Source organism: Galeopterus variegatus, unplaced genomic scaffold, assembly GCF_000696425.1.
Source record: "Galeopterus variegatus unplaced genomic scaffold, G_variegatus-3.0.2 Scaffold1933, whole genome shotgun sequence".
In the NCBI taxonomy this organism is placed as follows: domain Eukaryota; kingdom Metazoa; phylum Chordata; class Mammalia; order Dermoptera; family Cynocephalidae; genus Galeopterus; species Galeopterus variegatus.
Genome location: NW_007728044.1, coordinates 104,141 through 176,229, shown reverse-complemented (window position 1 = coordinate 176,229; position 72,089 = coordinate 104,141). Strand labels below are relative to the sequence as shown.

The 72,089-nt window shown below is 37.4% G+C and overlaps 2 protein-coding genes across 7 annotated transcripts in view; both read left to right on the top strand.

The window, feature by feature from the left end:
• NR1H4 (nuclear receptor subfamily 1, group H, member 4) overlaps positions 1-7,544 on the top strand; it is a 62,605-nt gene extending 55,061 nt beyond the window's left edge. For 3 of the 5 annotated variants that reach the window (XM_008579639.1, XM_008579638.1, XM_008579637.1), the window contains 2 exons: positions 5,278-5,391; positions 6,928-7,441. In XM_008579639.1, coding sequence (XP_008577861.1) covers positions 5,278-5,391; positions 6,928-7,166 — 353 coding nt within the window. In that variant the 3' untranslated portion in view covers positions 7,167-7,441. Of the gene's footprint in view, positions 1-5,277; positions 5,392-6,927 lie in introns of all 5 variants that reach the window. The other 2 variants (XM_008579636.1, XM_008579635.1) reach the window with 1 other exon arrangement.
• Positions 7,545-18,141: 10,597 nt separating this feature from the next.
• On the top strand, positions 18,142-52,465 carry GAS2L3 (growth arrest-specific 2 like 3). 2 transcript variants are annotated; one of them, XM_008579632.1, is made up of 10 exons: positions 18,168-18,247; positions 26,028-26,148; positions 29,057-29,104; positions 36,941-37,109; positions 38,226-38,341; positions 40,040-40,181; positions 45,785-45,848; positions 46,596-46,734; positions 49,283-49,390; positions 51,117-52,465. In XM_008579632.1, the coding sequence occupies exons 3-10, from the start codon at positions 29,081-29,083 to the stop codon at positions 52,449-52,451; spliced, it is 2,097 nt and encodes a 698-aa protein (XP_008577854.1). In that variant the 5' UTR covers positions 18,168-18,247; positions 26,028-26,148; positions 29,057-29,080; the 3' UTR covers positions 52,452-52,465. The 2 variants fall into 2 exon arrangements, with proteins under 2 accessions (XP_008577855.1, XP_008577854.1); XM_008579633.1 differs by lacking the exon at positions 26,028-26,148 and having other exon boundaries at positions 18,142-18,247; positions 51,117-52,451.
• The last annotated feature ends 19,624 nt before the right edge of the window (positions 52,466-72,089 follow it).

Genomic DNA, 72,089 nt, shown 5'->3' with positions numbered 1-72,089 from the left:
TGAATCTGGAACTTGACACTTCAAGCTCTGGCAGCTCCTAAGCATTGGTGAGACTTAATTTGGCCAGATAATTTTTATCCACTGGGAACAGCCACTAAGCAGTATTTGAATATTATTTATTAAATATTTTAAATTAAATATTTTACATTGAAAGCAGTTCTTTTTTGAATTGCTAATTTGTTGGCAGCTTTTTACTCAAGGCCAAGAATATGGCACGGATGACTCACTGGGTAGAGTTCAGCAGTTGAAGTAGAGGACAGAGTCCAATCTCTTAGCACCACAGGAATGTTTCCATTGTCTTAATGGCATCCCCTGCCCCCATCATATCTCACAACTATGTCACCTTTGTCACAAAGAACTAGCAAAACATAATACTGCATAATATAACAAATATTTATTAATGTCCTACCATGTCCTCAGCAGGATGCCAGTTACTAGAGATGCAGAGATGAGTAAGCAACACCTGTGGAGCACCTTTACGAGCAAAGCAGCACGCCAGGCACTGGGGATACAGTAACTGGTTCCTGCTCTCATAAAATTTATATGGTATTTCACACTCCAGTGGAAGGAGAGAGACGAATTGTGATTGGTGCAATAGAACTGAACATAGAGAACGAAGCAACTAATTCTGCTTTACTGTGACAGGGAAAGCTCTACAGAGAAAGCAAAATTTGAACTTGGCCTTGACGAGTGGGGTGCTTTAGCCTAACAAGGATCCTGCCTTATATTTCAGCATAAAAGCATGAAGACCTACTAAGTATATCTCATTTGTTAGGGGAGGTGTCAGTTAGGATGCTCTTGGCTGATGATTACAGAAAATCCAACTCAACATGGCCTAAAAAAGTAAGGAAATGTATTAACTCAAACGAGAAACCCAGAAGAAGGGTGCGGCAGAATTGGTTCATTCAGGGGCTCAAGGCACCACCAGAAACACAGGTCCTTCTTATCTTTCTGCTCTGCTATTCTTTTTTTTTTTTTCCCCTTTTTTTGTCTTTTTTCGTGACCGGCAACGGATTGCAACCCTCAGTGTCGCGCCCGTACCGGACCGGGACCGGCAACGGGATCGCAACCCTCGGTGTTGAGCCCGCACCTTGCTCAGCCAGTGAGCGGCCGGTCTGTATGTGGGATCCGAACCCTTGGTGGGAGCGCCCCTGCGCTTCCAAGCGGCACACTGTAGCAGTGCGCCACCGGGCCGGCCCTGCTCTGCTATTCTTACCCTCTGGGTGGTTCTCACCCTGGACATGTAATGGCCACAACCATTCAGGCATTGTATCCAGGCACAACAAGGGCCAAAGGAAAAAGAGATGGTCTCTTCATGAGTATAGAATTCTTTCTTAGGAGTTTCCCAGGAGACTCCCGTTTAGTCTCATTGGTCAGAATTGCATTGCTGTCCCCGACTATACCAACCTCTAATGTGGGAAATGAGACCAGCAGTGGCTGGACCTTGGGCTGGAACTGGAATCTGCCTCCACCATAGTACATGGCCATGGGGCAGGGATGGGAGAAGGTAGATATGCTGTGCAGCAACAAATTGAATCAGCTTCAGGAACCTAGAAGTATTGGTGTCATTAGTTCATAGGGAAACCATTGGGATGGTGAGCGCTTAGTTTGAAAGGAAGGCAGAAGGGAAACATAGCTTTGTATGCCATGCCAGGGTTTATACCTCAACCTCTATGCTATGGGGTGGGGTCATTTCTAGAAAAATTTCAAATTACATGGTTTCTAGCAAATAGCATCATTTTTAACAAGGTGCTTAGTTTATCTTGGATTGTCAATGATAACAAATAATATAGAGGTATTAAAAATACCAGGAAATGTGCATACTTATATATAATACACACACACACAAATAAACTTCTGCTTTGTTTTTGTTCCCAATTAAGAGTAGGGTTTACTTAGGAAATAAAAGACACTTAAGTTTAAAGCAATTTACTTAATGCAGTATAGTGTTAATTCTGTGAAATGGTTATTCTCTCAAAGAATATTTCTGATTATTGAACAATTAATTTATCAATCACACACTTTTTAAGAAAGGGATGGGGGGAAACAAATAAGAAGGAGAAGCAGAAGAGTAAACATTTTTTTACTTTGAACTTTTCCACGGCAAAGTCTTTATGGTTAAGCTGGAAAATAGCTCCCCCTTGTGTCCAAAACTCAGCTAATTGGTGATAACAGCAAAAAAGAAGCAAATTTTAAGCAAGTCTCCAGGAAGGAGGAGGAAGCAGGAAAACAGGAAAAGGCTGTCCCCTGCAGGATGATGTTATTCTTACATTTTTTTATGTTAGAAATTGCTGGTTCGCAAACACTCGAAACACCCCTTTCATTTATGTTGGCATGGTTAATTCTAATTGTTGACGCGCATTCCAAAAGCAGATTTACATTATCTATCCCATAGGAAAAAAAAATTTTTTTAACTCCCATCTTACGTATTTTCTGCATTCTCTCTAATATTCACTCTTGGCTTTTACAACATACAGAAGATGAAACAATCATAATAAACATTTTTACCTAATTTCCCCCAAACATTAGCAACTATGATTAGATAGCTAAGGGAGGTAACATCTTTGGAGGGTGAATGGGGGATTTAGAAAGACAAATGAAATAGGAAATTAGATAATCAAAGATGATTTCTAGAAATTGAATATTTTCAAATCGGCTGCATTGAGTATTATCCCCAAATCATCATCTACTATTTAAAGTAATAGCATAGTCATGTTTTATTATTTTAGGTAACCACACTCGTGGGTATAGACTCAGAATGCTGAATAAAGACTGCCATTTTTTGAAGATGATGAAGAATAACCTTACCAAAAAAATACAGATCTGAGTTTAGCTTTAATATCTAGAAAAATACTGAGGCAAATCACTGAGCAGACAATTTGTATTCATCCCCAAATTTCCAGAATGCTTTTTTTTAAAGCTAACATAGCTTTGTAAAGACAAAAGTGCACAACTTTAAGAGTAAGATAAGCTGAGATTAAGATGAATTAATATGTTAATCCAATTCTCTCAAATAATAATAATAGCTCTTATAATTATTTGCTCTAACATTTATTGAGGGCATACTATGAGCTAGGCATTGTGCTAAGCACTCTACATGTTATCTTATATAATACTGTTGTCATATAATTCACATTTCACAGATGAGAAAACTAAGACTTAAAGAGTTTAAGTAATGTGCCCAAGATCGAGTCGTGGAGTCAGATTTCAAACTCAGAGCACAACCTCTTAACCCTTTTTATTCACTGAAAACCAGGACTGGTATTCTCAGGCTCACATACTCCAATCCCCTGCATTTTAAGTTGCATCCAGTTTGGTCATGGGTATTCAGTTCAATCTGTAAGAGCAGAATGAAGGGAGAACTTCCACATGATGTAATCCCCAAATTGCTCAACAGAGACGTTGTTGTTAATAGAGCCAACTGGGGTCAATTAAAGAATAAAAAGTCAAAGGGGAGAAGAGCGTGGTATTTTGACTAAAGAGGGAAAGGCCAAGGATTCAATTTGGGAAGATTCTTTAGACTCTTGTAAAGGTGGGGATTTAGACTTTCTGATAAATTCACTTTCTGTGAACTGTATCATTAGATGATGACTGTACTCTTTAGCATCTGGGATCAAATTTTATTCTGGTTCAGTCCAGCCAGAGTTCTTTGACTCTAGATCTGGTTTGAGAAGGAATAGAGCAGTCTATTCTCACCTGGATCAATCCTGGGAAACTCATCCTCATCTTAATTCATCCAGAAATCACATCACAGTCTTTTATTTTATTTTTTCTGTTTCCATGATTCCCCAGCCAAAGGCTCTTCTAGAATGGAGTCATGCACAGAGCAGGCACCAAACTATTTGTTGAATGAGTGGAGGAAGTGATATAAAGAAGTCTTAAATTATGAAGAGGAACAAGCTAGACAAAGGAGAAGGAGAGAGAAAAACGTGTACAAAAACTGGGCAAAGTGAATTGTTGAGGGAACTGCAAGTGGCTGATGTGGCTGGAGGAAAGGCTGCGTGATAGAAGGGTACTGACGCTTAGTCGTAGCTAACAATCAGCACTGTGGAGCCTGCCAGCTTTGACTTGAATCCTGATTCCTGGGCAAGTTATATAACCTCTCTGAATGTGCCTCTTGGGGTGTGAGAAAGATTAAATGAATTATAGGATAAGAAGTGCTTAGAACAGTGCCTACTGCATAACAAGTACTCAGTAATTATGAACTCCTACTATTATTATCATGGATGGTGAGGCAGGCAAAGGACAGGTTGCAGAGGTTCCTATGTAAAAAGGAAAACAATTCAGACTTTACACCAAGAGGCATGGAGAGTTTATGAAGGTTTGTAAGAAGTAGGGATAAAGTGTGTTATTTGACTTTTGGAAAGGTTATTCTGGAATCTAGATAGAGGAAGGATTGAAGGAGACCAAACTGCAGACAGGAAGACCAGTGAGGGGGCAACTGCAGTCATCAAGGTGAAAAGAGATGGGAGCTTAACCCAGGTCAGTGTCAGGTGCGGTGGAGAGAGAGGGAGCATTGCGTGAGAGAAAGCAGGGAGAACCCACAGGATGGGCACCTGAATCTCAGTTGTCAGGCCTGGGCAGCTGGCTGAGTGAGGATGCCAGTCGCTGAGAATGGGTATGAGAGGAAAAGAGTGGATGTGGAGGACGATGGAGGACGTGGAGGACGATGGCGGATTTTACTTCTGTATGTGATGTCTTTGATTTTGGACATATTGAGTTTGAAGAGAGCAGCCAGGTACCAATGCCTAGTAGGCAATGGATAAATAGATTTGGTACTTCAGAACCAAAAAGAGAGATCAGAACCCTTTGGCAAGAACCCTGGCCAGTTTATTAAATGGAGCTGTTTATACTTCTGGACTGAAGAACAACTATTTTTTGTTAGTTGTTTAAGATGCTATCTCTGCCTTGATTATAGATAGAAATATTAAAAAGATTAACTAAACCCCATCTAGAAAATGGTTAAGTTCTGAGGTTCTTTTGGCAATTCAAGGGCATTACCATTTATTGTCAGACAGTAGTGACTGAAACGAAGTCACTGCTAATATCAAAGACGTACAAATCATTGATTAGGCTATATTTTGAGGATTTTGTTACCTGGTCCTCTTTGCAATGTCCTGCCTTTGGCCGGGACTTACAATATACAGTAATTATTTGAACATGCATATATAGATGTAAATATTAACGTGTGTGTATGTATAAAGTGTTTCTAGCTTTATGTTTTTCAGTCACACAAAAATTTTATTATGACTGTAATTTTTCAACTTTTACCCATAGGTATCTCTGATGAATATATAACACCTATGTTTAGTTTTTATAAAAGTGTTGGGGAATTGAAAATGACTCAAGAAGAGTATGCTCTGCTTACAGCAATTGTTATCCTCTCTCCAGGTAATTTCAATGTTACATTTTAATTTTTATGCCATTTTCTTCTCTCAGTATAATAATATAATGTTTATTAAAGAAGATCTGAACTGAGGTCATAAGAGGTGGGAAGGGGGGAGACACAGGGGGGGCTAGTGAGAAAATTGGTAAAGGCCACAAAAAATGATTTCATTGTGTAATGATAAATATAGTAATTATTAAAAAAGAAAGAAAGAGAAAAACAAAAATCTGAAACACAGAAACATAAAGAAAGTGTAAAATGGCTTATAACGTTGCCATTCAAATTGAACCATTGTTAATTTGTCAATGTCCTTCTCAGTCTTTTTTCTAAACACACTCCTTCATTCAGTAAATTCATATTGAACACCTACTGTGTACTGAACATGGTTCTAGACATTGGGGATACAACAGGATACAGCTCCCATGAAGCTTACATTCTAGTAGGGAGAAAGATGATAAATGAAGAAACAAATAAAAATAATTTTTCAGGAGGAGGTAAATGCTACAAAAAATAAAATGACAATATAAGGGGGAAAAGTAGCAGGAGAATGGTATTTTATTTTATTCTTTTCTTTATTTTTATTTTCTTTCTTTTTCTTTTTTTTTTCTTTGAGAATGGTATTTAATTAGTGGTCAGGGAAGGCTTTTCTAAGTGGCTGACATTTGAGCAGGGACCTAAGTGAAATTTCTCACTTTTTAACATAATATAGAACATAGTGTCTCTCTCTTTTTTAAAGATCGAAATTGGCTTTATGTGCGATTCTAGAGTCAGATAATACATCATTCCATAAAATAGAACAAGTGTTCCCTGTGTCTCTTTTTCAAACTTTACAGTTCTTCAAAAGTCTTTTCCCAAATCATTAAAAAATTATATTGGTAAAAGTTTGTTATAATGTGTGCATGATATTCCATTGCATGGATGTGCAATCATCTACTTATTCTTTAGCATGTATTTGTATATTCAGAATGTTTCCATTTTTGTGTGTGTGTTTTAAACAATGTTAAAATGAATACCTCTGCTCATAAAGTTTGTCTATATTTTTGGATTACTTTAATAATTTGGGAGTGATGTCATGTTCCTAGTTTATAAAGCGTAATTACAATGTTAGCTTTAAACCATTTTTATACATGATATTGAGGCAGAAGCTAGTTGTTACTTTATTTTAGTATAAAAAATTATGATTAAAAAAAGAAAACTGTTCATCAGAACCTACTAATGTTGTGCATGTATATACCCAGCAATTCTACCAGAAAGGCTGTTTATGTCCACCATATGGGTTACCTTTAGGGGTTTTGATGGGAAGGGGAATTTAGGGAGGCTTCTGTGGATCATTACATGTTCTGTATCTTGATCTAGTTGTGATTACACGGGGATATATTTGTGTGCATAAAAATCTATCAAGTTGAACACTTATTTTGTACATTTTAAACATACAACATTTGTAAACTCACACTTCAAAAAAGTAAACATTGCCATACTTACGCCAAATTCATGCTTTTCCTCTCTTTTATTTTGTCATTTTATTTTAAACTTCGAAACAGACAGACAATACATCAAAGATAGAGAGGCCGTGGAGAAGCTTCAGGAACCACTGCTTGATTTGCTACAAAAGTTGTGTAAGATTTATCAGCCTGAAAATCCTCAACACTTTGCCTGTCTCCTGGGCCGCCTTACTGAATTGCGGACATTCAATCATCACCATGCTGAGATGCTGATGTCCTGGAGAGTGAATGACCACAAGTTTACCCCACTTCTCTGTGAAATCTGGGATGTGCAGTGAGGAACATCACAGGGGAAGGGTCTAGCTCCTTTTTTCCTCGTAATAGATATCCGATGTATAACTTCTTTTATTTCATTTGTACCTGGTTTCACTCAAGAATCTCGATGAATATTTATGTAGCAATTATACAACTTCCACAATTGTAAATACCAGGCTAGATAGAATTACTTTCTCTACGTTGCATTTTACAAAGCTTCGGGGAATCCTACACTCTCTTTGGCATGCCATTTGCCATTTGCCTAACTGAATTGATCGTTATTTCAATTCTATCTGTTGAGTTAGGGAAATCTCATTTTTCTCTTCATTTACTGTATTGCATATATTTTATTAAAGTGTTGTATTCAGTTTTGACAATAAACCAAACATAATGCCAACAGGCTTTTCTTTGGGGAAAAAATTGACAAATATACCTTATTTCTTCTCCTTTTTTAAAAGATTGAAACATGATTGTATATATTTATGGGGTACAGAGTTGACTATCAGTATTTGTGTACAATATGTGATGATCAAATTAGGAAAGTTAGCATATTCATTACAAAATGTACTCATTCTTTATGTCTATTAACGAATTTCTCCCTAACTCCCCTGCTTCCCCTTTCTCCCCCGTAATAACCACAGTTCTGTGTTCTCCTTATGAAAATTCAATGTATTATTGTGTTATTTGTTTCTTTCTTTCTCTTTCTGTGCCTGGCTTATTTCACTTAACATAATTTTCTCCCAGTTCATTCGTGGAACTGAAAGTTTTATTCAATGAAATAAAAAATACAACTGAGAGCATAAGCAGCAGGCTAGAGTAAGCAGAAGAAAGAATTTCCAATCACAAAGACAGTCTTTCTGAAATAACGCAGGTGCACAAGATAAAGAAAAAAGAATTTTTAGAAATGAAGAAAATCTATGAGAGCTAACATGCCCTTATTTCTTTAAATGATGAAAGACATCTTATTGAACCTGAGGGCATAATTTATAGAGGACAAACTCTTGCAACATATGTAGTACTTTTCTCATCCCTGAAGTCCTGGTGAATATTCATTCATTTTTATTAGCCCTGTAGGATCATTCTATTTTCTTCGAAGTTCAAAAAGAATAGCATACAGAAAGTGATTTTCACATAAAATGTTCCCTCAAGCAATCCCATTCCTGATAGGGTCTTGAGACAGCATTTGCAAATTCAGACTATGCAGATAACCACAGTGATGAGACATTCCCTTATCTCTCTTAAAAGTGCTCACTGTATAGATTCATTGCACACAATCATTTTTTGTTTTGTTTTGCTTTTTGAAAACACTCCTACAGCTGGGTGCACAGCTGTTGTATACTTCCCCCAAAGCAGGAATTACTTCATTTCCTTCCTTCATTGTTATATTATTGCGTTCTTCTGCCCATTGTCCTTTGGTGAATACAATAAAACACCTTCGATAGGTAATGGGCTTCTAGCTCCCTTTCTCCTGAAGTCAGACAAAATGGAGCATGCTCAGCAAAGCAAAGAGTTTTTTGTAATAAAATACTAGGGCAACCCTGAGATTCTAAAAATAACTAGTCAGTGGAAAAGGGAGTGAGTTGGGCTAGCATCATTTGGATTCTATTTGTTATAACAAAAATATCTTGAGTCTCCACTAGTACAAGATTCTTTTGCTAAACTCCATGGAAGATAAAAAGATGATTTAGACCCAGTAGCTTCCTGGAGAGGGGATATAATGGGGTACAGAGGAAAATGCTGTGGGCCTACCAAGGGACCTGGGAAAGTCTCATTTCCACTGGGCTTAAAAATATAGACCTGAATTCCATTGGTTAGGGTAAGAAAGAAGGGGGTTCAAGGTGAATGAGGTGGCAGGAGCAGAAGGAGGAAGGTGGGGAATTGTGCAGGCATTAAAAGACCATAAGTAATCTGGGGAGAGAGGTCAGGTGCACAGTCCCTTTCTAAGCTTCAGTTTCACCATTGTACAGTGAAGATATCAACATCTACTGCTTAAAGGGATTTAGGTGATCAATGAAGAGTGAGTGCCCACCAGGGGAGAGGGATGGCAAAGAAAGGACATTTAAGACAGAAGTAAATTTCTGAATGCCTGAAAGCATAGATCCATTTTGGGGGAACTGAGTGTGGTTTGGTGTCTCGAGATCACAAGCTAAAAAGTGCAGAAAGTGATGGGAAATGAGCTGGAACTGATGGGGCACTGTAGACAGAGCTAGAAACTTAATCTATAATAGGTCAGTATTTATTCAAGTGGTTAAGACCTTATCAAAGCAAACAATAATGCTTATCATACCGAAGACTAGTTGTGAGACTGTAAGAAATACATTTTTGGTCTTTGCTCCTAGTTTTTGATACAGAGCTTCTCTGGAATTCCCTGAGTGATAGGGGTAATAGGAGCATATTTTGGTATTCATAACAAGCCCCCTTCAACCATACCTAAGTTTGTGTGAATAAGATGACCCTTAGTGGGAACCTTAGATAGCTTCAGGAAGGGTGCTGGTTGTCATAGGAACCAACTCAGAGGGTTGGAACTTTCAACCCCCAACCCTAACTTCTGGGAGGGGAGAAGGGCTAAAGATTGCATTGATAATCAGTGGCCAATGATTTAATCAACCATGCTTAACAAATAAAACCTCCATTAAAACCCGAAACAACAGGGTTTGGAAAAATTGCAGGGTGGTGAACACATTGATGTCCCTGGAGGATGGCATGCCTGGAGAGGGCACGGAAACTCAGTACTCCTCCTCTTCCCCCAAACCTTGCCCTGTGCATCTCTTCCATTTGGCTGTTTCTGAGTTGTATCCTTTATATTAAACTGGTAATATTAAGCAAACTGTTTTCCTGAGTGTTGTGAGGTGTCTACCAAATCATTGAGCTCAGGAGGGAACCCCTGATTTATAGTTGGTTGGTCAGAAAATATAGGTGATGACCCAGGATGTGGGACTGGTGTCTGAAGTGGGAGCAGTCTTGTAGGACCCAGCCCTTAACCTGTGGGGTCTGCTCTAACTCTGGGTAGTGTCAGAATTGCACTGAATTGTAAGACACTCAGCTGGTGTCAGAGCCAGTTGTAGATAAGAAAAAAAAAAAAAAAAAAAAAAAAAAAACACATTGAGTGTCAGAAGTGTTGTGAGTAGAAACAGTTCACTAATGGATTTTTTTTCAGAAATAATTTTTATGAGACTTTAAGAAAAAGTCAAAGAATAAGATAAAGAGTAAAAGAAGCAAAGTAAAATTTGAAATCAGATATCACACCCTTAAAGAAATATGGCAGAATCTGGCTTTATGGTCAGAAAATGCATTATCATTGATACGAAGCATCACAGAAGCAGATCTGCCTCTAATTAGCTATGTATCCTTTTGGAAAACAAACAAACTTTTTAAAAAAAAAGTCTCTATAAGCCTTAGTTTCCTTATGTGTAAAATGTGGACAATATGCTTTTCCTACCTGACAGGGCTGGTGTGAAAATCAAGCATGATAATGTTTTAAAAGCAATTTATTTAGGAGGTTGGCTAGTTAGCTCAGTTGGTTAGAGCATGGTGCTGATAACACAAAGGTCCAGTGTTCAATCCCTGTATCGGCCGGCTGCAAATAAAATAAAATAAATTTATTTGGCAGTACATGCCAGTACTAACCATCAAAATAAATGCTAACTATTATTATTAATAAAATTGACTGCCATAAGCTGGTATTGCTGTGTTTTATTTCTAAAATCCCTTGATTTTTTTTATGTAATGGACTGAATAAAACATGATTCATGGAATTTATAATCTAGTAAAGGAGACAGACAAGAAATAAGTACATAAAAATGAAGTACAAATTATAAGTGCTATGAAAAAAGGTCTCTCTCGCATTCTGATGTGTACTTTATGGATCATTTTCCACACTTAGAGTGACCTCTTTCTAAAATGCAAATCTGGTTCTGTGTCCCCTCCCACTTAATGGTTTCCCACACTGGCTTCAGCAAAAACTCTTAGATCCTTGGCAGAGCAGTTGGCTATTTGGATTCTTCACCATCTGATTCCACTCCAGCCTTGTCTCTGGCCCCTGCCTAAATTCTAGGCATCCAGATAAAATGCATTTCCCAGAGTTCCATATTCTCTTAAACCGAGTGAGGAAGGAAGAGGATAGAGAAATGGGCAAATATAAGGGTTTCCTTAAGCTCTTTCTTTCCCCCTTTCACCAGCCATTCACGATGGGGGTGGGGGGGATTTTGTCCCCCAGGGGACATTTGGCAATGTCTGGAGACAGTTTTGGTTGCCATGACTGGGGGGTAGGGATGCTACTGGCACCTAGTAGGTAAAGGCTAGGGATATTACTAAACACCCTACAATGCATGGAATAGCCTCCCACAGAAATTATCTGTTCCAAAATATCAATTGTGCTGAGGTTGAGGAATGCTGCTCTCTCCTATGCTGTCTTAGTCTGTTTGGGCTGCTGTAACAAAATACCGTAAACTAGGTAGGTTATAAACAACAGGAATTTGTTTTTTCAGTCCTGAAGGCTGGAAAACCCAAGACCAAGGCAGATTCTGTGTCTGGTGAAGGCCTATGTATTAGTTTGTTTCTGTTGCTTATAACGAAATAGCTGGAATTGGGTAATTTATAAGAAAACAAAATTTATTGTTTACAGTTTCAGAGAGTAGGAAGTCCAAAGTCTGGGAACACAAATGGTGAGAGTCTTCTTTGGTGGTGGCTTTACAGCAATGCAGGGGTCTCAGATGGCTGCAAATGGTGGAGCAGAGAGAGAGTGCCTCATGCACTCTCCTTCTAAAGCCCTCAGAACCACACCCACAACCACCACTAAACCATTCATTATGGCAGGGTCCTCACAATCCAATCACCTCTTCAAGGCCCTGCCTTTCAATTACCATAATAGGATTACCCACCCTAAACAGTTATAGTGGGAATTAAGTTTGGGGGGGGGGTCATTCTATCCAAGGCAGCCTGCTTCCTGGTTCATAGATGGCACCTTCTAGCAGTGTCCTCATAGGGTCGAAAGGGCTAGCTAGCTCTTTGGGGTCTCTTTTATAAAGGCACTAATCCCATTCATGAGGGCTCCACCCCCATTGCCTAATTACCTCCCAAAGGTCCCACCTCTTAATATTATCTCCTTGGAGGTTAGGATTTCAACATATTAATTTTGGGGGTAGGAGTGTGTGGCACAAATATTCAGATCATAGCACATCCCAAGCAGATATGACCTCTACACTTTCTTCTAACTTGATCTAGCTTCAGCGTCATTCTCAACAGTGGCAGTTCTCTAGTTCATATCAACATTGCACACAATCACTTTATTAGTGAATCCAAATACCAGATATGAGCACTGGTTTTGAAGTTTTCTTTCTTTGTGATTGAAATCAGAAACTGTTTTTACTCATTGACTCTATACAAAATTTTACTTTTTCCAAGATTTTTACAAAATTACAACTTATTCCTTTTTTCCCTACCATGAAAAATAATAAATTCTGTAAATTACCAATCACGTATCACATTTGGATGTTAGCTGACTATAGTGGGTATATGCTTTTTTTCTGGATACCCAGAATCCATTGTCTTTACATCTGTTAAGAGTACTCTAGTTTCCTCAGTGGAACCACCCTGTTCCTTTCTCTTATTCCATGTGTTTTGTATGGAGTTGATCCCACCCCAAGCTCCAGAGTTGGAAATGTGACTCACATATAGCTAATCAGAGCATTGCACATCTTAGGTCACGGTGATTGGTTTAGGAATGGGCACATAACCCATTTAAAGAAAATGAGATTATTTGCTTGGAGTATTTTTAGGAGGTAGGCAGTGGCAGCATTTGCTTGCGTTGTATTATCATTCCAAGTTCTTCACTCTCTCCCTGTAATAGAATTATATTCCTAGGCCTATAGTCTTGTGAATTTGCAGTACCTCACACAAGAGTGGGCAGAACATACATTCCCACCCACTGATGTTAGGCTGGTCCATGTGGCTTGCTTTGGGCAATGGAATGTGGATGGAAGCCACAGTGAATTCAGAGCTGATGACATCACATCACATATTTCTGCTTGCTGCTCTTGCATTTTTGCCATTTGCAAGTTGCAGAATGAGAGATAGAAGGAGTACACCTAAAACCAAACCTTCAGCTTGAAGCAGTGCCCCTCCCCTCCAACATGAGCTAATTTGCAAGTCCACAAGCAAGAAAAATCAATGTTTATTACTGTAAGCCACTGAGAGTTGGGAGTTGTTTGTTATATAACATCATCACAGCAAAAACCTAACTAATATATCCTATTTGTGTTCATATCTATTCCTCCCCTTTGCTTCTCTGCTGATATTAGGAAGGAGAGGTAACCCCTAACAGGCTGCATTTTATAGGTTACCCTGACAGCTGGCTCTGGCCAGGTTCAGTCAGTAGAAGGCATTGGTGGAAGACTAGAGAATGGGAAGAAGGAAAAGCCAGGGTATTTCTCTTTACTCTCTCTGCCTCAGATTGCATCTCTGGGAAAGATTGCATCTCCTACATAGCTCCAAGTCCCGCTGGGCAAACCCTGCCCTAGTGCTGATGGCCCTGGCTTCTGAAGTCCTCTTTTGAACTTCCAAACCCTAGAATTATAGTGGCTTCCTACTGTCACTCATCTCTGGGTTGTCTCATCTGCTCCTGTTTATATTCTCAGGTCTTCCACGTCTTGTGAAGCCAAGTGCCTGTGTCAAATTCTTTCTTTTTGAAAGCATCTAGAGTGGATTATGTTTTCTACCTTGAGCCTAACTACACAGAATTACTCACTACTTTCGATTAGTCCAGAATTTAAGAGAATGTAGATCTAGGACTGCTGGAAATAGTCTTTTAACCAGAGGAAATCTGAGAATAAAGCCAACATGAAAAGCACAGCCAATAGAGATTGGATTCTGGTGACATTATTTGAAATCTTAGTTGAGCTCTGCCTAAAGTTAGAGAGTTATACCCTGGGATTTTAAATATAAGGATGTCTTTTCTATCACATATGACTAAAGAAGATAGAAACTTGATGATACTTGGACAATAGACCAATTAGAGATAACATGGGCTCTGAGAGAGCCTGGCCTGAGGTACATTGCTAATATTTGTAATCTTAGAGATAAAGTGGAGAAATAGGGAGTGTAGATCAATGTCAGATTTTTTACATCTCTCTCCAGATATAGACTGTCTAAGTTTCCTAGGGCTGCTGTAACAAATTACCACAAATTTGGCAGCTTTGAACAACAGACATTTATTCTCTCACAGTTCTGGAGGCCAGAAGTACTAAACCAAGGTGTCAGCCTGGCCAATCTCCCTCTGAAGGTTCTAGGAGAGAGTCCTTCCTTAACTCCTCCAGCTTCTGATGGCTCCTTGTACTCCTTGGCTTGTGGCAACGTAACTCTAATCTCTGCCTTTGTCTTCACATGGGCTTCTGTCTGTGTATATGTTTGTCCTTTGCTGTCTCTTACAGACATTCTCATTGGATTTAGGGCCCACCCTAGTCCAGTATGATCTCCTCCCAATCCCTGCCTTAATTACACCTACTAATACCCTATGTAGAAATAAGGTCAGTTTTTAATAAACATAAATTTTGGGAAGACACTATTCAACCCAGTACATAGATATAACACAACATTTTAGTATTAACCACACTGTTATAAAATTTCATATCATTGAATTATTTATACATAACAGTTGTCAATACAAATTGATAACATTCCCTTAAGATCAAGCTTAGTATTGTTTTTAGCATAGCTGGCTCTCAATAGATTATCTGCTGAGTGAATCATTTAATTAATTGTGAATGAATCAAGATATCTATTGCCACAGATTTCATCTAGTACATTATACAAGGCATGATCCATAAAGTGACAGTAATATCAAAGCATTAAAAACATCCATAAGACAACAGCAACAACAAAATGCAGAACGAAACAACTAATAAACCCATAAAAAGCAAAAACAAACAAAAACAATTCCAACAACTACAGTTTATTTTAAGCAATGGAAGTATTCCTGTAGGGTTGTGAAAAAGCCAAATCATATTCAATATCCAAGGGTTACATGATTTTTAGAGGTTGTTCTGTATTCTGTAGAGCTTTTTAGTCAGATGAATAATTATCCCTAAGGTAATAACTTCTAAAATTTAGATTTCCAAACATGGTATTTTCTTTAAGTGGGGCACATCTTCACAGAAAGTAAGAACTAATAGACTTCGTCATCTGATGGAGGCAAACTGGTGAATCTTGCTTTGCATGTTACAACTATGCCAATTTCAAGTAAAGAGAGAACCTCTAAAATATGGCTATTAACCTAACCACTAATTAGAAAGCCTACACTTGAAGGTAGGTTGCAGCTCATTAGATGGAACCCTCAATTACTAATTGCAGTGTTAAAATCAAGATAGGTAAGGTGGGGAGTATACTTAGGGAATGTGGTACTAACTGGGAATTAATGTAAAAGCGAGGTTGAGAATGCAATGAGGGGCACTTTATACACACATACGGAGTGTGTGTGTGAGAGAGAAGAAAAGCAAGAAGAATTTAAGAATTTAAAGGGAAACTCCTCACCTAATCACCATATTTAACTGGTGAAGAATATGGGTTTAGAGAGATGTGATTTGCACAGATTTCCTGACTCTGATTTCACTTGTTACCACACTGTCCCATATCTTTATCAGATAGAGAAGTTACCAAGACAAACCAAACAGGCAATGAGAATAAAAAGAAGGTAACCATAAAAATACCCTGTTGGCAAGATTTCAGTAAATGGTTTATAAATATTAAGTCATGTGTGTGTGAGAGAGAAAGAGTGAGAGAGAGGGAGAGGGAATGTCTGTGTACATATCTCATATAGCATAGTTTCAATTTTTAATAAATGGTATTCAAATGTTTAGGCACACAGTATGCATATAAGAAAAAAAATTATCGACAACTAATGCCTCATTAAACAAGACTGCTATACACAATTTACTTATTCTTAATGTTGTGAGAGGAGTGTAAATATTTTGATGTTAGGGTGCAATAAATCCAACTGAAAGCCTCAACTCAACTGAGAATTTGGCTAAATGAGGGGGTACAAAAATTGCCATTTAGTTTTAAATAGAAACACTATGAAACATAGGTTAATTTGAACAGCAGTTCCTATAAATTCTATCTATTGCAGTTGAAGACAACAGTGTTCTGGGATCAACTTCAGTTAAAAAAAAAAAAAAAAGGAGCAACCACTTTCTGGTGTTAGGTTCAATAACTACTTACATGTCAACTTCTAGATGAGCATCTTCACCCACCCACCCCAGAATGTAAGCTCTGTGACAGCAAGATCCCATGTGTTTAGAACAGAGCCTGATGTACAGCAAGTGTTCAATAATCTTTTTTGAATTGACTTCATAAATCTGTATCTCATGCACTGACCCATTTAAACAACTTCAGACCTAACTTTCCAACTATCTTCTGGACCTGCATGATCTCTCACACTTCAAACTGAACTTACCCCAAACCAAAATACCTTATCCTCCCCCCACATCTTGTTTTTCCTGTATTCCTTAGATCAGCACCACTGTCACATAACAACCAAGTCCAGATAAGTCAGCCTCTTAGGTATCTCCAGACACCTGTACCTCACTTTCCCTTTTGAGATAGCTGAGGTAATTGTCATCTTTTAATTTTTGGAACTGCCACTTGTCTTACTCCGTTCTTCAAAAATCCTTGAAAATATTTTTTTCCCCTAAAATACAACTCTGTTCAAATCATTCATTCCTTATCATCATCCCAGTTGCCTGCAAGAAACAATCTACATTCCTCAGCACCTACCAGGCATATCATCTGTGCCCACACCTCCAGCCTAATCTGTCTCCCGATCTCCAAACCTTCGTCATTCAATACTACCATTCCCAGAACATTCCAAGTGTTCTCACATTTCTGGAACCTTGCATTTGTTGTTCCCTCTGCCTATTACCTCTCCCCCTCTGCAGATTCTTAATTCATCCTTCAAACTTCAGCTCCTTTCAAACCTCTGGCCATCACCCTCCAAGACTGTTAGGTGTTCCCTCTTTCACAGACCTCCACAGACTCCCATTTAGCCTTTACCATGCTGCTGAGAGCACTTTGCAGGCAGGGACTGTTTTCGTTTCAATTTCTTCAAGAGGCAACAGTAAGTCTCACTTTTTGTTGAGCCAATGAAGGAATAAATGCTAGAGAGAGACCATCCTTCCAGTTCAATGTCCACACTTTACAGATGGGGAACTGGGGCTCAGAGGGATGATGCATTTTGACAAAAGTAACAGAGCTAACAGGAGGGGAAGGGCTCGGTCCTCCTGGCTTTTGGCCAGTGATTTTTTTCGCCATCGAACAAGCCACACTTAGAGTTGTCACCATAGCCTGTGTATTGTTACATTGTAGCAACATCGTTACATTGTGGCACCGATGTCCAGTCTCTGCTTTCGCTCACCCCTCGGAGCTGGTAAGCATCCCTTAGGTTGAGGTTAAATTTGTTTTTTCCACACTCTGGTGTTTCCTAAAAAGCCAGCATCTTCCTTTCGCTTCCAGTTGTGACTTGGAACTATAGGATTCCTCTCCAACCTTCACACCCAGGAGAAGAGGGGCCTCTCCCTGAAAGATTTCTGCTTAGCACCCCCATTCCTGCTGGGTCCCAGTTTGTGTCTCTGAAGACCCTGTCACCCTCAGTACAGCCAGCTCCCAGAGAACTGCGGGCTGGAAGGTTCTCTAAAGGTATCGGAATAAAACTCGGGGAAACTCCACCCGGCAACCTTCACCTCTCCTGCCGATCGGCACAGATAGGAGGGGCTGTCGCTGAGGGGCCAGATGGGAGGACTTGCTCTGTGATTAAGCCACTTTGTCTTTCAGTGAAAACAAGGGATTGGCTACCCAAGTTCCGTGACGCCAGGAGCAGAAGGGCCGGGCGCCCAGTTGACTGAGATGCGCGCGGGCCGCGTGCTCCCGGGGGCGGGGCCTCCAGACCACGCCCTCCCCGCCCTCTGATTGGTCCCTTCGAAACAGGCGGCGGCTAACCGCTGCTGGGTCGGAGGCGGAGGCGGCGGCGACGGTTGGTCAGGGGCGTGCTGGATCCTCACAGATTGAGTCGAGATGTCGCCCCGCAGGGAGAAGTGGCTCTCCCACGCCCGGGCTGGTGAGCACTTCCTTGTTTTCCTTCTCTTTTCCTCGCGAAGTTTCTTACTCTCCTTCTTGGGACTTCCGCACCTCACATCGAGGGCTCAGCTTGAGCCCCTCAGCGCTCTGCCGAGTCCGGGCGGAGGTTTGCTTGGGCCCGTGAGCTGTGGGATCCCAGACGCTCTGCGATTGGCTGGGTGCAGGAGTCGCGTGCTCTCATTGGTTCCTGGGTTGTCAAGGTGACGTTCTGCCTGCCTTCACCTGCCCACCCTGGTGCGGTGAGAGGGGCAACAGGTGTGCGGGACGAGGGCTGGGGCGCAGCAGGTGCCGGCGTGTTAGGCTGGGGAAGAGGTGTTCAGCTGCTACGGGATCAGAGCCTGGGTCGAGTGTAGGGACTCCAGGGGCACCCGCATCCTCTAGCCTTAGCACGGGGAGGGTCCCTTGATTCCTCATCCTCACCTTCATTAGGAATGGGTGAAGTCACTGCCTCTGGAAAGAGAACGACATAGTCATCTCGCCCTCCAGCAGGGTTTACAGACGCTTCCCTATTGGTTCTGTCCAGTCCATGCAGGGCCCCGACCTCCCGCAGGTACGCTGCTGGGGAATTTAACTGGAGACCCTGCGCAATGCTTTCCCACCCTCACCCCTCGGGTTGGAGGACTGCGTTGGGAGAGGCTTGCAAAAGAAAGTGAGTCTTGCAGGTTTTGAAACTCTCACCACCTCGGATTCCCTTTGGGAAGAGACTGGAATTGTTTCGAATACAAAGTGGGAACTCTAGTGAGGATCTTCTGGTGTAGACCCTGATACGTGTTGTTTGTCTAACTCATGCGTTTTAGAAACCGACTGGCATTGAACAGTAGGTGTCTGCTGTTTTGACATTATTGAATTAAAAGTAGCATTTCTTTTTAGTGTGGCAGAGTTGCTAAGCATGTGGGCTCTGAGATCAGACTTTACTGGGTGTGTGACCTTAGGCAAGTTATTTAATCTCTCTAAGCCTAAATTTTCTAATCTGTCAAAGAAGGTTAATAATAGTTCCTGCTTTATGGATGTGAAGGTTGTTGTGAAGATTAAATGAAATAATTCATATAACTAGTTTAGCACAGTGCCTGACACATAGCTCTTACTATTTCTATGTTTAACTTTTAAAAGCTTTTGAGCTATCCCCAAAGGGTGGAGAAAGGCAGAAAGTGAAGGCAGTGCCAGAGATGGTGGTAGTCATCACTCATTGATTAAGTTAATACATGCAAAGCACTTAAAACAGTGTCTGGCACATAGTAAACACTTGTGTTACTATTTATCAAACACATTATTACCTGAAATGCTCCAGGTGTTGTGTCATAGGTGCTTTACGTATGTTATCATTAAACCTCCTAGTAATCCTGCAATGCACTTGGTATTATCTCCATTTTATAGATAAGGAAACTGAAGCTGAGAGAAGGAAAGTAACTTACTAAGGTCCACCAGAGCTCAGTCCAGGCTCTTTTCCGTATCACACTACTTTTGCATTATATTCCTAACATTAAGCAACTTCCGTGCACTGGATTGTTTGTGTAAACCAGATTCATTTCTGCTTTGGGTTTGGGTTTATTTTGAATACTTTATGAATGAAAAAATAACGAGAAATAACTCGTGATGGTAAATCAAAGTGTGTGATGAGAGTAGTGTCAACAGTATACATGCTATTAGTAAAAAACTAATGATTTGGAGTTTTGATGTTTGGAGAATGGTCAGTTCAGAAGTAGTATTTCCTAATTAAATTTTCCCATTTAGTTTATGTTTAGTCGCTATGTTTTTACTAAACCTCTGCTCTTCTTTTTTTTTTTTTTTCCTGTAATATCTCAGTTTAAATTTGGAGATAAGGGAAAAGTTTCAGTTATTTTAATAATTTTTTTTCAAGCTGACTGTTGATAGAAAAGGGTTTAAAGTTAACTTGTATTACTATATTTTACTTTCTTGCAGTAATGTGTGTATATTTTACTTTCTTCTTATTGTTGCTTTCCATACTTTGATATTAGATATATCTTTACATATCTACTGAGTCATGTGATGTACATAGAATTTGAGAGAATAGGAAATTTGAGTCTGTTAGCCAGGTTATCTCATGTCGAGTTTATTTTTAATTGAAATTCCATTGTCATAGAGAAATGCCTCAGAAGTAATGTTTACAAGATACAGACCATAATTATAATTGTATTTCTTTAGTGTTTCTCCTTTTAAAAACTCAGAAAGTTTTCTTATTATATATTACATTGTTACAGTGTAGGGTGTTTTGGTTAATGGAAAGCTACCATATATTCCATAAATGAAGTACAAATTTCCAAAGAACTAAATGTAAACTCTTCTGTAAGAAAGTATAATATTAACTATAGTGAAGGGCTTACTTTATATAGAGTGTTAAACATAATGACTTTTATTTTCCCTAGATGGATGACTTGTTAATATTTTTGATTCCAAAACTAAAATTGGCTGTTTAAATTTTTTTTTTTTTTTTACACACACACATAATTTAGAAAAACATTATGATCCCCGTAGCATTATGTATACTTTTCTACAGGTGCTTTTGTTCACATAACATTTTTCATATCAGTGGATATAGCACTATCTTATTCTTTTAACTGGCTGAACGAGTGAACGAGTCCACTGCATGAATGTCCCATAAGTTTTTTGAGCAGTTTCCTGTTAATGGGCACTTGGATATTGTTCTTACATTTCTTAATATTAGTGTTTGTGCGTGTGTATGTTTTCCATATAATCTTTCAATCTATCATATGTAAAGGCAAACTGATTTTAAGTTCATTAAAATTTTTTTGTATCCCACAAAATTTTATGACAAACTAAAATTATATCTAACATAAAATTAATTTACTCAGGTTGAATCTCTGCCAAAGATTTCAAGAGGAAAATTTCAAATAAAAAAGCTAAGATTCCCAACAGACTCTGTATTTTGCAAAGAACCTGTGATGTTTTATTAAATTGTAAAAATCTTTTTTTTCTCTTAAAAAAGTCCACATCTGCTATGGAAGCTGCTTTTTTAAAAAAATGAATATATCACAGATTTATTTTATTTCATATTCCTTCTAGTGATATATATATATACAAGCATTTATTGTGTATAGGAGTAATTCCAGTACTAATTTTAGCATTTATTTCTACAAAGAAGTAGAAGAAATAAATAACGTTATCCCCTTAAGAATCTTATTTATTTATTTTTTTTCCTTTTCCTTTTTGTCTTTTCTACTGACCGGTAACGGGATCGCAACCCTCGGTGTTGCGCCCGCACCTCGCTCAGCCAGTGAGCGGGAACCAGTCTCCACATGGGATCCAAACCCTCCGCGGGAGCGCCGCCGCACCCCCAAGCGGCGCACTGTAGCAGTGCGCCACCGGGCCAGCCCAAGAATCTTACTTTTTAAAAAAGTATAGAGTATGGTAAAAGAGAAGCATATTATATATTGCTATTTAACCTAAATTGGGGAGGTGGTTCAGGGGAGACTTGAATCTGAAGGATAGTTAGCAGTGAGTCTGGAAGAGAGGAGGAAGAAGAGTGTTCCATGTAGAAGGATCAGCATGTGCAAAGACCCAGAGGTGAGAGAGCATAGTGCTGGAAGAGTCTTTAAAAAGTTCAGCGCGGCAAGTGTAAGGGTCAAGAGATGGGACAGGGATCCTGTAAGGCTTTGTTAATTTTGTTAAGGAGTTTGGGCTTTATCCTGAAGGCGCTGGAGAGTCTTAAGGGTTTTAAGCAGGGGAATAGTAACTTGTCCTTCCATGGGAGTTTGCGAGGGATCACTGTGGCTGCAGTACATGAAGATCAGGTTGGAGGCTTGCAAGGCTGTTGTAAAGGTGACTGTTTCATTAAACCTTGAGAAGGATGATGGTGGTTTGAACTAGAGGAGTGGCCACAGGTATTGAGAAAATTTGGAGGTAGAAGCAACAAGGTATGGTCATTGATTGTTTTGCCTGAGGAAAAAAAGCAGGGACTGGGAGAGGTGAGGAGGGATGAGAAAGGAAGGAATCAAGGATGTCCTGGTAACTTGGTGAATGCTGGTGCCTGTGGTCTCTGACATAGTAAACACAGGAAACCTCTGTAAAGATTTAAATGAACGAAGGAATTGCATGGCTGGATGGTAGGTGTACAAAGGCGGGACCATTTGATGATAATGATAGCAAACACAGCACTCACAATGGGTTTAACCTACCGGTTTTCCATCTGGTTTTTGTTTTGTTTTGTTTTTTTAGTGTGCTATATATTGCTGGTGTCCTTTTTCTCATTGCTTCAACGAGTTGGTTTTTGTTTTGTTTTGGTTTTTTAGTGTGCTATATACTGCTGGTGTCCTTTTTCTCATTGCTTCAACGAGTTGGGCTCACTACCTTCCAATCATGTTTTGGATACATATTATTTTCTCTGGGTCAAATGTCCTGACCCTCTGGGCAAATCTTCCTTTCTTTTTTTTTTTTTTCCCTTTTTGTCTTTTTTCGTGTCCGGCAACGGATCGCAACCCTCAGTGTCGCCCCCGTACCGGACTGGGACCGGCAACGGGATCGCAACCCTCGGTGCCGCGCCCGCACCTCACTCAGCCAGTGAGCGGGAACCGGTCTGTACGTGGGATCCGAACCCTCGGCGGGAGCGCCGCCGCACTCCCAAGGGCGCACTGTAGCAGTGCGCCACCGGGCTGGCCCCGCAAATCTTCCTTTCTTCACTTAAGATGTATATTAGTTTCTTATTACTACAATAACAAATTACCACACACTTAGCGGTTTAAAACAACACAAATTACCTTACAGTTTGGGGGTCAGAAGTCAGAGTTTTACGGTGCTTAAAAAAACAAAAAAGGTGTTGGCAGGGCTGTGTTCCTTCTGGAGCTTCCAGGGAGGAATCATTTCTTTGCCTTCTGGAGACATTTCTTTACTTTTTCCAGCTTCTGGAGGACACCTGCATTCCTTGGCTCCTTCCTCCGTCTTCACAGCCAGCAGTATAGCACCTCAAATCTCTCTCTCTGACTCTGTTCCATCATGACATCTCCTTTTCTCTCTGCTTCTGTCCTCACACTGCCTTCTATGACTCTGACCTTTCTGCATCCCTCTTTAAGGACTCTTGTGGTTACATTGCGCCCACCAGGATAATCTCCCATCTCAAGGAAGTTCATTTAATTCATCTGCAAGGTCCCTTTTATTTTGTAAGGTCACATATTCACAGATTCTGGGGATTAGGATGAAGACATCTTTGGGGGCCATTATTTGGTCTACCACAGATGGAATTTATTTAAGATAATAAAAAATGTACTTGTCCACTGGGGTAGTCATATGAATTCCTAAGTAGCACATTGGTCAGAATCCTTGCCCCTTGGCACAGTTATTTTGTTCTGTCCACCTGGAGCCAGCCTTAGTTATCTTTTTCTTAGCGATTCTTCTGGTATATCATAAGGCAGTTCACTTGACCTACTGGTACCTTGACCAGTAATCACTATATATATTTTATCTTGGACATGTTGGGTGAGAGGCAAAATCATGTATCAATTCAGGCCACGTAATAAGTGATAATAAAAAAAATAAATAATATGAAAAAAGGTCTCCCACCAGACACATTTACTAAGCTTTGCTGCTTCTAAGCTTTGCTGTCACATTTCTTCTATAGCAGAAGATACACTGTGGAGAAGGGAGACAATCAATTTTTCCTAGAGATTTGCACATTTCTCTCACCGAGGCTGTTTCCTAAACTTCAGGCATGAATACTTCTATCAACTCTATTTCCAACAGCAGTCTAAGAACTTATAATATACTTGGTCAAGTGATGTTCAGGGATAGCTCAAAATAGTACAAAGCACCCTACAGGCAAGTGATTGGGAGAAATGTTATGTGAATCAGGATATAATCAGAATTAATTCAGGCCAATCAGGAAGGGCTGCCAGAAAGAGGTGAATCAAAGAAGTTAAAAGCCTGGATTACTTGATGATGAAACATCTCCCAGACTATTCCTTCTCTCTTCTTTGCTGACTTCTCTGGTGTATAAATGTTTGATTTTCGCATGTCTTGTCCTTAGATTCTTAATACTTCCTTCTTGGTTTTCCTCAGATGATTTCATTCTTTCCAGTGGCTTTACCTCCCAAATATTTGCTGACAGTTTCTATCTCCTCCTGAATTTTCATTTTAGTTTTAGATTGGTATTTCCAACTGCCTACCTGACATTTCTACTTGAATGTCTTTAAAGTCTTCACAAATTAAACATGACCAAAACACAGCACTGTTGACCTATCCATGCTGTGTCCCCAGCTTCAAACTGCTCAGATTCCCATCCTCCTCATCTCAGTGAATGCTACCACTATCTCTTTGCTCAGAAACCTAGGAGTCATTCTTGACACTTCACTCTGCCCTTACATCCTTCTCCTTCACCCATCCATCTCTGACCATTACCAAGTCCTTTTGTTTCTAGCTCCAAACTATATATCAAATCCATCCACTTCCCTCCAGTGGAGACACTGTCAGATTCTAGCTCAGTCACCATTATTAGTAGTTACTGAACTACTGTAGTGGATTCTTAACTCTTCCCCGTCTAGGCTACTTTTCATCTCATTTCCTGTACACTCTGTTTCTTTTGCTCTCACTGTTTCTACCCCTTCCTGTTTCTCTCTCTCTCATTTCCCCTAGTTCTTTTTCTTACATCTCTATCCATCTTCCTGTTACCTTCCCCTTTTTCTCTGTTAAATCCATCGCTATTTCACTCCCATATTTATCTCTCCTCAGAGGGCTTTTCAAAACTGTGAATTAGATCATGTCACCACTCTTGGTTAAAACTCTTTAGTGGCTTCCTGCTGCATTTAGAATAAAATAGAACTTCTTCAACAAGGCCTTGTGTGATGAGGCCACTGCCTAACTCTTCAACTGTGTCCTAAGCCATGCATTTTCCATGCTCAAGCCATACTTGCTTTTTTTGGTTCTTGGAATGCATCAAACTCTTTTTCAGTTCAGAGTCTTTGCAAAAATTATTTTCCGTGCATGGAATTCTTCTTCCTCTCTTTCCCTGGCTAATTATTACCATTCTTCAAATTTGTGTTTTTCCTGCAGCAAAATCATTTCTGATCACTCAAAGTCTAAAGTTGGCACCTGCTGTTTTTCTCCCTTGTGGCATTCTGTTCTTTCCTTCAAAGCAGTTATCACAATTTAATGTTATATATTCATTTGTGCTATTTTTAATCTTCCAAGTCGTATATTACCTCCATAAGGGCAGAACATATCTTGTTCATCACTGTGTCTCTTGCCTATGGTGCCTGGTTCAATAAAGGACATGAATAAATGCTTGTTGAATAAATGAATGAGTGTATGCCACATGAAAAAGGACATAGCCTGAACAGTGATATAGCCCCAGAGATTAGCAAACTGGATAGAGAACACATTGAAGAGATAGGCTGAATAGAGCTAAGAGAATTGTCATTCACAAATTTTTATCTGAGTATCTTCCCAGTTATGATGTGGATATTTTAAAGCCTTTACTTTCACTTATAACCATATTTATTTTTATGTTAGTAAAAGAAGCTTTCAAAATTATGCTTAATGATGTTTGAGTATTATGAGCCTTGTTTTCTTATCTATGTTTCACTATAAATTATATTAAATGAACTGTAATTATGTCTCATCATAGTATTAATAATAACTCATTTGTTAAGTGCTAGCTATGTGTCAAGTGTTATTATATGTATGTATTAATATATGTATCAATATTAATATATATATTATGTAAACATTAATGTGTATTATCTCATTTAATTTTTATAGAAGCCTTAAGGAGATGGTAATATTCCGTTTTACAGATGAGAACAGAGAGGCTCAAAGAAGATAACTTCCCCAAGGTCATACAACTAGTGTATGCTGGAGCTGGAATTCAAACCAGATGTATCTGATACATTATACTACCACAGTGCTGTCTTTATGGTGAGTTATTTTAGTACACATTAAAAAATATATGAAATATGTTTGGTATAGATAGAACATTTCTATTTTCTCTATTAGGCAATTAGGAAATATTTAACTCAAAATTTTAAGGCTAAGAAATGTTTTTTTTTTCCCTGAATAAACCAGAAAGGATATATTCTTCAACTGTTTTTCTAAATGAAGCATTAAAATGAAATATTTTTGACATACAAAAAGGCATATAGACTGGTATAATAACACCTGTGTTCTCACCACTTATCTTGAAATAGGATATTAAGGATATTACTAGTACAGTTGAAAGGCCCCTGTGCATTCCTCCCCAGTCTCATTTTCTTCCCTCTCCTGAGCAGTAACCACTATCCCGGCTTTGGCACTTATCATATCCTTCCTTGCAGCTTTTGTATCTTGGCAATAATCTGCTGACTGAGTACTGAATGGATGTGTGTTGCAGTGGCAATTAAGTTTCTGGAGAAACTTACTGTATTTCTTTGCTTTTTTGCCGCTGTTTCTGATTGACCCCAGATTTATATCAGGATTGAGCCATGACACTCTGAGCTCTCCCCGTCATATCTTATGTGGGAGAGGAATGAAAATGTTCTCAGTTTGAGAGCCTAGAGCTATGTGACCAAGGATCAGTTGAACTGGTTGGCTTTTTTTCCCCATCATGATCTGAAGTCAAATTGGAATGAAGTGCCTTACCACAAATAATCTTAAGGACCTCATGACTGAAACTTTTTAAGATAAGTAGGTTAGGCCCAAATCCAGGTCCAATTTCAGATGGATGAGCGCATTCTGTGTTTCTAACATTTCCCCTAGATTTTGAAAGCTAAGTATAGTATTCTAAACTTATGATCTATGCTTAAGTTTGTCTTGTGAAATATTTCCAGCAGGGTTAGAGTATAGTTTGGACTTGATCACATGAGTGGTCTTTTTTTTTCTCCCCCCAGATCTAAGGAAAAGATTTCCTCAAGTTGGCAAATAATTGAAATAGGCTTCTCCAAAAAGACAGACAAAACAAAATAAGGCCAATACTAATTAAGGTGCTGCCTCCAAAATGAAGTGTTACTGGTTCAGTATAATTGGTTTATATGAAATAAATAAATAAATAAAGACTGAGACTTTTAGGGAAAGATAGAAAAGAGGAAAATAGGTAATAAGATAAGTGAGAAGCAAGGGTTGTGATTGTGATGCAGATAGGGGATTGGGGCCAAGAAGCTACTCTTCATATTAAATGCCTGAGACACAAAAATGGTTTAGAAAGAGAATAGCAAATGACTAGAAAATATCAAAAACTGGCTCTTTAAATTTTGGTTATTTTCGTTATATTTTTTGTCATTTTAAAGTAGTTCTTTCTATTGCACAAGAAAAACGACTCAAAAAATATGTATATAAAAAGACTCTTGCTAAAGTTCAAGTGACCAAACGTTGCACTCAAATTCTTTATTTCTTTCATAAAACTAATTTTGTTGAATCTTCCATAAAAAAGTGCAACTACTAAACATTCTTGTGATAGCTTCTTTGTGAATGTGTCACTGTTCTTGATTTGCACACGCCTTATAATTTAAGCTTTCTTTTGTTTTGGGTTGGCAGTTCCAACTGTTAAAGCTCTTGTCTGATTATGTGGAACTCCATTTTAATGGGAGCAGCTTCTTCGCTGCATTTTTTAAAAATGGTCTCGGAAGCTTCTTACTGTGGATCTTTGTTGAGGACAAAGGATTATTTATGCTAAAGGAAAATGTATTCCCCGCTGAATTAGCTCGTGGGAAGCATAACAAGCTCATTACTAATGCTCACTTGTACTTTGGCCTTTTGCTGTGGTAGAATGAAAGAAAAATGACATCAAAAGGACATTCTGTTGTCTTTTTGCCTTCCTGCAAAGAAAATGTAATATAACATTAGGCTCTTCAGTTAGGTTTATTAGCTAAGGTTAAACTTTGTTACCAGAAGAAATGTTCCTGAAAGGAAGGTGGTATGTATAGTTGACACTATGCTTGAGGTATGTTTAATAGAACTTAGAGGAAAAAATAACTGTCCTTGGAAACTGATGGCATTCTAGCCTTAAAAATTGCTTTCTATTTTCTCTTAGAATATTTAGTGGTGGCTTATAATAAAAAATAGATTAGTTTATTATGCTACTATAAGTAATCAAAAATCATAGGTTTTAGATAGTTTATATTATTCTGTTTTTAAGCTCTTCACTTTTTTCCCTGGAAATACATTAAACAATTGCACTAATCTAATTTAATTAAAGTATTTTTTCCTTGTAGATTTCAAGAATAGTACTTTAGAGCTAAAGTTGCTATTCCCCACCCCCCCACCCCTCTTTTTTTTGTCTGTGAAAAACTATTAGAGAAAGGCACTGAGTATTTTTGTTTTAAAATAAAGCAGCTAAAATTGATGTTTATCTTTACTTATTAACTTGTTGTCTAGCAGAAGTTGTTTACAGTTAAGCTTGTGAATTTATACAAAGTCCAGATGACCTTATATGGTCTATATGAAGATCATATGAAAGACACTTGACTTTCAAAAGCACTGGTTGGTTATTTATATTTACTATGTTTACAGGGGAAAATAAAACTTGGGAGACTTTTTTATGAGCTAGTTTTACTGTTAATTTTATTTTACTATCTAGAAGCTTCAAGAATGATTTTGGTACTAGTGCCAGGAACTACATGTTGAAGTGTGTTTCAGGTTTTCCTATTTCAAATGAGGAACACCTTTATGAAATAAGAAACAAGGAATGATTATTGAATTCTCTTATAGTCAAACTATTCCGATTAGAAGAAAAAGTTTTAGGTTTTCAGGCAAATAGGAGAGCAAAGCATATTCCTAAATCTTGTAATCTGGGGGTTTTATGGAGTAAGAAAGCTGCTATTGTCTGCATGTTAATATTTTGTTCTGTTTTCAGAAAATCAATATCATTTCATTATAGATGACCATGCAACCTGCAATTCAGGTAAGTGTTTTTTCTGGGGGAAAAATATATTTAAACTATGAGATTAATTTAATCAAATTATAATGATTAGTAAAACACTAAGATTATCACAAAATGTTTTTATTGTGCTAGCTTTTTTAAGCATCACATTTTAATAACAGGAATACTATGCTTTGACTTTCTAATTCTGAAAATATATTAATAGTAAGCTTTTGTTTGTCCCTGAATATGGACAGGAAGGAATCAAAATTTGTAAGAATCAAAATTGGGTCCCTTCTTATTTATTCCACCCTGGGAAAAGAACTGGAATATTTTGTAGTTCTCCCCCCATTGTACTTTAGAATGTATTTGCAGTTTAAAAAGCTTTTAATGAAAACAAATATAGGCTTTTTATTTTAGATAATTGTACATGTGCTCTGTAAATGCCTATGCATAATTAGGCATTTAAATTTTAAAGAGTGTTTCTTTAAAATTTTTTATGTATTTTTTATTTTTGATGGGCGGAGGCAAGCTGGGAGTAATGAGGCAAACCAGAGTAATCTTATATTTGAATGAGTTCCAGAGTTGATGTTTGCTATGTTATTCTCATATCCTTTTAAATTTTCTTTCTTTTGATATAAATAGAACATGACTGAATATTAAAGATAAAAGTCAAATATTAACTTAAAGATAGAAGGTTGACCTAGAAAGATGCAAGCAGCTGATAATAAAGTTTGCCTTGGAAAGTTCAGAGTCAATCAAATTTTTCAGTTCTGATCCTAGTTTTGCCACTTTGTGAGATTCTGGCCATTTATTTTATCTCTTCAAGTCCCTGCTTCTTTACTTCTGAGGTAAGGATAATAGTACTTATTTTGCAGGCTAGTTGTTAGGAATCAATCAACATGCAAAGGATATATGCTGCCTAATAGGCACTTCAGAAGTTTGGTTGTACCATTGGTACAACACAATTATCCGGATGTAAAACTGGAGATATTGCCTTTGTCAGGAAAGTCTTTCTTTCTATTTTCTTTTATTTATTTGTTTGTTTGTTTGTTTATCTATCTATCTATCTATTTATTTTGAATATTCATGAGATACAAAGCTGATTGTCTCTACCCCTGCCTATGATGTGGGGGCCAGATTCATATTGGGGATATATCCATTACCAGAAATTGCTTTTGTACCCTTTGTCCCCTTCCAATTATCCCCCAACCTCCCTTCCCCTCCCCCTCTCCCCTCAACTTCAATTTGTAGCCCTAGGAATGTTCCCTCCCTCTGTTGGATCATGGGACTACTGTGGTCTGTCTTTCCTGCCTTCCTTTCTCTCTTAGCTCCCACATATGAATGAGCACATGAGGTATTTATCCCTCTGTGCTTTGCTTGTTTCACTCAACATAAGCTTCTCCAGGTTTGTCCATGCTGTTGCAAATGGGAGTATTTCATTCTTTTGATGGCAGAGTAGTATTCCATAGTGTATATATACCACAGTTTCCTTATCCAGTCATCTATTAATGGACATTTAGGTTGGTTCCATCTCTTGGCTATTGTAAACAGAGCTGCAATAAACATGAGAGTACAGGTATCTCTTTGACATGATGATTTGCATTCCCGTGGATATATACCCAGAAGAGGGATTGCTGGATCATATGGAAGATCTATCTGTAGTTGTTTGAGAAACCTCCAAATTGTTTTACAAAGTGGTTGTACTAGTTTACATTCCCACCAACAGTGCAGTAGCATTCCCTTCTCTCCACATCCTCGCCAGCATTTGTTATTCACTGTCTTTTGGATCATAGCCAGTCTAACTGGAGTGAGGTGGTATATCAATGTGGCTTTAATTTGCATTTCCCTGATGACTAGTGATGCTGAGCATTTTTTCATGTATCTGTTGGCCATTTGTGTGTCTTCCTTTGGAAAATGTCTATTCAGATCCTTTGCCCATTTTTTAATTGGGTCATTTATTTTTTTACTGTATATTGCTTGAGTTCTACGTATATTCTGGATATTAGTCCCTTGTTGGATGCATAGTTGGCAAAGATTTTCTCCCACTCTACAGGTTGTCTTTTCACTCTGTTGATTGTTTCTTTTGCTGTGCAGAAACTTTTTACTTTGATATAGTCCCATTTGTTTATTTTTTCTTTTGCTCTTTGTGCTTTGGGGCTCATGGTCATAAAGCCTGTGCCCTGACCTAACTGCTGAAGTGTTTCACCTATATTTTCCCTTAGTAATTTTACAGTTTCAGGTCTTATACCTAGGTCTTTAATCCATTTTGAGTTGATTTTAGTGTATGGTGAGAGATGCATATCTAGTTTCATTCTTCTGCATATGGATATTCAATTTTCCCAGCACCACTTGTTGAAGAGGCGATCTTTTCCCCAATGTAGATTTTTGTTGCCTTTTCCTAATATCAGATGGCTATAAGCCTGAGGAGTGATTTCTGGGTTCTCTATTCTACTCCAGTGGTCTGAATGTCTATTTTTATACCAGTACCATGCTGTTTTGGTTACAACAGCTTTGCAGTATAATCTGAAGTCAGGCAGAGTTATGCCTCCAGCTTTGTTTTTTTTGCTCAGGATTGCTTTGGCTATTTGGGGTCTTTTGTTTTTCCATATGAAAGGTAAGATTGTTTTTTCCATTTCTGTGAAGAATGTCATTGGTATTTTGATGGGGATTGCATTGAATCTGTAGATCGCTTTGGGTAGTATAGACATTTTCACAATGTTAATTCTTCCAATCCAAGAGCATGGAATATCTTTCCATCTTTTTTGTGTCTTCTTTAATTTCTTTCAGAAGTGGATTGTAATTCTCATGGTAGAGGTCTTTAACCTCCTTGGTTAAATTGATCCCTAGGTATTGTATTTTTTTGGTGACAATTGTAAATGGGCTTACTTTCTTTATTTCTCTTTCTGTTAATTCATAATTTGAGTATATAAATGCTGCTGATTTCTGGGCATTTATTTTGTATCCTGCAACGTTACTGAAGTTATTAACCAGCTCTAGGAGATTTTTGATAGAGTCTTTAGGTTTTTCTATATATATGGTATCCTGTCATCTGCAAATAGGGAAAGTTTGACTTCATTCCTTTTATTTCTTTCTCTTGCCTGACTGCTATAGCTAGTTCCTCCAGCACTTTGTTGAATAGAAGTGGTGAGAGTGGGACCGGGGCAGGATTAGATGCCGCATGGAGCCGCATGGTTCCGCTGGCTGGCGCCTGCAGGCTCACCTGCGTGGTGCCAGTTCAGGGCAGGGGGCAGGTCCTGGAGCTCCCCCCAACCTGGGTCCAAGGCAGTGAGGTGGGGGGGGCTGCATGGAGCCGTGCGGTTCCGCTGGCTGGCTCATGCCAGTGGGCTCACCTGCGTGGTGCCGGTTCGGGGTTGGGGGGCAGGGCCTGGAGCTCCCCCCAACCTGGGTCCAAGGCAGTGAGGTGGGGGGGGCTGCATGGAGCCGTGCGGTTCCGCTGGCTGGCTCATGCCAGTGGGCTCACCTGCGTGGTGCCGGTTCGGGGTTGGGGGGCAGGGCCTGGAGCTCCCCCCCGCCTGGGTCCAAGGCGGTGGGGTGGGGGGTCCGTGTGGAGCCTCGCGGTTCCACTGGCTTCTTTCTTTCTATTTTCAATTAAGAAAAAAGGCTTATCAAGAGAACAGTGCATGATAGCCTAGAGAAGAGAATTTATCTGTCAAATGTTTAAGAACAACCCTGAATGTGATCCCTCCCACTTGTACACCTTCCTATGCTATGCAGCTGTACCCTTCTACTCTACAGTAAAGAGTTCCATCATCATGTTTTCCTTTTGGGACTTGTGAGTCCATGACAATCTACTGTAATATCCTATTTTTCCCCTTTGGGTCCTCTCACATGCATCTTCAGTGTGCTCTGAACTCCATTATTACTCAAAACCATTTTTGATCTGATTACCTCTATTCTTCTCCGTTTTATCCAAGTCTCAGAAATGTCATTCATTTATTGTAATTATATTTGCTTGATACATTACAGAGTGCTTTTTATCATTGTCACACTGACCATGTTCTTCTAATTTCTACAGTAATGGCCATTAATATTTTCTTAACTTGGTGATTTTTTTTCATTGTTTTGTCTTATGGTTCCATGAAACCTTTTCTGGTCTAGAGTCCACAGATCCATCTATTGATTCTTCTCCAAGAGTACCTTTGACATCTCTCATGGAGGCTTTTGCTTCTCTCCCTGCTGAATGTCAGAATTTTCCAAGATTTTTGCCTCTTTCTCTGCTAACTATGTTAGACAGCTATTTAGTTATTTACAAGTGCTTGTAGAGAGGAGATATCCAGCAAATAGTTGTTATCCATTGATTTCTTATTAATTTAATACATTAAAATCTTCCTGGTCTTTGTTCTGGGTCCCTCAGTCTCATTAATAAATAAACATAGTCTGAGGGTCAATAAACAATAATTCTTAACCTCTTTTTAGGTCATAGTCCCCTTTGAGAATCTGACAAAAGCTATGAACTTTCTGCCTGATAAAAGGCCCAATTGTACATAGGCATAAAACTTTTCCTAAATGTAAGCAAGTTTATGTGCCTCAGTTCATATATAGACTGCCTATGGATTAAAAATCCCTGGAATGTGACAGCTTTCAGCATGTTTCAGAACAGTCTTTATTCGTGCAGTTTTTGTTATTTACATCTAACTTTTAACATTAGTATGCCACTGACTAGCCTGGGTAATTAAAGAGTCTTCTGCTTACAATAACGGGAAAATCCAAAGTGTACTCTTCTTTCTAATGTGGCATGAAGTAAGAATGACTTTTTTAACATTTAGCTTCTCCATTTTCACATAATTTTTTTAAAACCACCCTCTTAACTCTTGCTCACCTTTCCTTGACAAACATTTGCACCTGCTTGGCCTTTTTTCAGCTCAGACAAATGGTTAGAGGACAAATAGCATATTTCATTGACTGTCAAATATGACTGATTGTAAGATGCATCTTGATTTTGATGGGATGAAGAGTCATTTGCTAATATCTGTTCCCCATTATTCAACAAATATTTTTGACTGAATACCATGTGTTAAGTATTATACTGAGTCCTGAGTTTACAAACAGAAATAAGACATGCTGATGAAAAGAAGAATTAGACAGTAAATTCTTGCTATAAAAGCTTTGAAATAATTTTTAACAGAATTCAGTGAAATAAAAAACATCTTTTCTTTTTCCTAAATTTTTTTAGGATCCTCATATATTTAGGAGTTTATTCCCCAAAGCTTACCCTCAATTCCTGAAATAATATACCTCAAATAACTTAGGTTTCTTTTTGTCTTGGGGTATTTTTATTGGATTTCACTACTCCTGCATGCCTCTTGTATTTATTCATGCATTTTCTTTCTTTGCCTTTGGGATTTTTAAAAAACATGTTTATTTTTTATCATAGGAGATTGGAAGCAGATTTTTTTGTTGTTTTCCTCCAAATTTGGTCTGGATTACATATGTTATTGCTATGGCTTTTGATTTGGTTTAGAAAGACTTGACTCAAATGAACCTGTAGTAAGACTTGCCTCAAATGAATCTCAATAAGTTTAAAATACTATAAGGGGAAAATGATCTATATTTAAAAATCAAGAAAGGGCTAGATTCACTTGGTATCACCTTTACTTATTCCTCTTTTTAAAGAAAACATTAAAAAAAAATTTAAAACAGTTGTCAACCTACAGAGTAGTTTTTAAGTATAGTACAGAGAAATTTGTTTGCCTGAACCATTTGAGAGTAAGTGACCAACCTAATCTCCCATCAACTTCTTATACTTTAGTGTATATTTCTCAAAAAGGACATCTTACACAACCACAATGAAATAATCAGAATCAGGATATTCATATTGGTACAGTACAACCATTTAATATCAGGCCACATTCAAGTGTTGCCAGTTGTTCCAAAAATATCTAGTTCAGAATCATGTGTTGCATTTAGTTGTCATGTCTCTTTAGTCTTCAGAAGTCTGGAATAGTATCTCAGTCTTTGCTTGTCTTTAATGACCTTGACACTTGAATATTACAGACCAGTTATTTTGTAGAATGTCCCTCAATTTGGATTTTCTTGATGTTCTCATGGTTAGATTCAGGTTATACATCTTGGGCAGGAATATCACAGAAGGATGCTGTATTTTTGTTATTGCATCCTGTCAGGTAGCATATGACTTTAATTTGTCCCATTACTGAAGGTGCTCACCTTCATCACTTGGTTATGGTGCTGTCAGGTTTCTTTACTGTAAGATTACTCTTTTTCCCTTTATAATAAGTATTCATATGCAGGAACTTTGTAACTATATAAAAATCCTATTTCTCATTAAAATTTCAGTTTATTTATATCTATATGGACTCATGGTTGTCTATTCAACATGGTATAATCCATTTCTATTATTTTTTATTTTGATGCTCAAATTGCCCTCAATTTAGCCAACAAAAGTCCCTTCAGGCTGGCATCTTTGTCTTTTTTTTTGGTGTCTGGCTGGTACAGGGTCTGAATTTGGTGTTATAAAACTGTGCTCTAGCCAACTGGGCTAACTGGCCAGCCCATTCTGTGTCCTTCTGACATGTGTCCATCATTCTTTGAGTGCTTCTTTGCTTTTTCACAAAAGATACTCCAATCCACCATAAGATTCATTCTGATTTTCTCTCATTCCATATTTGTACCTCCCTTTTCTGTCAATGAAAAGCTGGCTCCTATTTGATAAATCCCCATGTGTGTAACCAGTCTTCCATTGTCACTGCCACCCCATTCCTGGGTATAGATGCTCAGCTCACTTGGACTCTTAACACACTGTTCTAGGACTTCTGATGGATGTCCTCTTTATCCTACTCAGGATCTGACAGTTGACACAGGGCTGTTGCTAGACATGGATGCCGTCTCAATTTGCTCAAGCTCTGACTCTCCGTTCCAAGCCCCCCATGGCGAGAATCTCCTAGTCACTTCACGTCGGCTCTAATGATACCCCTTCCTGAATTGTCAGGAAGGAGAAGGACAAGGGCTACTTAGACCTTTTCTAAAAAAGTGACTTTATGATGACATGATTGTTTCTTTCACAGTTTAAAAAATTGACAGTATTTTTTATAAATAATTTTATATTAAAGTATATCTGATTGTATTTCAAAATTTTGCAAGTGTTGATTTGATAGTATCTTTATGTCAATTTTTATTCTAAGCCAGGGAATGGTGAGGTAGTAAATATTTTAGGTTTTATGGGCCAATAGATAAAAAAATCATTTTTAGCTTGTGGGCCATACGAAATCAGATGACAGACCAAATTTGCCCCACAAACTATAGTTTGCCACCCCTTTGTTTTAAACCAAAGTATTTAGAAAAAAAAATTTTTTTTAAAGTAGCCTGTTACTGTGATTTAAAGTTTACAAAATGCCATTTCTGCATTCATTCGTTCATTTATTCATTTGTTTATTTATTCATTCAACAAATGTTTATGTAATCTCTGCTATTTGCTAGGCCCAATGCCAGATGCTACAAAGATGTATCTTGTAAGGCAGGTATCATTAACGCATTTGACAGCTAAGATACTAAGACTGGCCAAATAACTTGTTTAACTTACTCAGCTGACAAAGGAAAAATATTATTTGTTGAATTTTATTCTCTTAGTTCGACAGTAGAATCCATTAATTAGGAGTTTACCTTCACTGACAACTGTATTGAATACTGAAGACAACTCAAGTATCTAGACTAATAGGTTATTTCTAATTTATGTATTTCCTGTGAGCTGCTGCAGTTGTGTATATGCATATGTTGTATTGGTTTATACTTCATCATTTAAATATCAGTATGAATTTTGATGACTTTTAACAAAGGTTGTATTTATTCAGTTGATTGGTGTTTTCTGTCAAATGCGTTAATGATACCTGTTTTCTCTAGGTGTGGTTTGGAGAAGATCTGCCTCTAAGTCCACGGAGTCCTTTGACTCCCAGACATGGACCAGGTTTGGCTGATGTTTGTCAGTATGATGAGTGGATAGCTGTGAGGCATGAAGCCACTCTGTTGCCTATGCAAGAAGATCTGTCTATCTGGTTATCTGGCTTATTAGGTAAGGCTTGAAAAGATATTCAAAATTGTATTCTTTTATTCAATAAATATTTATTGAGAGCCTTACTAGTTGTCAAAAAGTGATTATTCTAGATGCCGGGAGTTACTCTAGTGAATGAAATATTCAATGTCCTTGTTCTCACAAAGCTTACATTCTAGTTGGGGAGATACTCTGATTCACCCTGAACTTGAGTCTTGAATAGCAGGACATTTGAGATTTAACTGAAGAGGTCAGTAAGCTTTGAATAATCAACATTTTCATTGTTAATATTAAAATCTTTTTTAAAAAGTATATAGGTCTAATTTTGTTTTGTTTTGTTTTTTACTGATTTTTTCTCCCCTTTATCTTGTATAAGGTATGAGATTCTGAGTGGAATATATATGATACTGTAGTTAAAATGATTAGTATTTATGGGGCATTGAGGGGTAGAGGTACATGAAACCCAGGAGGAAATGTTAGATTGGAGAATGTCTGGCATCATATTTTTTAGTCTATTAGAGAATATGTTGAATGCCCTGAACTCTCTCCTCAGAAAAAAAGTTCACTTTAAATGCAGAATTTCATGTAACATTCCAAAGTTAAAGGAATATCCTAAAGATCATCTTTGGCCCCCAAAAAGTAATTAAACACACATCACTCACTCTAGTTGTCTGATATCAGTTTGATGATTTGGATAATTTTTCAATTGTTTATGTAATAATAATAATGCTCTTAAAGAAGGCATTTTAGAGGTGAAAAGTTGGTATTCCCTGGGTGTTCATTATGGTATTGTCTTTAATTTTTAAATTGCAACAAAGTCTATTTTATTTATAGAGAATCTCTTTCCTGTGCAAGCAATATTAATATGCAGTGAATTTATTTCATCTTAAATGAAATAAAATAGGTATCAATTTAATTTTTTTTCTGTACTTTTACATTACAGATATTTTTATTATAGTTGTCTTTTATTTAGCTTGACATTATTTGTTTTAACTGCATCTTCTAAAAGTGAATACTTGGAGTCTGATCTGTAGTCTACTTTTTCAGCTGTAATCAGATTACATTTAATTAAATTTTAACCAAATTGTTTGAATTTACTGTTTCAAGAAGAATCTGAACTTTGAAATATGATTTTAGGTATTAAAGTTAAGGCAGAAAGATTACTGGAAGAACTTGATAATGGAGTACTATTATGCCAACTGATTGATGTTCTTCAAAACATGGTGAAAACATGTAACTCTGAAGAACCAAAGGTAAGTGAATGTTTGACAGTAGTGATTTTATATCTCGGTACATATTAATTTGTTCCTGTACATGTCTTATCATCTTCACAGGGTTGTAAACTTCCAACCCAACTACCTGTAAGACCTTGAATAATTTACTCAACTTTTTGAGCATCTGGAAAAATTCTCATTTGTATAATGGAGATATTAATATTTACCTTGTAGGATTTACTTGTGAGAGTTTGGTGAAATTAAATGAGATAATGTATAGATGATGTCTAGTGCTTGATGCATGGTAGATATCCAATAGCTAGCTCTTCTTGAGAACAGTAATAGTACCTTCCATACAGTATTGTTGTGAGGATTAAGTGAAAAAAGAGCTTGTGATGGTTCTCGGCATACAAGTAGCTGCTATTATTATTATTATCTTCTTTATATTCTTCATATATGGCCATGGTGGTAAATTCTATAAATATTGGTTGAATGAATAGTAATTATTTTAGACAGTTTTCCTCCATTGGCCCTGAAATCATGATTTGAAGTAGATAAGGTTTTCTTTCTTCATCAACTGTGGGTGTTTGCAAGAGTTTGGGGTATGAACGCTTACACACTGTTGGTGGAAATGTAAAGTGGTATCCTTGTTCTGAGGGACATTGAAAATAAAGTGTATCCTTTGATACATAATTCTACTTCTAGGAATTTTAAGAAAATAATCACAAACTTGCAAAAAAGATAGTAAAAACATTAGGAACAACTTAAATGTTTATTAATAGAAAAGTTGTTAAAAATTAATTATGGTACCTAAACACATTAGAATGTTATTACACATTCATCACAAATGATTATTTAGATCTGTTATTTTCAAGCCCAAAAGATGACTACAGCCTTTTGTTAAATGTACATATGCACATACACAAATCAAATTGCAGAATAGAGTGTTTATGTGATGTTTTGTAGGTACAGCTTTGTGGATAGCTGTGCACTGAGCTGTCTTACTGAAATGTGGGTGAGAGGATTTTGGTTGATACTAACCATCTTTGTATTTTGCTGTATTGCTTGTCTTTTTTTTCAATGATCATATATTCCATATTCAACTAGAAAAAACTCACAAAGCTATTTTAGTTCTGGAAAATAATAGCAACAGAAAGGATGTATAAAGAACTGGTGATAGTGGTTATCTCTACTGAGAGAGAGGAACTGAGGGGTAGAGGTGGGAACAAGACTTATTATATACTACTGTACCTATTGCATTTAAAAAGATCATATTAATGAATTGCTTCTTCAAGTAACATTTAAATCAAATCAAAACAAAAAACCCCTCAGCCTTAACAGGGTTATCTATATACTCTTGGTTCAGATATCAAAAAATAGGATTCTGTGAAATTAAGACCATCAGTTTTCAAAGAACTTGAATTAAGAATGGGCAACTATTTCCTTATTTGATAGTCTCAAGAAACTCAGAATTGTCTTTATGAGTCTGCATTGTAAGGAAGTAAGCAAAAATGAGTCTGTTAACTTTAATTTTGACCAGATTATTTTCTTAGGAATCATTTTCTGGAATATACTTTAAAGCAAAGTAAAATAAAATACATTTTGAAGATTTTTTCCCCCTAAAGCTGTGTACTGTTTAGTTAAAGTCAATGCATCGAACATTTATTTAGTGATATTAAAATGAATATCTACTGAAAATATCCTTTATGCATTTTTGAAATTATTCATCTTTTCCAGAATTTTCCAATGAAAAAAGTGCCCTGTAAGAAAGATGCAGCATCAGGTTCATTTTTTGCCAGAGACAATACTGCAAACTTCCTTCGATGGTGTAGGCACATTGGGGTTGATGAAACTTACCTTTTTGAATCTGAAGGTTTAGGTAAGTGTTTTTTTGTATCCCTCACTTGTAATTTTTCTTTCTTTCTTTCTTTTTTTTTTTTTGTCTTTTTCCGTGTCCGGCAACGGATCGCAACCCTCAGTGTTGCCCCCGTACCGGACCGGGGACCGGCAACGGGATTGCAACCCTCGGTGTTGCTCCTGCGCCTCGCTCAGCCAGTGAGCGGGAACCGGTCTGTACGTGGGATCCGAACCCTCGGGCGGGAGCAGTGTTGCCCCCGTACCGGACCGGGGACCGGCAACGGGATTGCAACCCTCGGTGTTGCTCCTGCGCCTCGCTCAGCCAGTGAGCGGGAACCGGTCTGTACGTGGGATCCGAACCCTCGGGCGGGAGCAGTGTTGCCCCCGTACCGGACCGGGGACCGGCAACGGGATTGCAACCCTCGGTGTTGCTCCTGCGCCTCGCTCAGCCAGTGAGCGGGAACCGGTCTGTACGTGGGATCCGAACCCTCGGGCGGGAGCGCCGCCGCGCTTCCCAAGCGGCGCACTTATCCAGTGCGCCACCGGGCCGGCCCCGTAATTTTTCTTTCTAAATAAGGACTCAAGTACCACATCTTTTTCCAAGAAAAAAATCTATACTTTATGTATATGTGAAACAATTAGAGAATCAGATACTAAATCAAATATATTAAGCCTTTCATTTATAGTTAAAGATTATGCATATCTAGAATATCCTAAATATATTTTATTTCCTAAGTGAGTTGGCTACAGGAAGTTTCTGGAATAAAGTTTTACTAATTTATATTTGCATGAAGAATTACTCTACCAAGTCTAAATTACTGGTAATTTCTTTTTAACCAGATAATTACAGAAGTAACAGAAGGCCAAATGATGTGTACTCATAGTATTTAGATTTACCTTGTAAACAACAGCTGTCAACTTGATTATCTAAATGGATTAATGCTTTTGACAATTTATTTTGAAAAGTCATGGTCTACTGAAGAATTATTGACATATTTTCTTATTTCCTTTAAGTCAATAGAAGCATCTGTGCAGTAACTAAAGTGGTAGTTATCTGACTAAGGTTTAGGCCATATATTTTTTTTTTTTTTGTCTTTTTTCCGTGTCCGGCAACGGATCGCAACCCTCAGTGTTGCCCCCGTACCGGACCGGGGACCGGCAACGGGATTGCAAGCCTCGGTGCTGCTCCCGCGCCTCGCTCAGCCAGTGAGCGGGAGCCGGTCTGTATGTGGGATCCGAACCCTCGGACGGGAGCGCCGCCGCGCTTCCCAAGCGGCGCACTATCCAGTGCGCCACCGGGCCGGCCCTAGGCCATATATTTTTTTTCAAAGCATTTATATATGTAGATACATATACATATATATGTGTACATAACACGCACACATAAACAGAATTTATAATGTTGCAATAGAAGCAGTAGCATACCAAGGACAGGGGCTGTAGGAGTTGTCTGCCCTGGTAGAGAGAAGTTTTATCTCTGACATATAGAATCGCTGGTTCATAGTGATAATAAAAAACAAATTGGCTTTCAGTTGGTTTTGTTATTGTTTTCAAATTCTCTACTGACAGTGCATACATACCCTTACTGCCTGCATGCGGGGTAAACTGCTCCCACTGCTACCCATTTGCTACGCCTCTGGATACTCCCATCCAGTAAACGATAAAGTATAATGGATTGCTATCTTACCCCTTAGTTTGCACCCTTCTTTAATCTAGGTATGCTGATTGTTATTGACAATGTAGTTGATTTAGTGGCACAGCCAGCTTCTAGAGAACAAAGGGAAGAGGAAATGCTTTGAATTCTCTAGTTTCCAGCTTATTGTTTCTTAAAGGACATAAAATTGTTGTATATTTCTCATTCTCAGTAGAAGGCATCTTCGGACTGTCAGGACTAAATAAAGCACTGTCAATACCAGTAATTCATTTTTAGGCATTGAACTGATGAACTAATGTTTTTACTCTCCAAAGGTCTCAGAGATGAGCTTTTTAATTTTTCACATTTTGCTAGGAGCTCAAGCAATTTTAAGGAACAAATATGCTACTTTATGCACTTCTAAGTGTTTAGAAAAACAAGATTAATAAAAATTTTAGGATAAATTCCTTTATTGGTATGAATTTTAAACTCAAATATAGGCCTTTTTATTGTTTTGAGATATAGTTTGTGCTTGGGGTATATAATAGATGCTCTTTATAAATCAAAGAACAACTGCCATTTCTATTGGCAATGTCAGTGTACATTGAATTCATCACATGTTGCATATTATTATAATAGGATTCAGGAGTTTCCTAGAGTTTCTAACTCCAAGGACTGGAACAGAAAGATAATCCATAACTATTACTTAGTGCATTTAGCACAAGTTCTATGATAGGGCTTTTATTTTTTTTTATTTTTATTTTTTTTAGGATCTCTGGTTTTTTTTTTTTTTTTCCTTTTTGTCTTTTTTCATGACCGGCAACGGATCGCAACCCTCAGTGTCGCGCCTGTACCGGACCGGACCGGCAACGGGATCGCAACCCTTGGTGTTGCGCCTGCACCGCACTCAGCCAGTGAGCGGGAACCGGTCTCCACATGGGATCCGAACCCTCGGTGGGAGCGCCGCCGCGCTCCCAAGCGGCACACTCTCCAGTGCGCCACCGGGCTGGCCCTATTAGGTTCCTTTTTTAATGGCATTTTTAAAAATTGAGATATATGTCACATAACATGAAATTCATAATTTTAAAATGAATACTTCAGTGGTTTTTAGTATATTCACTGTGTTGTACAATCATCACCACTATCTAATTCCAGAACGTTTCTATCACCCCAAAATGAAAACTCATACCTATTAGCAATTAGTCCTAATCACTCTCTTCTCCAGTCCCCTGACAATCACTAATCTACTTTCTGTACCTATGGATTTGCATATTCTGGACATTTCATATAAATAGAATCATATAATATGTGGCCTTTTGTGTCTGACTCCTTTCACTTAGCATAATGATTTATGTTGTAGCACATAATAGTACTTTATTCCTTTTTTACAGCTGAATAATAGCCCATTGTATAGATATACTACATTTAAAAAATTTATTTATCAGCTGATGGACATTTGAATTGTTTCTACTTTTTGCCTATTATGAATAATGCCGCTATAAACATTTGTGTACAAGTTTTTGTTTGAAATATGTTTTTAATTCTCTCAGGTGTATATCTAGGGATGGAATTGCTGGTCATATGGTAACTCTATGTTTATCTTTTTGAGAAACCACCAACCTGTTTTCACAGTGGCTTCACCATTTCACATTTTCACCAGCAGTGTGCAAGGGTTCCAATTTCTCCACATCCTTGCCAACACTTCTCATTGTCTGGTTTTCTCATTTGTTTGGTTTTTGTTTTATTATGACCATCCTAGTGGATGTGAAGTGGTTTGTCATTGTGGTTTTGATTTGCATTCCTCTAATGACATTGAGCATCATTTATGTGCTTATTGGCCATTTGTATGTCTTCTTTGGAGAAATGTCTATTCAAATTCTTTGCTCATTTTTTTAAGTGGATCATTTATCTTTTTTGTTGGTTTGCAAGAGTTTTTTGTATGTTCTAGATACTAGGCCCTTATCAGATATGATTTGCAAATATTCTCTTCTATTCTTTGGGTTGTCTTTTCACTTTCTTGATAGTGTCCTTTGATACACAAGGTTTTAAATTTTGATGAGGTTTAATTTATCTATTTTTTCTTTGCTTATGCTTTTGGTGTCATATATAAAAAAAATCATTGCCTAATCAAGGTCATGTATATTTTTAACCTATGTTTCCTTCTAAGAGTTTTATAGTTTTAGCTCTTACATTTAGGTCTTTGATCCATTTTGAATTAATTTTTGTATATGATGTGAGGTAAGGACTCAAATTCATTCTTTTAATGTAGATATCCAGTTGCCCAACACCATTTGTTGAAAAGACTGTTCTTTCTCCATTGAATTGTCTTGGCAGCCTTGTTGAAAATAATTGAATATAAACATATGGTGTTTTTCCTGAATGAAGTTCTATTCCATTGGTGTATATGTCTATCCGTATGCCAGCAATACACCGTCTTGATTACTGTTTTGAAATTAGGAAGTTTGAGTCCTCCAACTGTTTTTCTTTTTCAAGATTGTTTTGGCTAGTCTGTGCTGCTTCCAATTCCGTATTAATTTTATTGATATTTCCATTTCTGGAAAAAAAGGCTTTTGGAATTTTGATACGGACTACATTGAAGTCTAGTTAAATTTGGGAAATGTTACCATCTTAACAATATTGTCTTTCAGTCAATGAACATCAGTGGGTTGTATTTATATTTATTTATGTATTTAATTTCTTTCAACAATGTTTTGTAGTTTTCCATGTACAAGTCTTATACTTCTTTGGTTAAATTTATTTCTAAGTACTTGATTCTTTTTGAAGATATTGTAAATGGAACTATTTTTTAAATTTCATTTTCAGATTGTTCATTTCCAGTGTATGCAACTAATTTTTGCGTATTGTGTTATATCCTGCATTTTTGCTGAACTTGCTTATTAGCTCCAATAGTTTTTTGTAGATTCTTTTGGGTTTTCTATATGTAGGATTATGTCATACATAACTGGGATAGTTTTCCTTCTTTCTTTTCAATCTGGGTGCCTGTTATTTCTTTTTCTTGCCTAAATGCTGTGGCTAGAACCTGTAGTACAATGATGAATAGCCGTGGTAAGAGTGGACATCCTTGTCTTTTGCCTGGTCTTGGGAGGAAGACTTTCGATCTTTTACCTTCAAGAATGATATTATCTGTGGTTATTTCATAGATGCCTTTTATCAGATTGAGAAAGTTCTCTTCTATTCCTAGTTTGTTGTTTTATTTTTTATTTTTTTTTTAAATCATGAAAGGGTGTTGGATTTTGTCAAATACTTTGTCTATAGAGATAATTATGTGTTTCTTTTCTGTTATTCTATTAATGGTGTATCACATTGATTGATTTTTATATGTTGAACTAAGTTTGCATTCCTGGCATAAGTCCCACTTGGTCATGGTGTATACTTCTTTTTATATGCTGCAGGATTTGGTTTGCCAATATTTTGTTGAAGATTTTTATATCTATATTCATAACGGATAATGATCTTTAGTTTTCTTATGATGTCTTCATCTGGCTTTGGTATCAGGGTAATGCTGGCATTATAGAATGTTAAGAAGTGTTCCGTCCTCTTCTATTTTTGTGAGAGTTTGAGAAAGATAGCACATAGTCCTGTGCTAAAGATATTTTAGAATAAAATTGAGGTGACATCTCTTCTAACAGTATCTCCTCTTGAGAGATGATCTGAAATATAAATAATTTAATGTTACTAGGCCCTAACTTTTTAGTCTTAAAATGCCATACAGATAAGGGTTTGTGGTAAATTTTTATCCTCTTCTTGTTAGCTGTTTTTTGTTTGTTTTAGAAATTGAGTTAGAAGTTCTATTTTTAAATAGTTATGGAAGATAACATTATGTAGAGAAAATAAAAATGTCTTTTCTAAGTCTTCTCCAAATAAGTAAAGCCCCTGTCTTCATTATTCTTTTCTTTTACTCTCTTTCATGCCAGAAATATATTTCCCTATTTAATTCTGCTGCTTGAAATATGTGGTCTTATTTTCCACAGTTTTGCACAAAGATCCAAGACAGGTGTATCTTTGTCTTCTTGAAATTGGTCGAATTGTGTCAAGGTATGTATTCTACACTATTTCAGAATTTCACTGCCATAAACATTTTTAAAGCTACTTAATTTTAGCTTAGAACACTATTTTCTGTAAATGAAATAATTCTTGATAAAAATAAAGTAACCTAATTTTCTATTTTATCTTTCCTTTTCTTTATTAATTTTGTTCTATTTACATGAGCATATGTCAACATCTCCTTTCTCAATATAGTTTGCCTTCATTTAATATTAAACTGTATAGAGTGTGGTGATAACACCAAGGTCAAAAGTTTGGATCCCTGTACTGGCCAGCCACCAAAAAAAAAAAAGTAATAATAATATTAAACTGTGAAAGTGGTTACTTAAGTCTTTCAGATTAAGAAAAGAGTAAGAGCTTGCAGTGTTAAAGCAGTTCAAGGCAAAGCAAGTGCTCAGAACACAGAAAGGATCTGATAAGAAGGCTGAGGCTTGGTGTCTCCTCTATCTACTCCAGCCCCATCTTTACTCACCAGCTGATTTTAAAGCTGCCTTTCAGGATTCCAGGTAGAATATTGGGAGCATCCAGTAAACCAAATATATGGTATGATATGAAGATTATAATCTGGGTTTTTGGCAATTTGTGAGATGTTAAAAAGCATTTCCAGATGTCACAGTAAAACAGTTGCTAGAAGAGAATCATGTAGATTTTGCTTTAAAAATAATTTGTCTTGATATGCACAGAGAAGTGCTTAGGTTAACTTTGCCTGAATGATCAGATCTCCTGGTTGGTTTTCAGATATGGGGTTGAGCCACCAGTATTAGTAAAACTTGAGAAAGAAATTGAGTTAGAAGAGACCTTGCTTAATACTTCTGGGCCTGAAGATTCCATCAGGATTCCAAAATCATGCTGTCAGCATGAAGAGCTACATGAAGCTGTAAGTAATTGCCACACTCTTTTTTGACTATGATTCCTTGAAGTCTTATATTTTTATGCCCTTTAGTTTGTTACAGGTGATGCTATGTTTGAAAAATGTTTCTTTTTCAAAATGTACACCAGTACTAATCTTCACTTCCCGATAAGTTCAGAGCACTGTATTGTAAAGGTGATTTGTTGTTTTTTGTGTATGATGAGGAAGGAATGTGTAGTTAGGTGTGATGAGGCAAATAGACTGGAACCCATTATGAAGGGTATTACAGGCCACAGGAATTCATTGATTAAAGGACTGTGTTCACACAGGAAGAAAGTACAGTGTTGAAATTTGCTAATAATCAAGGAAGTCAGATTAAAACAGCCATCAAATACCATTTGCTCCGTTAACAAAATTTTTGAAAATTGTGAAACCTGGTGCTGGTGTGTTCTCGTGAAACTAAGAGATTGCTATTGGCAATGGAAAATGATAGAAACTTTTGAAAAAAAATTAACAAATAGATAACAAAAGCTATAAAAAAATCTCTTTTTTATTTTTATTGTAACTGAAATGGGAAAAAATAGCATAAATGGAAGTATTTCTTGCACTATTACTTATAATGGTGAAAAATTGGAAGCAATGTAAATGCTCTCAAAAAGGGTAATGGCTTGGTAAATCTGGATTCATTATCTTAAAAGAATAATCATTTTATGTGATCATTATGATGACTGTAACAACAAGAAAAATGTTTATTATGTGAAAAATATGTATATATAGAGAAACTGTATAGAAACAAGGAAAGTGAAAATAATTGACAGTAATGTTGTGCCTTGTAGATTATTTTAATTTCTTTAGCTACTTCCTTTAAGTATGCAATAAACAAAACCAGAAAAAAGCATTTCTTATCCACAGCTCTTATTTCTTCTGGCTTACTGCCTTGTTTAGATTGTGGGCTAGTGCTGATTTGTACTGCTCAATGTAAGTGGTATTTGGATATTTTAAACAAGGAAAATAAGTGACTTCTGATATCTGCATTCTTGCTATGAAAACTAAAAGGGAACACATTTCTCTAAATATATATCTGCTATCTGAATACATTTAATGTCTACCTGTACATATGTGATCTACAGATATCTTGGGGTCATGTTTATGGTAAGGAACAATTATCTGATTCATCATTTAGGGTTGTGTTAAGAAGTATACAAATGCAATTCTATGTACTTAATGAAATTTTTATTGACAGAAAGTAGCGACTAAAAGAAATACCTCCTTTCAAATTACCTTGGTTAACTAATGTGTAAACATGATTCTAATAATTATAAACTCTTTACCTGAGTTCAGTTTGTTTTTAACCATTTTACACATATGGTATGTGTATGTAAGCCTATGAATGTGCATGCACATATGCACATTTACCCAGGCTATGAGCAAGATAAACCTGATTGAATGACTTATGAAAATCAGTTCTATTTGTTTATAAGCATGTTATTTTGTCAAGTGAACGGTATAGGGAAATAAGCAAATTCTGGACCCTTCTCATCAAGCCCTGGTGAATCCATGAGTGTCCATTTAGTTTGTATAATGAAGATGATCATATAATTTTCTATTACTGCTCAGCTAAATTGGGCATACACGAAGAGACTTTAACATCATGCCTGTGTTCAATTAAATGAATTTGTTTAGACATACTCTGAGTGACAAGTAAATGAGAAAAATATTCATGACCTTGATTTTTAAAAATGTAACTTTTAAAAAAGCCAAATATTTTCCATAATAGAGATATGTGACTTTTTTTTGATCAAAGATATTTCAACAAATATTTTCATTTAATCAATTTATCTTAATTTTATGTTTTAAATATGTGATTGAATTTATTTTATATTTACTGCAGTTCTACCATTTTAAAAAATATTTACTGCACTAAAAATTTCTGTAAACTCCTTGAGAGATAGAAGTAGTGTTTCCCATTGACTCCCATCTCCTCAGCAGATTGTTGAAACAGAGCGAGCACTTTCAGAAAAATTATTTTTGAATTGAAATTTTTAAGAACTTTACCCAGTCTTGGGTGAATTGATGTGACTTTGTCTTTGCCTATTTTAACAATAACTTTGAACAAACAGTATTAGGTTAGCACAGTGTTAAGGGACAGGTAAGAATTCCTACTTAGCCTTTATCTGACTAGCCCATCTTTGATTTGACAAAGATATATTAATTCAGGGATTAAAGCAATTAAAGCTTGATAATGAACTCACATTTCCAGAAACTCAGCAAATGAGTTTTGCATTGACTTACATGTTCGCAGACCTTCAATGGGGAGTGAGTTCACTCTGAGCCTGAGTGCACTTGGGTAGAGAGAGAGACTCAGCCTTCCTCACTGCTGGCATTTCTGTTACATTAGCAGTGCCAATCTCAGTATCTGTTAACTAGTAAAGGAGAAGAGATATTAAATTGTTAAACTGTCTTTGACTTTTTATCTTTGATTTTGATTTTCCTAGGTATCAAATAACATTGCATTTTAACTTTAAATTACTTTTTGTAACAAACACTAAATTTTGTTATTTATTTTTAATTTTAGGTTAGACATATTGCTGAAGATCCTCCTTGTAGCTGTTCTCATCGATTTTCTATTGAGTACTTGTCTGAAGGACGGTACCGACTAGGGGATAAAATACTGTTTATAAGAGTAAGTCCACTATTTACATCCTATTTACATAGATCTTGTTTTGAAATTGAGTTTATCGCTCTACTAATCTCTTTTTGCTCCCCTTTTACTTTTAAAAATATTGGAATAGAGGGTGCTATTAATGGAAGAATTTCACTGAACAGGAAAAATATGGAGTACTTGCTTTCATGAGAATATAATGAGTTTAAGTAAACACTTTTTTTTTTTTTTTAAAAAGATGACCGGTAAGGGGATCTTAACCCTTAACTTGGTGTTGTCAGCACCACGCTCAGCCAGTGAGCGAACCGGCCATCCCTATATGGGATCCGAACCCGGGGCCTTGGTGTTATCAGCACCGCACTCTCCCGAGTGAGCCACGGGCCGGCCTAAGTAAACACTTTTTAACACAGCAAACAACTAACTTCAGGGTAGCTATGATGATTTAGACATTGAATATAATTGGGGAAAAAGTCTTTGTACACCTCAGGTAACTTATACTATTTTTCAAATTTTCTAAAAAATAATTTTCTATCATAAGAAGAAAAAACAAAACATCTAATAAGATCAAATATCTGTAGTAAGAAAAAGAAATGGAAATGTTGCAGTTTACATACTTTGGGATTTAAGCATAAAATCTTTTTCTCATTGACACAGCATCAGTATGTATACCAGTATGCTGATATACCTGTTTATTTCCTTCCTTTGTCCCATCTGCAATTGATTGTCCCCTTTGCTGATAAGGAGATTGGAATTTCACCAGATCTGCATTTTTTCTACTTACAACACAATACAAGGCTGTTTTATTCCCAATGTAGGAGCATAGTATAAAAGTATTTGAAAATAGAATTTCATCCTCCAAATTTTCTGCTATTTCATATATTATCATTACTTCCCCACCTCCTACCCAACTACCCCCATGCATTTTTTATCTTTTAATTAGCTTTCTTTTTTTAGGGGAATATAATTTAGTGATGGTGCACAGAGCATGGGACTTAAAGAGTTAAAATTTGTGAGCAATCTTATACAATTGTGCATATTTTCCTCCTGAATGGACAGTGGCCTGAAATCCAGCTTGGGCTGTACTGGCAGAACCAAGGTGTGTCTTATCCCAATACCATTTGGGTTAGGGGCAGCCCAGTGCTTTTAAGACCAGGCCAAGCTGTGTGACTTGGGACAAATTCCTTAATCTCTCAGAGCCATAACTTTATCTGCAAAGAAGAACTAATAATAAATTATATCAAAGTGTTTTAAAGATTAAATTGATATAACACCTATAAAATAATTTATTAAATTGTAAAGTACAAAGTTTAGTCATTTTTATCTTTCTTCTATAATTATTTTTTTCTTTATTATAAAACTTTTCTCCCCGTAAGTCCCCATTTCTCCTTCTCTCCCTCTCCTTCCCTTTCTCCTCTCACTTTGCTTCCTTCAATATTTAACTCTTCATTGAACAGTATGACCTTTGCAATTTTGTATATTAATAACTGGAATTTTGAGGATGCAAGTTATATGTAAAATGCCTTCCTTACAAATTAGAGGACTGTGTATTGTTAGTTGCATAATTCAACATTAATTAAATTTGTTATATGAATAACACAAGAAAGAGACTGTGAGTTTGTAGTGAAGCTGTGGCAAATACTCTGAATTTCATAGATCACAGACATCACAAATTGTGACTGCTAATGAATTGTAACTGTAAATAAACCTCAGTTTTACAGCTTTATTTTTCACTTTCTTCTGAGAGCAGATGCTTCATGGAAAACATGTCATGGTCCGTGTTGGTGGAGGCTGGGATACTCTTCAAGGATTTTTGCTTAAATATGACCCCTGTCGAATATTACAGTTTGCTACACTAGAACAAAAAATTCTAGCATTTCAAAAAGGAGTTTCTAATGAAAGTGTTCCTGATTTGCCTGCCAGAACACCTCAGCCTCCTGAGATGAATCCTTTGTCAGCAGTTAACATGTTTCAGAAGCAAAATTCAAAACCTGGCACACCAGTTGGTATTCCAAGGAGCAAAGAAAAGCTGGTACATCCACCAGGTGTATTGCTGCCAGCATCCTCACTGAAAGGAGGTAATCTGGGCTCCGTGTCAGTTCGTTCTAAATTTATAAATTCTCCAGCAGCGTCTTCTCATCTTAAAGTCAAGTCTTCAAAAAGCATAACAAAGAAACCACATGCTCCTTCAAACAATGTATCATCTTCACTTGCTTCCTTAAATCCAGTAGATAAAAACACTTCTTCACCAGCTTTATCAAGAACTGCGTCTTGTGTATCTAAGTCATTGAGAAAATGTATCACATCCCCCAATACTCCTAAAGCCAAGGTTATTCCAGCCCAGAATTCAAGAGATCTGCCTGAATCTACACTTTTGCCAAATAAGTGTTCTGGAAAAATTGAATCAAAGTATTTGAAACACAATCATAATTCTTCCAGGGATGATGCAGTATTTCACTCAGCTGCACATTTAAATTCATCATCTAAGTGTCCAAAACAACCCAAAGCAAATTTTTATGTAAGGCCTAAACCTTCTCCTTCTTTCCAGTCCCATACAAAAATGACAAAACCCAGTTCCAGAACCATAGCCACAGGTCTAGGAACGCGGTCTCAGCCATCTGATGGAGTCCTACAAACAGGGGCAATCCCGGCACAGAAACTTAAATCAGCCTTAAATTTAGATCAGCCAGTTTCGGTATCTTCAGTTTCTCCTGCAAAAGTTGCACAGGAATTGAAAGATAAGAAAATAGTTTCAGTTACCAAAAAGCAGGCTCAGAATAAAAGCTCATGCCAGAAGACAGGAGCAAGCTCCTCAAAGTCTCCTGGCCGTACCCCACTGTCCATCATGAGTCTTCCTCAGTCTTCTGCCAAAGCCCAAACTGCACCAAAGTCAACACAGACTGCCACTAAGGGCCAGTATTCAGCTAAAGGGCCTCCCAAAAGTGGAAAAACCCCAGTTTCTACCAGGAAACCATCTTCATCTGGTAAGGAAGCAGATAGTGGAGATAAGAAACCTACTGCAAAGAAAAAGGAAGATGATGACCATTATTTTGTTATGACTGGAAGTAAGAAACCTAGAAAATAAATACATATATCATTTTAAGAAAACAGGAAAGGATCAGAGTGAATGTGTTAGCTTCACATCTTAAAAGTGTCTCCTGTTTGTGTTTGTCCAAATAGGTACAGACATTAAGTACAAGACGGGAGATGGAGGTTGGGGATGGGAGTAGAGGATGGGTTGAAGAGAGGGCTGATCAGAACTCACATATCTGAATTTACCAGAAGGTACCCTTCAGAGGCAAACAGTTGTAGGATTATTGCAAGTTTCTTATTGGTAATAGACATGTATATGATTTTCAGTTCATAGCATCTTTGTTCATATCTGCCTTTTAAGGGAAATGTAAAAGTCAAATAACACTACTAGAATTATCACTGTAGTTGGTGTATTTTTGAAAATGTATTAGTTATGGAAGTTATATACCTGTTATAGCAGTGGTGCTCTTAATATTAATTGTTTCATTTTATTAGAAAAGCAACAGTTTGGCACTTGTCTGACAGAAAGGATCTAATTTAATTTCCTAATCAGGATTGCATGATCCAGCAATACTGAGTACCAATGGCTGCTGCTGATTAGCTTGCCATCACTCCTCATTATTTAAATTTATTTTAGCTTTCTAAATCAGAAGGACCTGATTTTTTTATAAAAAACCTGGCTTATATTAACATTGGTAATATTTTGTTACCAATATTTTTGGTAAAAAAACAAAAACAAGTTAACTTATTGAAATATAAACTGAAATTTCGTAACAACAACAACATGATTTTTAATATATTATCTATAAAAGTTAAACACCTTATATTTTAGATGGATGTCATGTGATGTGACAGGGAAACTGATTTTGTAGATTTTAGCATATTAAAAATATTTTTTAATAATGTAATTTCCTATGATTCAGATATAAATTTTTACATTAAAATGTTTTAACATCAGAATTATGTTTTAACAGTCTTAAAACTAAAGGTGGCCTTGTTAGTTCAGTTGGTTAGACCGCAACCTTATAAAAGTCAGAGGTTTGGATCCGCATACTGGCTAGCCACCAAAAAATAGAAAAAAGAAAGACAGTCTTCAAATTAAGATATTATAAGAATCTTAGAGTAATGCTATATAAAAGCTATCAGGTGATAGTTATTTTTTCTTTTGCTGGCACAACAATGCCAGTTTTAATTAGATTCTTCTAGTTATGTTCATTTTCTTTAATAAAGTCATGCTGCCTTCCGTTTTCCAATGGCAAGTGGATAGCAGTGTGCAGCATTTTCTACTCTGTAGGCAGATTGTCTCAAGGAACATATCCAGGTCATGGAATGACTGCATAGACTCCATCGATCTAAGATGATCCTTTCAAATAATTTATTTTTTAATGGATTGTGACTATTTTAAAAAATTATTAATGTACTTTGAGAAGTTTTAAGGGTATTTTAAATAACTATACAGTGTTATAATTTGTCCCAAATTATTATATTGAGGTTTGTGTTTCTCTATTTGTTTTTAACTAAAATGTGTTTTCTAAAGAATAAAATAATAGTTTACACAAATGTATCATAGAATAAGCATCTTGAGCTGGCTACTAATGTTCTGTATATTACAAAGCAAGAAAACTTTGCATGAAAATAAGTGATCTTTGCCCAAGGAATACAGTTAAAATCAAAGACACATGTAGGTTAGTTTTTGAAATAATTGATGCTTCTCCTCTTAAATGAGACAGTCACCAAATATTTGGTTTAATTCTGCTATTGATCTGGGCATTGAGAGAGACAATATTTACATCTTAGGAAAGTGAAGTTAGTGTTCACGAGGCGCTAGAAGCTTCACTTTTTTAGTTCAGAAATACTTAATGCATCTTGCAGAGAGGAAGAATTTTACCTTCAAGAAGGAGTTTATTCCCTTGTAAGACCAAACCATACTTTTGTTATCAGTAACTGTTAGAACTTTAAAAAAAAAAAGTAAATGGTGGTATAGCCCGCCTATGAGTCAAAGTAGATTTTACAATATGTAAACATTAACATTTGTGTTGAGAATAATCAGGAATAAAAATATTCCATAGGCATCTGGCAACAAATTCCAGAACTAACCAAAGAATTGTTTATTTGAAAAATTGGAAGCCAATTTATAAGTAGCTCTATTCTTTAATAGTAGGAAATTTCTCCATGTCTAATGAATTTTTATTTATGTATAGCTTATCCTTCTAAAATAAAGGTTTTGTCTGAATAAATAATTCCTGAAAAACAATTAACTTATTCAAATATATTTTGAAATTCTCCTAAAGAGTTAGTGTTTCTAACCATTTTCACAATTTTTCAAAGACTTTATTTACATCATTGAAGTTGGAAAGAAGTTTTCATTTCTTCTTAATAAAAGTGCAAGATTTTTGAATAAGTTTTTTGTGTTTAATATTTAATAAAATGAGTATAATACTAACTGAAGTACCTAGAAGAAGAAATAAAGTGCTTTCAAAAAAATGGGATGTTTTTATTTTTCTTTGCTACAATCTGGTAATCTGACATATATAAAATTAAACCAGAGAAAAATGAAATGCTGATTATTTTTACATTGTTTGGGCTTAGAGTAGGTGTTTAAGATTTATGTATTCAAAATGCTATGGTAAGTTAGATGACTTCTAATTTTCCTCTCCATACTGAGTTTATAATTCTTAATGGATAAGGGAATTTTTTGAGAAAAAATTATTTTTCCCTTTGTGATCTTTTTATTTCTATCTGATTTAAAATCTGTTACTTCTTTAAAAGGTTTCAGTAATAGGTTGTTATGATAAATTCTAACACCCAGGTTCACATACTGACTCCACCTGAATCCAAATTTGTCTATATTCTTTCCTTGTGCCAGTGGTATTTGTATGAAATTTTAACTTACATTTTCTCAAGTATTAAAGTTTAAACATTTATCAAGGTGTCATTGTGCTTTTTTGGTCTGTCCTGAATGCATTACAATCACTTGATTTATGTGGGAAATTGCATATATATGAAGCATTCATAATTTGAAAACAGTTTAATTCTTTTGCTATTTAAAATGCTCTTTTTACACTTGTAAAATTTGTTTCAGGGCTCCCAGGAGGTTTTAAGGCCTTGCTATTAAGCAACAGTGTTTTTTCCCCAGGTTGATGTACAGGCTAGAAATTTGTTCCAGAAAGACCAAACTGATATTTAATAATCTTTGAGATAGTATAAATAATTTATTAGTTATTAAAGTAGAATTCTATAAATCACAAAAGCGTTGTGCTCACAGAAGGCTACTGATAATAGGAGTTTCCAATTTCTAATTCCTGTAATCCTGTTTCAATTTCACACTTTGATACAGTGAGAATATTCTTGAAGTACTCTTCTTTTTGCTATATTTATGGCCAAAGCAATTATAAAAAGCACTTAATTCAATGTGTGTTTCCTGTGATGTTTCCAAAAAGAAAACAGAAAAACACATTTTAGACAAAATTTTTATTATATTTTCCTAAACCTTTGTGAACATAAAATTTTAAAACTTAAATTTACTTTATGAAATTTGGGGGAATATTTAGAAAATATTAAAACATTTGCCAGTAAATCTGAAAATATAAAGACATTTTATTAAATTTAATCTGTTTTGCTATAAATATACTGTTTTGTTCTTGTAAAAAATACAGTAAGATTTGATCTTGAGGAAATAATACATGCAAAAATTTAGCTATGTTAATCATAGCATACAGTTAATATTTGTATTGCCATAAGATAAAATACCATACAGTCATTAAAAATGATGTAGAGATTAATTTACCTTAAAAGTAGTGCATATGGTGATGAAATGATTTGTTTTAAGAGACTGCAGTGATAAAACATTAATATATAATATTTCTTAATTTTCTGCATTTGGCCAGGAACAGCACAGTACCTGTTACATGGTATGTGTTAATAAATGTATCTATTTATCTCTTGTGGTAAGTCTTTTAGGGTTTCATGTTATATATTTTATTTAATATGAACAATTTTCTTAAATTACTTTAGATAAATTATTTGACATTATTATATTGGAATGAACAAATACAATAGAATGAATGAAAGTTTGGAATGACTGTTGAGGACCTCTAGTGGTCAAATGTGGCAGTGCTGAGATAATACTCAAATCATGCACACAAATCATTTAATATCTACTGAGTGTGGAGGTTGCTATGGAAGATAGAAAGTGGAATAAGACAGTCATATTCAAGAACCTGGGGTTTATATAGCACTTTGCAAGTCACAAAACACTTTTAATTGTGTAACATCCACTCTTCTCAACAATTCCATGAGATGGGTATTATCTGTGTTAGGATGTAAGCACTGTAAAGGCAGGAATTGCATCTGTTTTGTTTACCACTGTGTTCCCAAAGCCTAAATCAATGCCTGGCACATAGTAGGCCTTCAGTAACTATTTGTTAATGAATGAATGAAGGAGCTCTTTTTACAGATGAGGAAACTAAGGCTCAAGAAAGGACAGTTATTTAGTAAATACTAAAATACCTACTGGGATTAATTAATTGAATTTTATTTAAAGGATAATTTTTTTCTACTTATTTATACTTTTCTACAAACTGTTAAGTTGCTCTCCATGTTAATGTAATACAGAAAACAGGACTTTGTGGTATGTTTTTAAAAAATCTTGAATATCACCTCTTGCTTTTGTTTTTATTTCTTAGAAAAATCTTGATTTAATTGTTTTTGAAATATTGTAAACTTGAAGTTTTAGAGATTAGCATACCCTTATGTTTTTAGTTTAATTAATATTTATAAAGCACTTCACTATGTTCGAAGCATTGTTATTGGAACCATGAATTACTGCATTCAATCTTTGGGACAATACAATAAAGTAAAGATGCTCTGTAAATATTAAGTAGATAAATGAAAGAAAAACTCGAGGGTACTTCAAAAAGTTCGTGGAAAAATAGAATTAAAAGATAATATAAGTCTTTCCATGGCTTTTTGAAGTACCCTCGTAAGTTAAATCTAACATGAAATACTTATATTAGCAATTAAAATCAATTTCCTGACAATGCGACGGAAATAGATATTAGTAAAAGTTACTGTAGGTGGTTCTAGAAACTCCTTTTTAAAAAACATTTTAAAATAAGTGATTATCTTGTGAGTGAGCAGGTTTCATATGCTTCTTCCAAAAAGGAACACATAAATTTAAATTTCTCTCACACAGCCTTGAAAATGTGATACAAAGTTATGCTATGTAGAGCCCTTCAATAATTCATTGCACCGTGCTGGGTGTGCAGGAGTTCAAGCTAAACTGTGGTGTATATTGGAAGAGGTGTGGGACATGACACTTTTAATTTGATTTGATTTTAATCTCAAGCAGTGAAATAAAATGAAGGCAAGTGCCTACAAACAGTGATTTGCAGTAGTATTCATTTACCTTAAGCATCAGCAAAAGCAATTTTTTAAAGTTTATGAAGCCCCATGTCCCCTTGCAGGTCACATGTCCCTGCTGAGAAGTATAGCCTTTGAAATCTATGAGGCTCAAAGGGCAACTTAAAAAGGGAGAATAGTTCGAGTTTTAAGAGGACATTCCAGCAGGAGATGAGAGCCAGGCGCTGTTCCTTTCACTCTGCCTCGTCCCCCATTCCTACTCTTCACCTGGCTCACAGTAATTCTTCCTGTGTCAGCTTAACTATCACTTACTCAGAAGCTTCCAGACCTTCCATGCGTGGGTTGGATGCCTCCAGTGTACTTTTTTCCCTACCTTACATTTTTCCTGTCATTGTATTGCACTGTAATTTCCCATTTACTTATCTAAATCTCTCACCAAACCTAGAGTGGGAATTCTGTGTCTCACTTGTTCACAATTGCATCTGCTGCATTTAGCACACTGCCTGAATGTTTGTGGAAGAAAGGAAAGAGGGCAGGAAATATCCTTTCACTGAAAGGAATAAACCGTCAGTACATGTAAAGTGAATCTCTAATTTTATGGACCCACCTACAGTGCAAGGATTTTTCCTGAGAAAATGTCATGGTGGAGTTTGAAGAAGACTGCAAACATAACCTGCTTATTTTTGGAGAGGAGCGGGGAGGAGAGAGGGTAGTAGTAATAAAGACAGGCCTTACAGATTTCTTTAGTTATGTTAACATTAGAGATTGTGACATTTTTGTAGAAGAAAAATGTTCGCAACATCTGAAATTACTATCCAGATTTTTGTTTTAAAATATTTATTTTCAGGGTTGTGTGAGGCTACTCTGAGCGTAACATTTTGATTTAGATTAGCAAATGTCCTGCCACTACTTAATTCAATCCTCTTGTTGAACAGATAAGGAATTCAGGCCAGGGAATTTGGTGATGTAGCTGGTAGTTTTAATTCCTTAAAACCAACCTCTGAGCAGCAGCGTAAAGTAAAAATGGTAGAGGTAGGTGTCCCGGGGGTTACATATCCCAGGTACTGGTCGTAATGGGTCCTCAAAGCATTGGGTCCAGCCCAGCAGATTCCTTGTATTACCAAATTTATGGTTGGTTCTGAAGCAACCTGCTTGGCCGCTGTGCAGTAAAACACTATTCATTTGCTCATTTAGCACACACTTTTTCTGAGTGCGCACTCTGACACTCAGTGTCTACACAGACACTAAGCTAGGTGCTACAGACATGGTGATAAGACTAATCACTGCTCTCAAGGAGATTACCATCTTCAAGTGTTTTTTTAAGTGTGATGTTCTTTTCAATGTAGCTCAGTTCTTTCTTTGTGATATATTTTATTCATGAGATAAAATACCTCCATGAGAGCAGCTTGTTTTTTCTCATTGCTTCAGATGAGAAGTCCATTAAAAAAACCAAAAAACCAAAAAAAAAAAAAAAAAATAGCTAGTATTTGTGTCTGAGCTTCAAGAACAGGAGTTATTTACTGCTAAGAACTGATATTCAGAAAACAGCAGTAAGAATCAAGTTCTAAACAAGTGATTGGAAATGGAAGAAATGTGAGCTTTCTGTAGGTAAGTCATTAGTTTAAAAGTCAAGAAGTGTACATCTCTAATACAAGGATGCTTCTTTAACAAGTATGTGCTGTGACACTAAGGAATGATTCCCGTCTCCGCCCCCTCCACTAAGCTCCATCTCAGTCTCAACAAGTGCCCCACAATAACAGTGATGGAATATCAGATCAGCTCGCTGTATGGAAGACTCCAGCCACTTCAGTCACTTTAAAGAAGCACAGCTTTGAGCAAATGCTCCCAGCGACTTGACATCTCAGTGTCTTGTCCGGCTGCCCAGAAGATGATGGGAAACTTGTCCTGTAAAACACATTGCTATTAATCACAGAACAACAAATCTGGGCCTTTGCATCTTCCTGGCTGGCCTGTAGCCCAAGGGACCCAAAGGTATCCCGGGAAGATCTATGCGTTTAGTTCAGCTCTTTTGGTTGCAAGAAACAGAGATTCACCTCAGCTTTCTGTAATAATAGGTTGTTTTATGGATACACACAACCAAAAGGACAATAGGAACCTGGCAGCAATCCAGAAATATCTGTACAGTGAGCCTCAAAGAAACTGGAATTAAAAGAGTCATTCAGAAGCCTAGGGAGCTCTATAGGTAATCTCATCTCTCCTTCTGCAGCCTGAGCTCCCATCTCTTCAGTCTGGTTCTCTGCCATGAACATACTCTGGCCAATCTCTTCTTTGTGTGTTTTCTTGCATATTCTCCAAAAACAAAACAACAAAATTACTCGATTCCATTTGCCAGTTCAGATCTCAAGAGAGAATCTGATTGGCTTAATTACCATTGTTCCTTTTGGGGCAGAGCTTTTTGCTCCAGGCCACTTTATAGATCGCCAGCCAACTAATGAACTGGCCACCCTTAGATCATAGATCCATCCCCTTTGACCAATCAGCATGTGAACAGAAAGGTAGGTCACGTGGTCTAGACCATGGCTACCTCAGTTCAGGGAATAGCTTTGTTTACTTGTCTAGCATAGGCTGCAGCCAGCTGATTTTCCTTAAAAGTCTGGGTATGACTGATTTGTCTACTACTCTTGGAAATCAAGTTCAGAATTTGGTTGAACTTGGTTTGAGCTACGTAGGGAGGTCTTCTTTTGTTTCATGGAGCCATCAATTTCCAGCATTACCTTTTAGGTTATTGAGACCGGTATGATGCCGATGTGTCTCCTGGAGCCTCCCAAATCTGAACCTGCACTTTTGGTGGCTGGAAATGCTCAAATGCATGGATGTTACTCTTCACATCAGCAAGGTTGTATCTTATCCCTGGATCCTGGAGAATCACCGACTCTCCCTGAATGGGCCCATACTGGGACCTCCCAAAGCCCTTTTTTGAGTGGAAGATGAAATATCCTAGACACTCACTTCCCAATTTCTAGAAGTGCCATACCAACCTTTACACTACAAGTGTCAAACCAAGCTATCAATTTAATCAGTTCACTGAAACTATCAGTCCGACCAGTACTTGGGAATGGTGTAAATAAAACAATGGTTTGGTTAACTTTTTCTGTTGGTGTTCTGGTATTTTGTAGATGCAGTCAGAGGTGCCTAGAGTTTATTTTATTAGACATAATCATTTCTATCCCTGAAATTCTGTCCCAATATCACTTTTGATGACTCCTTGAAGGGCTCAAGGGCTTTTTAACTGTTCTGAGTCTTGATTGTTTTTTCCTCCTAAGAAAAATTTCTATTAGATGAAATGTTACAACTGTATAAGATAAATTAAGATTGATTTCTATTTAGCAGCACTAGCTTTGAAGCTGGTAGAGATGTTAAATATATTTATTGTTTAACATGCCTGTTTGTCTCCTAAAACAGCAGAACTTTGCTGTTCCTTACAACTCTTCCTTGTTTAAATGATTGCAAAAAGAAGCCATTCACAAAATTTACCACCATATTTAGAGCTTCTTCCTAGAACTTGATCGGGTTCTGAGATGACATTTAAATAGAACTTACTTTGTGCTAGACACTGTGCTTTTTGCTGTATATATAGTAACTCGTTTAATCCTTACAACTCTACGAAGTAGATTCCATGATCATCCTCATTTCATGGATGAGGAAACAGAGTCACTGAGAAGCTGTTACTTCCACTTCTCCACTTGTTGAGGATGGCCTGACACTAAATCATCTCAACAAATACTTGTTGAGCTATATAGTTTTCTTCAGAAGTGACTCCACTGGGCAGAGAAATACGCTGGGGATGCTTGTCACGAATGTCTTTTATAGTTATGTGTGCTGGCCATACATTCAGTGTGCCTGGTCTGTGCTATGCTGGTGTGCACAGAGGTAACACAGTCCTCGGCCTCTCCAGAGCCAAGACCAACCATCTACAACTCCTCTTACATCTTCAGTTTCTCTTTTCCCAGTTTTCCCCCTTAATCATTTATACATACAAGCCTCTGGGTGCCTAGGGAGGTACTCTCTTCTTCTCCGTGCTACTCCCTCACCCCCAACTTACCACCATGTATTGGTCAGGATGGGCTAGGGTTTGCTGCAGAGACAATAATACGATTTCTGTGGCTAATAGCAACAACGGTCACTTCTTGCTCATGCTAGATGCCCATCAGGGTCCCCCTGGGGCTCTGCTCAGCACAGTTGCTTGGGGACCCAGGCTGATAGAGGCCCCATCTTGAGAAATGCCTCAGGATTTACCCTGGCAGAGGGAAGGGAGTGTGGTAATGGCTGTCCCATCCTTTTTGAAACTGCTCCTTTGGGTCTCCTGAGTTTTCTCATGATTCTCTGAACCCTCACTTATGTTTTCTTTTTCCCTTGCCCTTTCCATGGAACTATTCCCTAAAGACCATTCCTTGGCTCTCTTCTCTTCTAACAAATATTCTCTTTTTGGCAATTTCTTGCAGACTGTGGTTTCTAGTACTGTTTCTATGTGAATGATCTCCAGGTCTTTGTTTTCAGCCTTATTCCCCCGAGCCCCAGTTCCATCGCCAGCAGCCAGCAGCCTTCCATGACTCCACAGAAATCTCTTATCTAAAAAGGAACTTTCCATCTCCACCAAATCTGTTTCCTCCCAACTCCCCTATTTCTGTTGACTCCCCTCCTCTCCTCATATTGAATCTCTCAAATTATTTTAGAATGTATCTCAATTCATCCCCTTTCTCTGTTACTGCCCAATTCATGGCTTTCTCACCTCTCTCCTGGAAGACAACAGCCTCCTAATAGCTCTTCGACTACACTTTTAACTTCTCTCCATGGTTCAAGGCTGCGCATCCTATGGCTCTAGGGAACACCATTCACAGTGTATTCCAGGTAAATGCATCCCCTGAAGTTGTGCAGTGCAGTAGCCCTGCAGGCCCCATCTGACTGCTCTTATACGCTGTGCGTCTTGTAATCTGCCTATAGCTCAACTTGAATCCTGACACAATGCTGCTCAAAAATCTTCCTTGGTTTCAAAATCCACCCTGAACGAAAGCCACACGCCTTGGCTCTGTCCCCCCAAAGGTCATGATGGTGGTCACCCTCCATCTTCTGAATTTCCACATCCCTCCTCCACCAAGTAGCACTTTCCATCCTGCATTATAATGATTTGAGAAGTTACCTATTTGATGAGTGAAAGGTTACCTCTTATTTGAGAGATTAAGTTAATTAAGGCTCATTTGTCGCAAACGATGGAGGACCAAAGTCAAGGTGGCTTAAGTTTAAAAAGAGAATATACTGGCTCACAAAAATGAAAATTGCAGAGAGTACATCCTACTGCTTCAGGCATAGCTGGATGCATGGCTCAGCTGAGATCCCCGGGACTCTCTCCCTCTATCTCTTTTTGAGGAAGCTGAAACCACAGCAGGCCTGTCTGGCAGGAGCTGGAGCCAAGGAGGAGACACAGCTTCTGCCAGAGATGCTGCCCAAGGCTGTGAGAGAGAAGAAGAAACACTGGCTTTTCCCTTTTCCTGTACTCTATTGGCACTGGTGCCTTCCCCTGGCTGATGCTGAAGTCTGGGAAACTCAGCTTGCATGGCTCAGAGTACAGCAGGGGAAGGAAGAGGGGTGGGTCTGAGAGCAAACAGGCAAATCACCAGCACAAGCCATTTGCTCCAAGTCACACAATAGTAAGTGGTGGGGGGCCTGACCTTGAACCTGCAGCTGGAGCTCTGAATCCTGCCACTGCATGCCATAAGGTGGCACAAAAGAGAATTCTAGATTGAGGCACCTGTGTGAGCAAAGGCACTTAGGAAATTCTGGAGCATGCATGGAAATAGCAGAGGTCCTTTGGGCTGCAGTGTAAGGTGCTTGAAGAAAAACAGCAGGGAATAGGAGTCCACACTGCCTAAAGCCTGAAGGGCCGGGCTGAAGAGTTTGGCCTTTGTTCAGAAAATAAAAGGGAAGTTATCGAAGGAAAAGAAAAAGTTAAGAAAAAAGCATAGCAATAAAAATATCAGAATCAGGAAGGAAATACTTGGACTCTTCAAATAAAATCAAGATACAAAGTGAAATAATTCCAAAGAATAGAAATTACAAATATAATGAGTTTTTTTCTAATTTTTGTATGGTTGCCATCTTGGATACTGACCACAGAAACTGGGAATGAACATTCTTTCATTCATTCAAGTTAAAATCTGCTATGAGCTAGGAACTGCGCTGGGCTTTTAGAGCATGTCAACATGAATCATTTGTTGGGTTTTTCTAATACTTCCCTTGTCTTTTGAATTTGCAGGAGAGTGCCTCATGTAATGACCTTCGGTCTGAAAAGAGATCTGTGGTGTCCAGAAAGTACATCAAATGGTTGTTCACTTTGTACTCACTTTGTGGTTTTAAATCTCAAGGTCATATGCTCCGGATGGCTCTATTTGAAGTTAAATGGCTTGACCTCACTTGCAAATTATATTGATGGAATGTGCATGGAAAAGAAGTGTTGGCAAAGGAGGAAAATGCCTCTAGGTGATGGCAGTAACTGGGAGATTCTGCACCTTTCATGTGGTGAGATTGTTTAGTTATTAAGCCCCTTAGTCCTTCCCTTTTTTAAATCACATAATAAAGATACTTGCCATTTAATAATAAGTTAAATCAGTGCCTTCTTCAGCAACACAGATGCACTAACTAAACGCCTGTGAGCTGTATAACATCAGGCATATCCCAAAGGGACACTATATATTAATAAACTGTGTATCTGCAGATGGCTAATTTCACAATTTTTAATCAACAAGCAGTGAGTCAATAAATATGAATCCCTAGGTGGTTGGAAAATTGTCCAACACCCCCCCAATACACACCAAGCTGACACTTATAACTCATTCATTCATTCATTCATTTATTCATTAAATATTGACAAGTACTAAGCACTTGCTTCCCTTAATGAATTCAACAAAGATTTCTTAGTTGCCTATATGTGCTCAGCTTTGCATAATGATGAACAAAACATATGAATCAACCCCTCATGGAACATACATTCTAATGAAAGTACGGTCTACACCCGTGGCTTGACAAAGATTGTACTGTCTAAAAGCTCACTCTTCAGCAGGGAAGACAGACTTGTAAGTGTAACTGTAAACACAAGGTGATGAGGGTATGAGAGCGTTCGCTGGGAATGAGTGGTGATCTTTCTCAGTGTCCAGGGAAGGCTTTTCCAAGAAGCTAATGCAGTAGCTGAACCTTGAAAGAACAGAAGCTTCCAGACATTTGGGGAAGGGCATTTTAAGTAGCAGTGGCAGGATGCTGAGGTATGGAAATGTGAAACATCATTCACACTGTGGAATGATGGGTGTGTGAACAGGTGGGCAAAGCCAGGTCATGTGGAGGCTTGTGAGCCATGTTGTGGACTTTGGCTTTCATTGTGAGGCATGTGGAGGTGGCTGATGGATGTGAAACAGGAGTGACATGATTGGGTTTGCCTTTTAGGGGAAACAATCTCTCAGCATTGTAACTCCAAAAGCAACTAAAGAGACAGGATCAATATAATGTGTGTGCGTGCATGTGTGTGTGTGTGTGTGTGTGTGTCTGTCTGTCTGTATGTATTAGTGAAAGAGGAGTCTAGGAGGCTGCTAGTCTTTTGGCTATTTGCAGCAGCCTCTATTCGACCTCCAGACTCCAGACTTTTCACACTAAACACATTCTGCTGGCCACAACCAGACCTATCTTCCTTGAGCAGATCTTTTGCCATGTTGCTTCCTTACTCCAAAACTTACTCCACAAATGTGAATTTTCTTTTTTTGCAGCTGGCTGGTATGGGGAATCCAAACCCTTGACCTTGGTGTTACTGCACTCTAACTAGCTGAGCTAACTGGTGAGCCTACAAATGTGTATTTTTAAACTGCCTTCCAAGGCCCTTCATTGGGTCTACTCCACGGTTCCAACTTAAAGTCCCTCCACTCGCCTGAATGCTCCTCTTCTCACTGTTACACAAGCATTCCATTTCAGTGTCCTTGCTGTCTTCCCATTAGATATCTTAAGTACACCATTCTCCGAAGCTAGCTTAAGCCTCATCTCCCTCATACAGCTTTCTCTGGCCACTTCATGCCTACATGGATCCACTGTATCTTCACCTGCTGTCACTTGGAGCTGAGGACATAACACGACAATATAAACTTCACGAGGACAAGGATTAGGTCTATGTTGTTCACTGCTATATTTGCATGCTTGGAACAGTGCTTAGAAGATAGTACTTGACAAACATTTGTTGAATGAATGAGTCAATGACTATTAGGTCCTCTATAAAAATTTAAGAAAGAAAACGTTATCAAGAATAGGACACTTAATGAATCTGATCATTCATTTAGTCAACAAGCATGTACTGAGTGAATGCTGTGTGACAAGCATTGTGATAGTTTCTGGCTATTCAAAAAATAATTAAACCTGGAGTCTATCCTCAAGGAGTTCACAGTGATAATAACTATTCTACACAATCAAAATCTGGTGGATATTTACATTTTCACACACATAAAAATCAGCAGGAAACTACAAGCAATAACTTTTTGTGAAAAAGAAAACAAGAATTTCGCAGCCCTTAGATTTCAACATTTTAAAAGTCTAATAATACAAAATCTTGGTGAAGATGTGGAACAATGGCAGCCCTCAATTACGGCTAACAGGAAGGAAAATCAGTAAACTACTCCAGAGAACAATTTCCCAGTTAACTTGTAAAGGTGAAGATGCACATACAGGACAGTCCAGCATTTCCAGTCCTGCATAGAGAAACTCTCAGACGTGTGCACATGGAGACACATATAATCATGCTAAATGCAGCACTGTTTGAAATGAACAGTCAGACAATCAAAATGTCCCATCAATAGCACAACAGATAAATTATGGTTGTATCCAAACAATAGAATCTTCTGGAGCTGTGAAAATGAATGAACTTGAGCTATAATTATCCACATGACTCGATCTAACAAATATATTCAGCTAAAAAAAAGGCAAGTTGTAGAATGATAATGCAGCACGATCTTAATGATGTAAAGTTTAAACATAGAAAATAATACAATATATTATTTGTGGATTGATATATATGTAGTAAAAGTATAAAATATGCCTGATAGGGTGACCAACCCTCCTGTTTTGCCTAGAACCTTCCCTGTTTTACACTGGAAGTCCTGTATCCTGGGAAACTCCTCCATCCCAAACAAACGAAGACAGCTGTTCACCTCACCTGAAAAAGATAAACGCTATGCTTGGAAAGGTGGTTCTTGAGGGAGGGAAGAAATGACGTTGGGTAAAGGTACACTGGGTATAGTTCAGCTGAATTTATAATGTTCTATTTCTTAAGCTGGATTATGGGTGAGTTAATGCAACATGGTTGGATTTGGAACACGGACACACAAGAATAAAAGTAAGTTAGAAAAGGAAGGTGCATCTCAAAGCAGTCATCTATCCAGAATCTTAATTGATCGTGGAGAAAGGGCAATCATTTGATCTGCAACTAGAACCTGAAAACTGCCAAGAGCAAGAGACACACCTCATCAAGTGATGTTTCTTTGCATGTTTTCACCTCTACTCTCAGTACCATTCCTCCCAGTCCTAAACCTGGAAACCTTTTGCAGACTCCAACACTTTAAGCCTCCTTCTCCCAGAAATACACACACACACACACACACACACACACATGCACACCCCCAAGCGAACATTCCTACAGTGGTTTCCTAAACTTCCTGAGAATGTCTGCTGTTTCCTTAGCCAAGTTCCCTGAGGGCCAGTGTTGTGTGGTACTGCTTTCTAAATTCTGTTTGGCAGGACAGGGGAGTGATCTAGAGCCAGGGCCCTGGAAATATCTTTAAATCATAGTTCCACCACTTACTGTGTGACCTTGGGCAAGTAACCACAGCTCAACTATAAAATGAGAATGCTCCTCCTGAGATAGAGAGGACTAAGCAAGAAAATTCTTCCAAAGCATTAAGTGCAAAGCTTGGAAAATGTATTAAGAAATTAATAAATGATTGATGGTTAAATTTTAAAAAACTAAAACTAATGATTCTAAAGTATAGGAACAAAATATATTACATATTTTAATACTATGCAAATTATTTTAGACTGTGATGCAGGATTAAAATAAATACAGTGAGGAAAGATGGAAGGAATAAACTTTACATTTTTCCCAAACCATCTGTAGAAATGTTAAAATTAGAACATTCTTATGACACAATTGTCGTGTTTTTTGAACTGAATTGTGAAGGAAAAAGTGGTCAGGTTTTGTTTAATGTAATGATTCCTATGAAAGTAATTAAAATCTGAAGCTCTGTTTCTTTTTTTGGAAGTAATGTCTGCTTAAAATGAGCTCTAATTGTCCCTATTTACACACTCACTGCAGAGTGCCCATCCTGCTGCAGACAGCTCTGTAATTAGCTCCATTCAAGAACAAAGCAGTGACCATCTTTCAGCTGCTTTCTGGCTTTTGAGCTTAGGAGGCAAAGGAGACTTTTTTGGCTCTGTTGCAAAATGGAATTTAAATCTGCCACAAGCAGTCAGTTGCAAGAATGATAATTGCACGGTTTGTTACAATTGATTTATACAGGCCCCAGGAAAGAATGAAGATCTCTTGGCTAAAATTGTCAAATGAATAATCAGTGATATGTGAAATTGTCCTTCCTTGGGATTTTAATGGCGGCATCTAGAATAAACTAGTAGTGTTGACCTATTTCTCATACAGTTTATAAACCAGCTGATGTTTTGAGGATGTCTCTTAATCTTTCTCATACCTCTCATTCTCCTGAATAATCACTATGAGTTTGTTATCTTGTGGCCTCAGCCCTCATTCATTACTCTGGAGGACTCTCTCGTCCTGTTCCACAGAAACTTTTGGGTTTTTTAAATCACGAATATAGATTTCTAAATTTAAAAATATATACAACCTATCATTTCAATGTATCTACTCTGGTAAGAAAAGGTTTGATGTTCCATACTACTCCACTGTAACTGGAAATTAATTTATTTGATTTTTAAGAACCTAAGTCTGAGAGAAAAAATAAAGCATAAAAATATATCATATGTGTTTGGATAGAACTAAATAGGACACAATGAAAAAATTCACAAATAGATTACAGCTCTAACATATTTCTATATAAACCTAAAGTTCTATCTCTGTTAGAATTGGATGTATTTAAGTACAATGTTTTTCCAAAGATAAATAGTAATGAACTGTGCTAAGTATAGTCATATAAACACCAGTAGGCCTTAGTTTTTTCATCTGTAAAATGGAGAGCATGGTATATCCCAGGCAAGTTACTTGTAAAGAGTAGAGATGAAGATTATAAAGTGCCTAGCAGAGTGACTGGCACATTGTAGGCATTTAATAAATGGAATAGTTATTACCATTAATTTCAATTATCTCTGTATAATTGATTGTATCCGTTTGGAAGATAAATAGGTAAACAGACACTTAAATACACAAATACTTACAAATTGAAAAGAAGGGACTGATAAACCATGCTTGGGATGTCTGTGAAGGCTTCGCAGGGTAGACGACACTTGAACTGGGTCTTGAAGATTGAATAGGAGTTTGCCAAGTAGAAAGTTGAGGGAAAATAGAAAACCATACTCAATGATGTAGAAACTTGAAACCATAAATTGTCTTCTGGGAACTGAAAGCACTCAGGATGGGTGGAAGATATGGGGTAAGCAGAGGCAGAGAAGATGTGTTTGAAGAGGTAGGCAGAGGCCAAGAAAAGAGGGAAGGGTATTGCAGTTAGAAGCTGCAACAATCTGGAGAAGAGACGATAAGGGCTTCAAGTAGACAAAAACTGTAAGAGTGAAGAGATGGGAACAGATTTGAAAAACAGGAGATAAAATATACAGGACTTGGTAACTGATAGAATGTGGAAGTTCAAACGCCAGGAAGACCACAGCTGTGGGACTTGGGCAAGTTATTTAGCCTTCCTAGGCCTTAACTTCCTCATCTATAAACTGGGGATAAAAATAGGGCCTACCTCATGGGATTGTATTGAGGATTAAAAGAGACGAGATATGTAAAGCATTTAAAAGAGCCCCTAACTCATGGAAAGTCTCAATACATGATAACTAGTATTTTCATGTGGGATGTGGAGGATACTGGAGAAACGAGGAATGAGGCCCAGATTCCTGGCTTTGAAACTGAAAGATTACTGCTACCACTCTGGAGACAGGGACCTCGGAGGAGGAACAGGTCTGCCTCAGATTTCCTGCCCGTCAGTTAGAAAGAATCAGACTATTGAGAGGGATCAGGTATAACAGGCCTCCTAGGAGCTGGCATATGCTTTCTTTGACACATCAGTTTAGAGCTTCCATCTATGCCATGGCTTTGGGAAAACAATACACAGTGTAGGGAGTGAAATGTAGGGCCTATGACAAAAATGTCAAGGAGGTCCTTGGAGAATCTCTGTCACCTTAGAGTCACAATGCAAAATGCACAGAAGGAAGCTGAAGGAACTTAGGAGCATTTTAGGAAGCAAGTCTAAAAATAGCTGCACTCTGCTTGAAAGCTGAGAGGAAGAAATCATCCACTAAGGGATCAAAGTCTCAATCCTGTGATTTTCAGCTGGGATTTTGTGTTAAGTTTCCATTTGTTAATATTATCCCCTTGTACTTAACAGCTTTTTTTTTATGTTGCATTATTTTATTTCAGCTTGTAATAACTTCGGTGGCTACAAAGAACAGACATTACTATTTCCATTTTATGGATGAGAAAAGTGAGGCTCAGGGAGATGCTATTATTTGCTCTGGTCCTCATGGCTAGAACACATGGCAAAATCAGGACCAATGCCACATATTTTGGTTTCTACTTCCTTGCTCTTTTCATTTCTTGCATTTCTTCTCAATGTGCATCTGACCAGCAGGGAACCCTTTTTCCCTTCTCGTGATGTTTTCTTCCTATGAAGGGCGCTCACTCAGTTTCACGCCAGGCCTCTCTCAGGGAGGGGGTAACGTACCTGACTGGTACATTTGGGAAGAATTCTCCCTTTATACCTTTATAGAGGAAGCCAGCCTGACCAGAGCAAAATTCTACTCTACTCTGTAATTCCAGAAGGTATGGGGGTGGTGGGTGGGTGGGAGTGGGGGAGATTTTCTGGTTCATTTCTGCCTGGAATTTGGTGCTTAAATCTGGTTAATCTGTCAGCAGGCCCATTCAGTTAATACCCTAAACTTTGCCCTTTCACCTAGCTTTTAATTCTGAATAATGCCATTATTTTGGTTTCTATCTGTAGTCATTATTTTATTTCTCAACTTGCTCAGAACCTGAACAGAGAAGAGGGTTACTGCTTATTGGGGGTTCCCTTGGAGACCTCCTGTGTATCTGCAACACTCTAGGGAGTCTAGAAATAAGAATGAAGTATGAGTTCAAACAATCATGGCCAAATACTACAATAACCACAGCAATGTTATGTGACTCAGAAAGTATATTAGACATTAACGGAAGTGAGCCTGGAGAACCTACTTATGGCATGAGAAGCAATTAATAGATGGAAATGCTGAAAATGAAATCCATTCTCCTAGGAGAAAAATCAATGGACCAGATAACAAATTAACCTCTATTCACTGCTTAAGTCTCTAGGAGAAAAATAAAATCAATATATACCAAGTATGCAGTGATTCTAAGAAAAAGCATAAGAAACGAAAACTACAGTGAAGCATACATTTTAGGGAAAAATCGATTTCTATAAAATAGCCTTATACATAAGCTTCCTTCTTTGAAAAGCATCTTAAGACACAGCCTGACCATATTAACCTCTCCCAACCTTCAACTTTTTTTTTCTCCTTTTTTAGTGCTTACTCTATGCTAGGCACATACTTACACATAAAAACTTAGACCCATACAATGATGAAAACAGAATGTGGTTCCTTATTGAAGTTTAGCAAACTTCTCAACTGGGAATAAAGATGAATTTATGATGAGAGAGAAGACCCTTCACTTTGGACCAGGGCTAGAGAACATATGAATATGCATTTGCAGATCCTGGTTCTTGTAGATTGTTGGTGTTTGGTACCAAACACATCCCTGCTCAGGTCAGAATAGATACCACAGCGAATCTCAGAGGGCACCGAGCAGTTGGGGGTCTCTCTGGATTTCCCAGATTCCCTGCTTCTCTCCAAGAACTGCCAGCGTGTGTGGCCAATGGCTCATCTCCTGCTCACTCTGACGAGGATGTTCACCTCGGGGATGCCTGTTTGCAAAGAATCTCTAATGAGTTTCTGTTGCTTTTTCATTTAGTAATGAGGTAACATGAGGCCAGCAATATGTATCATTCTAGAAACATGCATTGAAGATGATGTGACATGCATACAGCACAGATTTCAAAATAGAATTGTCACA

Coding starts and splice junctions, on each gene's coding strand:
- GAS2L3 (XM_008579632.1), top strand. CDS start 29,081: ATGACCATGCAACCTGCAATTCAG. Junction 29,105..36,940: donor CCATGCAACCTGCAATTCAG/GTAAGTGTTTTT, acceptor TGTTTTCTCTAG/GTGTGGTTTGGAGAAGATCT. Junction 37,110..38,225: donor CTGGTTATCTGGCTTATTAG/GTAAGGCTTGAA, acceptor ATATGATTTTAG/GTATTAAAGTTAAGGCAGAA.